This window comes from Papaver somniferum, chromosome 5, assembly GCF_003573695.1.
Source record: "Papaver somniferum cultivar HN1 chromosome 5, ASM357369v1, whole genome shotgun sequence".
NCBI lineage: Eukaryota > Viridiplantae > Streptophyta > Magnoliopsida > Ranunculales > Papaveraceae > Papaver > Papaver somniferum.
The window spans coordinates 66082442-66154530 of record NC_039362.1 but is presented as its reverse complement, the minus strand read 5'-3'; the positions used below and the strand labels follow the sequence as shown (position 1 = coordinate 66154530).

At 36.2% G+C, this 72089-nt stretch overlaps 3 protein-coding genes and 1 long non-coding RNA gene across 4 annotated transcripts; 3 read left to right on the top strand and 1 right to left on the bottom strand.

Moving 5' to 3' along the window:
• Positions 1 to 26404: 26404 nt before the first annotated feature.
• Positions 26405 to 30276, bottom strand: LOC113277480. Its single transcript, XR_003324950.1, has 3 exons — positions 30125 to 30276; positions 29681 to 29865; positions 26405 to 26793 (listed from the first exon to the last, which is right to left on the bottom strand). It is a non-coding gene; the product is annotated as an uncharacterized LOC113277480 (long non-coding RNA).
• Positions 30277 to 32512: 2236 nt separating this feature from the next.
• On the top strand, positions 32513 to 36989 carry LOC113281776 (SNAP25 homologous protein SNAP33-like). Its single transcript, XM_026530618.1, has 6 exons — positions 32513 to 32799; positions 33101 to 33607; positions 35153 to 35246; positions 35356 to 35483; positions 35975 to 36072; positions 36606 to 36989. Exons 2-6 carry the CDS (start codon positions 33125 to 33127, stop codon positions 36703 to 36705), a joined length of 903 nt encoding a protein of 300 aa, XP_026386403.1. The 5' UTR covers positions 32513 to 32799; positions 33101 to 33124; the 3' UTR covers positions 36706 to 36989.
• Positions 36990 to 37281: 292 nt separating this feature from the next.
• Positions 37282 to 39429, top strand: LOC113281775 (BAG family molecular chaperone regulator 8, chloroplastic-like). Its single transcript, XM_026530617.1, has 2 exons — positions 37282 to 38292; positions 38384 to 39429. The coding sequence occupies exons 1-2, from the start codon at positions 37519 to 37521 to the stop codon at positions 39155 to 39157; spliced, it is 1548 nt and encodes a 515-aa protein (XP_026386402.1). The 5' UTR covers positions 37282 to 37518; the 3' UTR covers positions 39158 to 39429.
• Positions 39430 to 41907: 2478 nt separating this feature from the next.
• LOC113279138 lies at positions 41908 to 42630 on the top strand. The gene has a single exon (XM_026527843.1). It carries the CDS (start codon positions 41908 to 41910, stop codon positions 42628 to 42630), a length of 723 nt encoding a protein of 240 aa, XP_026383628.1.
• Positions 42631 to 72089: the final 29459 nt, after the last annotated feature.

Below are 72089 nucleotides of genomic sequence, written 5' to 3'. Positions count from 1 at the left end.
TCCTTTAACCTTTGGTTTTATTCTCTAAAACCAGGTTAACGACTTAAAGACTTTATTGGGATTGTGAAGCCAGACCGATACTACTTTTATCGTAGTTGTGTGATCTGATCTTGCATCTTCTATCGTACGAATACAATCGATTGATTGGCTTGAGATCGTGAGAGTTCTCCGATAGGCAAGATAAAGAAGTCACAAACATCTTCGTCTCACTGTTTGTGATTCCTCGACAAACCGCATGTGTAGTCAGGAAGGATTGTAGAGAGGTGATTGATTAATCTAGGGTATTCTTCGGGAATATAAGACCAGATTATCAATTGGTTCATGTTCACCTTGATTTTATATCTTAAGACGTAACAGAACCTAGGGTTTATCTGTGGGAGACAGATTTATCCTTTGATAGACTTTTCTGTGTGAGACAGATCTGTTTATTATCAAGTATGTGATTTTGGGTTGCAGCAACTCTTGGTTGTGGGTGAGATCAGCTAAGGGAATCAAGTGCGTAGTATCCTGCTGGGATCAGAGGCGTAGGAGTACAATTGTACCTTGGATCGGTGGGAGACTGATTGGGGTTCAACTATAGTCCAGTCCGAAGTTAGCTTGGAGTAGGATAGTGTCTGTAGTGGCTTAATACAGTGTGTATTCAATCAGGACTAGGTCCCGGGGTTTTTTTTTGCATTTGTGGTTTCCTCGTTAACAAAATTTCTGGTGTCTGTGTTATTTCTTTTCCGCATTATATTTTATATAATTGAAATAATACAGGTTGTGCGTTCGTGATCATCAATTGGAAATCCAACCTTTGGTTGTTGATTGATATTGATTGATCCTTGGACATTGGTCTTTGGTACCGTCCAAGTTATTCCTTGTATTTGATAAAGACTCGTTATTGTTTTTAGCTTGAGTAAAAATCAAATCAAGAGAGAGATATTAACTCCTTGAGATAATTTTATTATCTAGAGTGAGTCTGACTGTCTTGTTGATTCTCTAATAAAGTATTTCAGAGTTAGTCCATACAGATTGCTAACCGAAATATTTGGTGGTGTTGTTAGACCCCGCTTTTTCAATTGGTATCAGAGAAGGCAAACACGTTTAAGACCTATCAAGTCTGTGTTTGTAACGATTTGACTTTATGGACAAGAGTACTATCTCTGGAAACGCAACATCAATACATGACTACTTAGATAAGTTTCAAAAATCTGAAACCACTGAGAAAAACTCCTTCTCGTCTCCTTCAACCGAATCTGAATCCAACTGGAGGAAATCTCATGATGAACAGTTGGATGATCTCTCGGATGATAGTGATTCTGAAGAAGGACAGAGTCTTGATGAGGAAGTTTCTCAATACATCAAGTTTTTTAATCGTGAATTGAAGGAAACAAGGACAACTGCTTGCTTAAGAAAGTATATGAGTCCTCTCTGTCAAGAAAACAGAAAATTGAGAAAACTCTTCAAAGGTTATGATGGTGGATACAGACTGTTACAATCTACCGTTTAAAGATCATGAAGAAGAGGTTCGCTCAAAAAATTCTGAATGTGACAATCTTCTTCGTAACCTCTATATATTAAAAGAGAGGCTTGCCGAAAGTGAAGCAAGATGTGAATCTCAACAGAAGTATTTCAATGACAAAGAACGCAGTCTTCTTCTCAAAGAAAAGTCCTTGGAAACCAAACTCAATGCTGCTCTTAATAAGGTAAAATCACTGGAAGAGAATCTAAATAGGTTCGGTTCTAGCTATACAAAACTGTCTTCTATGCTGGGAGCCTGTAAAGAACATCATGATAAACGTGGTCTGGGATATAAAGGAATAGACGCTCCTAACAGTGGTAAGACTAAGTTTGTTAAAGATGTTAATATTTATCCATGTGAAGAACCTGTGTCAGCTTACAAAAACAAGGATTCTACCTCTTCTATATTTGCTCAAAAGAGAACTACTGAACATAGGTCCTTCAACTGCTATTACTGCGGAAACAAAGGACACTCTGAGCGAAGGTGTCGCCTTCGGATTAGGAATGAAAAACTTCACAACATTCTTACTTGGATGTCTAAAGAAGTTGTTAAACCTATATCACAGATTGGAATCATTCCTGTCCGGCCTCAAGGGAAATACTGTGATAGGGATTTTCCTAATTATGTATTCAAACCGAAGGATACCTACAATGGTGGAAGGAAGAACAATAAAAGTGTGACAGATGCTGTAAATCAGTCTGGAAAGAGAAAAAAGAACATGGGAAAGAAAAACGAGTCAAGTTCCCCTAATGTTCTCAAAAAGAACTGTGAATCCAAGACTTCCAACTCAGACTTCTTACATGTCAAAAATCGAGTCCCTGATCTGAAGATTCACATAAACAGACTGAGACGGAATATCAAGAAAACATGGAATGCTGTTAAAACAGGTACTTATAAATCTTCTCTTGATAATGCTTGTTCAACTAAACCAGGTAGTTTGTTAAACACCGATGAAAAGGAAAAATAAGAAGTGAATAATGATGAGCAAGATGCTCATCTTATTACAACCTGGCATGTTCATGTTGCATCTCTTTTTAATTTATTTTGTCTTGTTAAAAAGGGATGCTCATGGTTCTCAGGATTTTCATCTTGAGAAAACTGTCAGGATTGTACTACATTCGATGTTACTTATTCCGTTTGCTCCTCAAACATCTATTTCTCTTTCTCTCTGGGCTTCTTTGGTCTATCATAGGCCCGTTTCTCTAGTACACGCACCAACCCTCACGAACGTCTTGTTTCCTAGGGTTTGATGGAATCCCTTATTTTTATAATGTGTTACAGAGGTGCAAAAAGATTTTCTAAAAGTCTTTGTGGTGCACAATGGAGGGAAGCAACAAGGTTGATGATGTTGAGCTATGTCCTATTGATATTTACTGCTTTCATGCTCTTGATCATGAAAACAAAGACAAACTGCCAGTTCAGATTTCTTCACAACTGGTAGGAAATCTTCTTGGAGACTTCATGGTCATTCGCGAACAACTTGGTATCGCAACATGAAATCTAGACTACCTAAAAGACGAACTAAGGAAGGCAACTGAGGAACTCGCTCTTGTTCAATCCCTGGTTGCAGACATGATTTAGTTTTTCGTATGATCTTGGATCTAGTTGTTTGCCTAGTATGTCTTCTTTTTGGATTAGTTGGAAGAATAACTAGTGCTTTGAACAGCGATGATTGTGACTACACATAGTTATTTTTGTTTTCATCTTCTTATGTTATTTTTTACGTTTATTGGTTATTAAATTCTAAAAAAAATTGGAGGATGATGTTATTGCAGTATTGATCTTTATGATTTTGTGATATTGCAATTTGTGTATGGGATATGTATTGTTTACGTCCGTGAACTTGAAGGTCCCATATTGCGGTCAAAAGTAAAGTCTTTCATGAATTAGTATTCGTATTGATGAAAGGACGAATGGAATTTTGACAATTACAAAATTTATGCCTATGCAATCATGTATTTGATGGAAAATAGGATGATATCTTTTGTTTGATAAGGATAAAGTCTATTATATAGTTATGATGGAAAATATAATAGATCCTTGTATGTTATCCACGGTATTGATCTTCATTGATCCATCTTGTTATGTTTTACCGTGAAGGCTCCATTGTGTGTCTTATGTTGAGTACTATATAACTAAGTCAATTATTCTTATTGGCTTGTTGGTTGTTCCATAAGATGTTATATGTCGAGCATTAGGAACTAAATTAATCAACCAGTTTGGTTATTTAGTTTGTACTCCATAAGTTTTCTTTATTATGTCGAGTACATGTACGGTTAAGGTTGTCATATTCTATGATGAACTTAGTCGGGGTTTCATAAGTTCTCTTATGTTGAGCCCAAAATAATTAAATTGATTACTTCGGTGATTAGTTTGGTTGTTTGTATTCCAATTAGATTAATTATAGGTTCTCTTGTAATTAATCTAGTTGAGTTTTCATATATTCCACAAATTCTTGTGTTGAGTATATGAACGGCTATACTAATCATGTTATATTGGTTAATATAGTCGTATATTCCGTAAGGTTTTCCTTATGTTGAGTATGTGAACGATTAAGTTAGTCATCTCCGTATGATTACCTTAGTCGTAGCTCCGTAAGTTTACTTATGTTGAGAACTTTCAATTAAATTGATCACTTTTGTGGTTTGATTTAGTTTCGTTTTCAATTGAATTAATCATGGGTTTACTTGTGATTAATCTGGTTGAGCTGTGGATATAGAAAATCATTCCTATGGTTTTTTGTGTCCAATTAAAAAATCCTTCTTTTCTTTCGAAATTAAGGTCGCTCTTGTTGTTCTTTCGGGAATGACATCAAATGGGGGAGAGTTCTTTTGAACTTGTGCTTAATGGTAATATCTTGCAGGGTGTGCGGCTGTGGAATCTTGTAGGGGTTATCTTGTATCTTAAAACTCATTGATGAATGCATTTAGCTTCGGCTTTATGATTGCATCTAAATTAAGTTGGTATGTATTTTTCTTTTAGTCTATGAAATGTCTCTTGTGGAAATTTCATTATGATCCCGTTCTTGTACCTTTGCCAATTTTATTGACAAAAAGGGGGAGAAATAATGTAGTTCACACTACAAATACATATGGTTTTCGGATCATTGTGTAAGGGGGAGTGGTTTCCATGATCGAGATGGAGTATTGACTAAGGGGGAGTGATACATATCACCGTAGTATTATTGTTAAAGTCGTGATACAATTGGACTTTGATATTACATAATAATACTATGACACTGTAAAATAATGATCGAGAATCTCGATTTCTCTCATTGTTATAGTTAGGGATCTTCAACAACGGTGATGCTAAACTTACAACCTTTGGGATCATTGGAATACTTCGAAGGACGAAGATTTCAGGGAACGTTGAAGATTAGACTATGGAATAGGAGCCACTAAAGTTTATCTTTTTTGTATTCCATATGTATTAATAGTTTTGTCACTAAAATTGACAAAGGGGGAGATTGTTAGAGCATAGCTCGGTCGACCTCTCATGTGTTTCTATCTCAAGCATGTTTGTCAATGTTAGTGATCAAAACTACGATTCTTGATTTCTAGCCTACACAGCTAAGTCTCAGACTAGGATAAAAAAGTGTAGTTGAGCTCAAGGACTTCATGGCGATTCATCATACAATGACGAAGATCTATACAAGGAACCGTGGAACTTCATCAACAAAAAGGTATGTGGAGACTTGAACTTATCTATCACTCAAAAGTCTATCTATTTTATCTTCTACTTCTTATGAGACAAAAGTCGTATGCTATATAGACTAGATCATACACATTTGACATTTCGAGCTGAGCATTCATTGCTTATCTTTTTATATCGAAATCGTGTGTTGGTAAAGCGTTTCGCTTTGATCAAGTTTATCTTCACCTAGTGACGAAAGTCATGAAAAGTTTCAATCACTTTGAGAATTTCTCTGACGTGAATCGGTCTGTGAATAATGGCTACATATCGTCCTCTGAGAATGTCTCAATGATTGAAATGAGAGTTTAGATTACATAACCATGTATTCCTTGAATCGAAGTTTTCGAACTTTGTTGATCAAGAGAAATCAGGAGGATTGTGGAATTGGCTTGCCAAGTCCGCGAACTATCGGAAGTTCTCGACCGAGAATTTCAGCTGGATTTTCCAAAACTCGTTTGTGTGCTAAATCCGCGAACTGGCGGAAGTTCTCTTTCCGATAATTTCTGCTGAGTTTGGAAAACTCAACCGATTAACTTAAGTCCGTGAACTTGTTTGTGAACTTAAGAGGTTATGATCTAAAGATGTGCTCTGAACATGAAACATTAAATTACTAAGGAATGCTTTATGCAAACCGTGGCTATAATGTTTATGAGCCGATTCAATCGAATCGAATCATCTTTGTTTAAATTGTGTCTTGCGTAGTTACATAAGATCTCATAGCAATTGAAAAACTCTTTAACTAGTTCATTTGAGTCAATTGAACTAGTTATGGTGAAGAAGAACAAGGTTGATATAAAATTCTCATATGGTTAACCTTTTGGGTTACTATGTTGAACCAACATACACGTACACGTTTGGGCATGGTTTTCACAAACCCAGTAAACGCCTACCCAAGTGTGTGTGACAAGCTATGTTTTCGATCTAACGGTTGAGAAATATTGGCTTGAATCTAAATCAGGTTTTCATCTAACGGTGAATAAGGATTGCTTGTACCTACGGCAAAACCCTGATTTGAAGGCTATATAAAGGAAACATCTAGCTTTGAGCAAAACTAATCCCCACACGTCTGTGTGATACTAGTGCGCTCGCTAGAGTCGATTCTCCTTTAACCTTTGGTTTTCTTCTCTAAAACCAAGTTATCGACTTAAAGACTTTATTGGGATTGTGAAGCCAGACCGCTACTACTTTTATCGTAGTTGTGTGATCTGATCTTGCATCTTCTATCGTACGAGTACAATCGATTGATTGGCTTGAGATCGTGAGAATTCTCCAATAGGCAAGATAAAGAAGTCACAAACATCATCGTCTCACTGTTTGTGATTCCTCGACAAACCGCATGTGTAGTCAGGAAGGATTGTAGAGAGGTGATTGATTAATCTAGGATGTTCTTCGGGAATATAAGACCGGATTATCAATTGGTTCCTGTTCACCTTGATTTTATATCTTAAGACGGAACAAAACCTAGGGTTTATCTGTGGGAGATAGATTTATCCTTTGATAGACTTTTCTGTGTGAGACATATCTGTTTATTATCAAGTCTGTGATTTTGGGTTGCAGCAACTCTTGGTTGTGGGTGAGATCAGCTAAGGGAATCAAGTGCGTAGTATCCTGCTGGGATCAGAGGCGTGGGAGTACAATTGTACCTTGGATCGGTGGGAGACTGATTGGGGTTCAACTATAGTCCAGTCCGAAGTTAGCTTGGATTAGGATAGTGTCTGTAGCGGCTTAATACAGTGTGTATTCAATCTGGACTAGGTCCCGGGGTTTTTATGCATTTGCGGTTTCCTCGTTAACAAAATTTCTGGTATCTGTGTTATTTCTTTTCCGCATTATATTTTATATAATTGAAATAATACAGGTTATGCGTTCGTGATCATCAATTGGAAATCCAACATTTGGTTGTTGATTGATATTGATTGATCCTTGGACATTGGTCTTTGGTACCGTCCAAGTTATTCCTTGTATTTGATAAAGACTCGCTATTGATTTTAGCTTGAGTAAAGATCAAATCAAGAGACAGATATTAACTCCTTGAGATACTTTTATCTAGATTGAGTCTGATTGTCTAGTTGATTCTCTAGTAAAGTATTTCGGAGTTAGTCCATACAGATTGCTAATCGTATTGGGTGGTGTTGTAAGACCTCCGCTTTTTCAAACTCTAGTTATTCTTCTAATCAAAACAAGAAAATAAAATTCTTATAAGAAGATTTACTAGATGTTGAGGCCTCTAAAAAATTATTTATCGTCCCCAAACTCCTTGTCGTCAACATCCATGGGAACATATGGTTCATGAAGAAAGGAGTCAATTCCAACAAGTCTTCTAGGCTGAAGATGTCGAACCAGGGCCTTCTGAATTTCAAGAGATCTCAAAACAAAAGCCTTTATTTGATGAATCTCCTTCCTTGTCTCCTTTAACTCTTCAAGAACATCAGGAAACTTCTGAGAATTTGAAGTAACAACTCTTGGCTTCCTCACATTCCTTTTTTTTCTTTTCAAGGTTGGAGGCAACGGAGATTTCTATTTTTCCTTCATGATTGATGGCTTGACAATCATATTAACATCTTTTCCATCAGAAGACATAATACTTGGAGTATCCATAAGCATATGGGTTTGTGAGAGGAAATCACAACAACAAGCAGTCTTAAGATAAAAGAAGTTTTAGGGAAGGAAAAAGGAACGTAGGGTTACACAACCTTTAACAGGTTCGTGCACGCACAACTATGAACCCTAAATAGAGTAGAATTATCGAGAATGACCCTCCTTTATTGATAGACAGGAAATTAAAAAAACAAAACTAAGAAAAGAAGAAACCAAAATTTTCTTAAAGCCTGAGAGGTACACAATCTTGTCTCTTTTGATCAGGCACATGAGACAAGATTTACAAATCAACACAATCAAGTTGTGTTGCCGGTGAACAACAATTTGTCCACCATGTTCCTCTTGAGAGGAATCCACAGACCTCTGTCTATCAAAACGATTTGACCATATTTTCTTCTCTAATGGTCTTGTTTTGTCTTTGGAAACTAACTTCTTAGATGAAGATAAAATCTTACATACCTCGGCAGTCTTCTGCGCGAGTTTAAGCTTATTTGTTAATCGATTTTCTCTTCGTTGAAGTTTGTTGACATGTCTCAATTTGTGTTTGTACTTGTAACACTTTGATAGTTCATGACCCTTTAGTGGACAATATGAGCACGTCAATTTTGAATATAATTCAGGCATCTGGGATGTGCAAGCAGCTAGACACATAGTGGAACATGAAACATCATACATAAAGTTTCCAAAGAAGGGGTCAATTTTATCTTCCAGATTAGTTGGGTTTTATTCTGAAAGAATATCAAGATTGATGTATGTATTGCTACAATTATCAAACTCAATATTTTCACAAAGAAGTGCAACGCTCGATTTTTCGTCTTCATTAAAATCATAGCTGTCAGATATTTCATCAAGAGTTGCAGCAAGACCTTTGTTCCCAGTGTATTTCTTTCGATTTGGACACTCATTTGCAAAATCACCAAAACCTTTACACTTAACGCACTGAGGCATATCCTCGTCATCAGTTCATCAATATCCCTATTTTTAGGAGGAACACGATTATGAGGTTTACCTGATGACTTGGATTTATCTCTGGAAAACCATTTACTTCTCTTCAAAAGAAGATCCCTAAACTGTCTTGTGATCAACGAGACTGACTTGTCAAGATCTCCATCTGATGAATCAGCCTCAGAAAGATCATCTTCAGAGATATAAACACTTTTACTTTTATCAAGTAATTTAGTGTTCTTTAGTGCTTTGAAAGCAACATCCTTACGAGCCTTGGACGTATGCTCATGATCAAAGATCTTTAGCTTCCCAAGCAGAGTATTTCTAGAAAGCGTTGCGAGATTATTTCCTTCAACGATGGCATGCTTTTTATCTTCATCTGCCATACGAAGGTTTTCTCAATCAGAACTAAGGTTTTGAAGCCTAGCTTCTTTCTCATTGGTATTCCCTTCAAATACAGTTTCTAAGATATCTCATGCTTCCTTAGGCTTTGTGCACATAGTCATATGGTGCTGAAGGTCTGGGGTAATGGCATGTATGATAGCATTTAAGCCGTCATAATTATGCTTTGCAGCAAGAATTTCTTCTGGGCTATATCTACCTATATCCTTCGGTATAGATACTTCGCCTTCTGTATTAACCGGAGGATCATATCCATTAACAACACGTACCCATGTTTGAAAATCACGAGCTTGAAGAAAAGCACGTATAACAATTTTCCACCATAAGTAGTTTGAGCCATCGAAGACTGGTGGTACGTTTATGAAGATATAATTACTGTCCATTGAGTCAGATCGCTACAAACACAGATTTATAAGGTCTTTAAACATGTTTGCCTGCTCTGATACCAATTGAAAAAGCGGGGGTACAACAACCACACCCAATATTTCGATTAGCAATCTGTATAGACTAACTCAAATATACTTTCAAGAGAATCAACTAGACTCAATTTTAATAAAGTATATCAAAGAGTTATATCTCTCTTTCTCGATTGAATACATACTCAAGCAAATAGAAATCTGCGAGTCTAATTGAATACAAGAGAAATCACTTGAACGGTACCAAATACCAATGTTCAATCAATCAATCAACAACCAAAGGTTGGATTTCCCAATTGATTGATTCAAACGCACAACCTGTGATATTTCAATTATAAAGATAAACAATATAATGCGGAAAATAAATAACACAGACACCATAAGTTTTGTTAACGAGGAAACCGCAAATGCAGAAAAACCCCGGGACCTAGTCCAAATTGAACACACACTGTATTAAGCCGCTACAGACACTAGCCTACTACAAACTAACTTCGGTATGGACTGTAGTTGAACCCTAATCAATCTCACACTGATCCAAGATACAGTTATGCTCCCACGTCTCTGATCCTAGAAGGATACTACGCACTTGAGTCCCTTAGCTGATCTCACCCACAACTAAGAGTTTCTACGACCCAAAGTCGAAACCTTTAATAAACAAATCTGTATCACACAAAAAAGTCTACGGTAATAGATAAATCTGTCTCCCACATAAATACTTACGAGTTTTGTTTCGTCTTTTAATAAATCAAGGTGAACAAGAACCAGTTGATAACCCGGACTTATATTCCCGAAGAACAACCTAGAATTATCAATCACCTCACAATAAACTTAATCGACTAGCGAAACAAGTTATTGCGGAATCACAAACGATGAGACGAAGATGTTTGTGATTACTTTTATATCTTTCCTATCGGAGATATCAATCTCAAGCCAATCTTACGATTGTACTCAATACGATAGAAACAGCAAGATCAGATCACACAACTACAAGAAAGTAGTATCGTTCTGGCTTCACAATCCCAATAAAGTCTTCAAGTCGTTAACCTACAGGGTCTCAGTAGAAACCTAAGGTTAAAGGAGAATCGACTCTAGATTATACAACTAGTATCACACAGGAGGTGTGGGGATTAGGTTTCCCAGCTACTGTAGTTCTCCTTTATATAGTCTTTTAAATCAGGGTTTGTAATCAATGTTAGCTTAGTAACAAAGCATTCAATATTCACCGTTAGATGAAAACCTGATTAGATTCAAGCTAATATCTTTCAACCGTTAGTTCGAAAACTTAGCTTGTCACACACAAATGAAATGCACGTTTTAGGTTTGTGTAACCGTACCCAAACATGTAAATTTGTTGGTTCAACAGTAGTTAACCAAATGGTTAGCCATATGAGCACTTTCATATCAACCATAACTAGTTCAAATGACTCAAATGAACTAGTTAGAGAGTTGTTCAATTGCTTAGATCTTATAGAAGTATAATAGACACAATCGAAGAAAAAATGATTTGATTCACTCGAATCGATTCATGAATTTTATAGCCACGGTTTGCAAACTTGCATTCCTTAGTTAATATAAGTATAAGTTCACAAATAATCATTTTTAGAATATAACCAACCTAAGTACGCGAACCAGGTACGCAAACTTAAGTACCCGGAATAAGTTTGTAAAAAGTTCACAAACTCCAACAGATTTTCTCGGGAAGAGAACCTCCGACAGTACGCGGACTGGGTTCGCGCACTCTGTTCCGGTTTCCTGAGCAGCAAAGTACACAGACTCTGGTTCAAGGAATAAGGACGTATACATGTATGTGTTACCACACAATGCTTATATCCAACATTGGTTATATAATCTAAACTCTCATTTCAATCATTGAAACATTCTTAGAGGACGTTATATAGTTGTTATTCACAAACCATTTTTCGTCAAAGCCATTTTCAAGTGATTGAAACATAACATGACTTTCGTCACTAGGTAAAGATGAACTTGGCCAAAGCGAAAGCTTAGCAACACATATTTCTAGAAATAGATAAGCGAGATAAACTCGGCTCGAAATAGCAAATGTGTATAATCAAAGTCTATATAGCAAAACGACTTTTGTCTCAAGATAGGAGATAGAGTAGATAGACTTTTGAGTAATAGATAAGTTCAAGTCTCAACATACCTTTTAGTCGATGAAGTTCCACCAGTTCCTTGAGTAATTCTTCGTCTTGTATGATGATCGCCACGGAGTTCTTGAGCTCAACTACACTTTTTATCCTAGTCCGAGACTTAGCTATAGTAGACTAGAAATCAAGACTTATAGTTTTGATCACTAACATTGACAAACATGCTTGAGATAGCAACGCATGCGAGTTCGACCGAGCAATGCTCTAACACTTGATTTCTAGTCTACTTATAAAAAATCTCGGATTAGGATAGAAAAAATAGTTGAGCATTAGACTTCACGACGTTCATCAATTGAAGACGAAGAACTACTAAGGGGAGCTTGTGGAACTTCATCAACAAAAGGTATGTAGAGACTTGAACTCATCTAACACTCAAAATTTTATTTACTCTATCTACTATTTGAGACAAAAGGCGTATAGCTATATAGACTTCGATTATACACATTTGATATTCCAAGCTGAGGTTAACTCGCTTACATATTTCTCGAAATATGTGATGGTAAGCTTTTGCTTCAACCAAGTTCATCTTATATTCTTGATGAAAGTAAAAATATGATCATGTGAAAATCTCCTGGTAACATCTTACATGATTTGTGTGAGACGGTCATTTGATATAGACTCAGAATGTTTCGTATTGATCATTCGATCACTTGAAAATTGCTTCGAAGCTAATACTTTGTGTGAGACAGCTATTGTCGTCTTCTAAGAATGTTTCAATGATTGAAATGGGAGTTTAGAACAAATAACCATGATTGGATATAACATAGTATGCGTACTTGTATGCTAACTATTGCAAGTTATTCCAAGTCCGGGAACCATAGTATGCATACCCGTTTGCGTACTGGTTGTTTAATGAAAATATGAGAACTTAGTATGCATACCCGTATGCGTACTGGCGTAAAGTTCATGTCCGGGAATTCAACTGAGTTTGGAAGGTATGCGTATCCGTACGCATACTGGCGAACCCAAACTTAATCCGGCCACTTAGGTATGCGTACCTGTCTGCATACTTGGATAAGTTCTTTTCTAAAATCGGTTTGTTCATGAACTAATACATTTATATATTAAAGAATGCAATCTTTTGATAACCGTGGCTCTAATGTTCATGAATTGATTTGAACAACTATAGAACTAGTTTCATTTGAGTCATTTGAACTAGTTATGGTAAAGATGAATATGGTTGATATGAAAGTGTTCATACGGGTAACTTCAGTTAACTATTGTTGAGCCAACAAAGGTGTACACGTTTAGGTACGGTTACTCATATCTAAATGAAGTGACTTTTCATTTGTGTGTAACAAGCTAAGTTTGATCTAACGGTTGAAAGATATTAGCTTGAGTCTAATCAGGTTTTCATCTAACGGTGAATATTGAATGCTTTGTTACCAAGGTAACATTGATTACAAACCCTGATTTGAAGACTATATAAGGGAGAACTCTAGCAACAGGGAAACCTAATCCCCACGCCTCCTGTGTGATATTAGTTGCGACTAGAGTCGATTCTCCTTTAACCTTAGGTTTTCTCCAAAACCATGTAGGTTAACAACTTGAAGAGTTCATTGGGATTGTGAAGCCAAACCCAACTATTTCTTTGTAGTTGCGTGTTCTGATCTTGTTGTTTTCTATCTTATTCATTACTATCTTCTCTAAGATTTTCTCAAGATTTATTCTCCGATAGGCAAGATAAAAAGTAGTCACAAACATCTTCGTCTCATCGTTTGTGATTCCACAATATCTTGTTTCGCTACCATACAATTAAGATTATTGTGAGGTGATTGATATTACTAGGTTGTTCTTCGAGAATATAAGTCTGGTGTATCAATTGGTTCCTGTTCACCTTGATTTATCAAAAGACAGAACAAAACTCTTAGGTATTTCTGTGGGAGACAGATTTATCTATTCAATAGACTTTTATGTGTGAGACGGATTGGTTTATCAAGTTTTCGACTTTGGGTGTAGCAACTCTTAGTTGTGGGTGAGATCAGCAAAGGGAATCAAGTGCGCCGAGTCCTGCTGAGATTCAGAGGCGTAAGGAACGCGATTGTATCTTAATCAGTGTGAGATTGGTTAGGGCTCAACTACATTCCAGTCCGAAGTTAACTTGGAGCAGGCTAGTGTCATAGCGGCCTAATACAATGTGGTATTCAAATATTGACTAGGTACCTGGGTTTTTCTGCATTTTCGGTTTCCTCGTTAACAAAATTTCCGGTGTCTGTGTTATTTCTTTTCCGCATTATATTTGTTTATATAATTGAAATATCACAGGTTGTGCGTAAGTTCAATCAATTTTGAAACCCACCTTTGGTTGCTGACTGAATTGATTGACAGTTGGATATTGATTTTTGATACCGTCCAAGTTGTTTCTTATATTAATCAGGCTCACAGATTTCTATCTGTTTGATTTGTTGATTACGTTAAGAAACAAAGATATAACTCTAGGATATATTTCTTGATTGAGGTCGCTTTATTAGTTGGTGCGCTCAGAATTATATTGGAGTTAGTTCATATATATTGCTAAGCGAAATATTGGGTGTGGTTGTTAGACCCCCGCTTTTTCAATTGGTATCAGAGCAGGCAAACATTAGAAACCTAATAAGTTTGTGTTTGACTGATCCCTAAAGTCTGTCCCTATGGAAAATTTCTGTGGGAGACTTGCTCTAGGCATCTGTAATGCACGCCAGAATTCCTTAAAGATTGTTCAGAGCTTATTATCCATTAGACCTCTGGTCTCTCATGATAATCTCGTTCCATCTAAGACTTTGGAAAACTTAGATGATGACAAACAGTCTAAAAGAAAAATTAAAAGTTCTTCTAAGAAAAACCATTCGAGAAAACGTGGTCAACGCTCAAAGATATGAAATCTCACTAGATTAACTCTTAATCTTTTTGAGGAATACTATCATGATGGATCAATTGACAAAGATCTATTTAGAGCTTTTGAGAGCGTTTTTAAATTCTTAGAAAAACTTAATTCGATTGAGGAAAAAAATCTTTCTGATAAAATTTTTGAACCTGTCAGATTATGTATTCATGAAGTACGAACTATGCTTACTACCAACTAATGTGAAATTGATAAAAAGATTACTAATGAGTTCGGTGTAGGTTCGAACTGTCGGAAAACGTCATTCCTTGGTCATAAGAAAAAGGATTTAAATTTTTTTATTAACCTCGAGTATCATCATTATTATGATTATACTTCTGGTACATTTCACAAATATCAACCGGAAAAGTTGCATGAGGATCTCTCTGCACATCTAGCCTCTTGGTAGCAAGCTTGGCTCTACCCCATTTTTATATAACTTGAGATGGGGCAAGTAACACTTTGATTATTTTTGTGTTTGGGTTAATTTATTTTTAATCTTTTTCTCTGAGAAAAATTCCTTGACAAGTTTTTTTCTCTACCCAAAGATTAATTAAAGTGATGTAGTTTTTTTCTACCATCCTTTTACTGCACTGTACCGTCCTTTCAGTGTTCGAACCTTGGTTGTTGAATGCTTTAAGAAATCCTGCTTTCCTTTTGCTGGTCGCGGTTCATGAATGGGTCCAAGCCCATTATTGGGTTTGTAAGAAGTATGGTACGCATACCCTTCTTCTTCCTTCTCTAGTCCGCGTACGTGAACTTTTTTAGGGTTCAGTATCATCTCCATTAAAATTCATCTTTGGAGATTCAAAAGAGGCTAAGGGTTTTCTTTATCTTCAAGAGAAGCGTATCAAGTAAGTTTTTTATTCTCCTTGTACTCTCAATTTCTAGGTCTAATGAGAAATTTCAAGATTCCAAAGAAGGTTTCGAAAAACTTGGGTTCATCTTCTCCTTCTAGCATGGACATACTATTAGAGCACTGCTCGGTCGAACTCACAAGCGTTACTATATCAAGCTTGTGTTGTCAATGTTAGTGATAAAAACTATAAGTCTTGATTTCTAATCTACTTATAGATGTCTTGGACTAGGATAGATTGTGTAGTTGAGCATTAGACTTCACGACGTTCATCATTAAAGACGAAGAATTATTAAGGCGAGCTTGTGGAACTTCAGCAACAAAAAGGTATATGGAGACTCAAACTCATCTATCACTTGGAAAGTCTATTTCTACTTTATCTCCTATATTGAGACATAAGTCGTGTTACGATATAGTTTTCTGTTATACACATTTGAGATTTCGGGCTGAGTTTAACTCGTTTACATATTTCTCGGAATATGTGTTGGAAAGCTTTCGCTTCGACCAAGTTCATCTTGATCATGTGAAAATCGCCGAGTAACATCTTACATGGTTTGTGTGATACAATCATTTGATGTAGACTTGGAATGTTACGTTATGATTATTTCAATAACTTGAAAATTGCTTTGATGCTAATAGTGTGTGAAAACGGCTATTGTCATCCTCTAAGAAAGTTTCAATGATTGAAATAAAGATTTTATTGGATTGTAACATGTAGTGTACTCTTGCACGTATGTGATCCATGTCTGGGAACCATAGTATGCGTACCCGTATGCGTACCTGTTGGTTTGAGAAGTCCGGGAACCTAGTATGCGTACCCGTACGCGTACTGGCGTAAGGTTCATGTCCGAAATTTTCTGCTAGGATTGGTGGTATGCGTACCTGTTCGCGTACTGGAGAAACCCAATTTCAGTCAGGGTATTTCAAGTATGCGTACCTGTTCGCGTACTTGAAGGTTAAAGTTCTAAAATCGGTTTAGTACATGAACTAATACATTTATACATTAAGGAATGCATTCTTTGCAAACCGTGGCTATAATGTTCATGAATTGATTCGAGTGAATCAAATCGATTTTGCTTCAATTGTGTTCTTGTATACTTCTATGAGAATATAACAATTGAACAACTCTTTAGCTAGTTTCATTTGAGTCATTTGAACTAGTTATGGTTAAGATTAATAAGGTTGATATGAGAGTGTTCATATGGCTAACCTTGGTTAACTATTGTTGAGACAACATGGTGTACACGTTTAGGTACGGCTACATAAACCTAAATGAAGGTATATATCATTTGTGTGTAACAAGCTAAGTTCGATCTAACGGTTGAAAGATATTAGCTTGAAACTAATCAGGTTTTCATCTAACGTTGAATATTGAATGCTTTGTTGCCGAGGTAACTTGAAAACTATATAAAGGAGAACTCTAAAAACTGGGAAACCTAATCCCTACACCTCATATGTGATACTAGTTGCATATATATAGGCTAGAGTCAATTCTCCTTTAACCTTAGGTTTTTCACGAAACCTTGTAGGTTAACGACTTGAAGACTTCATTGGGATTCTGAAGACAGACCCAATTATTTTCTATGTAGTTGCGTGATCTGATCTTGCATCTTCTATCGTGTTTGGGAACAATCTTCTTTAAGATTGGATTGATTATTCTCCGATAGGCAAGATAAAAATTAATCATAAACATCTTCGTCTCATCGTTTGTGATTCCACAATATCTTGTTTCGCTACCATACAATTAAGATATTATTGTGAGGTGATTGGTAATACTAGGCAGTTCTTCGGGAATATACGTCTGGGTTATCAATTGGTTCTTGTTCAGCTTGATTTACCAAAAGACGGAACAAAACTCATAGGTATTTCTATGGGAGACAAATTTATCTATTCCTATAGATTTCTCTGTGTGAGACAGATTTGTTTATCAAGTCTTCGACTTTGGGTCGTAGCAACTCTTGGTTGTGGGTGAGATCAGCTAAGGGAATCAAGTGCGTAGTATCCTGCTGGGATCAGAGACGTAAGGAGCGCAACTGTACCTTGAATCAATGTGAGATTGATTAGGGTTCAACTACAGTCCAGTCCGAGTTCATTGTTCGTAGGCTAGTGTCTGTAGCGGCTTAATACAGTGTGGTGTTCAAATCTGGACTAGGTCTTGGGGTTTTTCTGCATTTACGATTTCCTCGTTAACAAAACTTCTGGTGTCTGTTTTATATCTTTTCCGTATTATATTTTGTTATATAATTGAAATATCACAGGTTGTGCGTTGAATCGATCAATTGGGAAATCCAACCTTTGGTTGTTGATTGAAATTGATTGATCCTTAAACATTGGTCTTTGGTACCGTTCAAGTTATTTCTTTTATATTCAATCGGGCTCTCAAATTCCTATTTGCTGATTGCAGATTGAATTGAGAGATAGAGATATAAAACTCTTTGATATACTTTTCGTTAGATTGAGTCTAACTGTCTAGTTGATTCTCTTAAAAGTATATTGGAGTTTGTCTATTCAGATTTCCAAACAAATTGTTGGGATGTGGTTGTTGTACCCCTGCTTTTTTCACATACCTATAGACCAAGCATCCATTAGAATCAGATTTGTCAATGATTCTTGTGGTAAGACAATTGAAAGGATTTATTCAACTGGGTTCATCCTAGAAAATATTTTGGAAATGTCTAGTGGTTATAAAGAAGATTCGGTTTGCTTTGAAATGTATAATCTTGGAAACATATTTGATGGTCTTGGTGAAGGTTTTGACACTCTCACAAGAATCTTTTATGCTAACATCCATGATGTTGATCTTGATAACATGGAATTCAAAACCATGATAAATAGGGAAATGATTCTTGTTAGTAGAGATTTGATTTCAAGGATTAACAAAATTCCTTTGGGTGATTTCGCCTTCCTAGGCCAAGTATTGAAAGACCATCATATGAAACCATCTCGAATGGTCTTTGTGGCAAGAGTGTTGATTGGATTGAAGGAAAATTTCCTACTAATTATCTTAGTCTTGCTTTGGTGTCCTTTGGAAAACTTGGTATCTCTAATCTTTGTCCCTCCACAATTACGAATTCTCGGTGGAGTCGTGAATTTGCGGAGTTGGTTTATTTCCTTGAATTGGGTACTCCAAGTCTCGATATTTGTGGATTATCATTCTTCAAATGGTCTCGATGATGTCATCCAATAAGAAGTTAGGCTTTCCTTGCTTAACTGAGCAAATCTTTCGTGCACATTCCTTTGCTCCTATTGGCAACTCCCTTGTAACTCCCAAACTTGTTCGTCCTTGTACTTTCAAACGTATGAAGGAGAATGCTTGCAAAAGACAAAGATGTGATTCCCTTGACGGTTCTTGTGATCCTACCACCTTGGGTATTATTCATCGAGTTCTCAAGGGTGTGTATAAGATCAATTCCAAGGCAAAATGCGTGCACGAACAATTACGTGTGATTGCTACTAAGTTTCCCGAAATCAAGGAAGACATGGATATTGTTCAAGCCTCTTGGATGGTTTCCGATGATGAAGATGATGAGTAAATTATTTATCTCTTGTTATTTTTTTATCTAGGAAACTTCTTATGAGAATTTATTCTTGTGTTTTAAGAAGGATAACTAGGGTTTTGAATAACAATTATTGTGAGTACACATAGCTATTGCCAACAATTTTCATCTTGCAGTGTTTTTAGATTTATTAAATTCTAAAGTTTATTTGGAAGATGATTTTGCAATACTAATCTTTATTGGTTTTATATATATATTGCAAAAACTGTTATGGGATATGTGTGTTTGCGTCCATGAACTATGATTGTCCCATATATGTCAAAAGTAAAGCCTATTATGTCATTATGCAAATATTGATGTAAGATATGATGAACTTTTGATTGCAAAGAATAAGTCTATTATATGTCTTTATAGGATATGTGTGTTTGCGTCCGTGAACTATGATTGTCCCATACATGTCAAAAGTAAAGCCTATTATGTCATTATGCAAATATTGATGGAAAATAGGATGAACTTTTGATTGCAAAGAATAAGTCTATTATATGTCTTTATGAAAATATTCATGAAAAATAGAATGAATCTTTCAATATTCCGCAATATTGATCCTTCCCTGATCCACTTCTATGTAAACGTATTGTGCAGCTCCGTAAGTTTTCTTATGTTGAGCATTTTCGATTAAATTAATCATAGGTTCTCTTGTGGTTAGTTTAATTGATTTTTTTGAATACAAATTCATGTCTCATGTAATTTTTTAATGTCCAAAGAAATCCTTCTTTTTTTTTTGTAAAAGTTAGGTCTTGTTGTTCTTTGGGAATATCATTTTATGGGAGAGAGTTCTTAATTGAACTTGTGCTTAATTGCCAAATCTTTGTGGGGGAGTGCGGCTGTGGAATATTGTAGGAGTTATCTTGTATCTTTATAAACTCCTTGATGAATACACTAAGTTTCGACTATGTGAAATCATCGAAACAAAGTTGATATGTTTTCTTTTAGTCATGAAGTATCTCTATGAGAATTTCATTATGATCTCACTAGTTTTCTTACCTTTTCCAATTTACATAGACAAAAAGGGGGAGAATTAATGTGTAATTCACACTACAAATACATATGGTTTACGGATCATTATGTAAGGGGGAGTGGTTTTCATGTGAGATGAAGTACTGACTAAGGGGGAGTGATACATATCACCATAGTATTGTTGTCAAAGTTGTGATATAATTGAACTTTGATGCTGTCTAATGATACTATGACACTGTATAACAATGATTGAGAGCTATTGTTTTCTCATTGTTATAATTACGATCTTCAACAACTATGATGCTGAGTTGAACACGTTCAAAATCACTGGAGTACTTGGAAGTGACGAAGATTTCGAGTAATGTTGAAGAACCAAATAAATCAAGCATTTGGATGAGAAGCTATAAAGTTTATTTATTTTGTAATCCATATGTATTGATAGTTTTGTCACTAAAATTGACAAAGGGGGAGATTGTTAGAGCACTGATCGGTCGAACTCTCAAGCGTTGCTATCTCAGGCTTGTTTTCAAGTTTAGTTGTCAAAACTATAAGTCTTGATTTCTAGTCCACTTATAGCTAAGTCTCGGATTAGGATAGAAAGTGTAGTCGAGCATTAGACTTCACGACGTTCATCAATTGAAGATGAAGAACTACTAAGGGATCTTGTGGAACTTCATCAACAAAAGGTATGTGGAGACTTGAACTCATCTATCACTCAAAGTCTATCTACTCTATCTCCTATTTGAGACAAAAGTCGTATAGTTATATAGACTTCAATTATACACATTTGATATTTCGAGCTGAATTTAACTCGCTTACATATTTCTCGAAATATGTGTTGGTAAGCTTTTGCTTTAACCAAGTTCATCTTATATTCTTGACGAAAATCAAAAGATGATCATGTGAAAATCGCCTGGTAACATCTTATATGATTTGTATGAGACAGTCATTTGATATAGACTCAGAATGTTTCGTATTGATCATTTGATCACTTGAAAATTGCTTCGAAGCTAATAGTTTATGTGAGACATCTATCGTCGTCTTCTAAGAATGTTTCAATGATCGAAATTAGAGTTTAGAACAAATAACCATGATTGGATATAACACAGTATGCGTACTTGTATGCTAACTGTTGCAAGTTATTCCAAGTCCAGGAACCATAGTATGCATATCCGTATGCATACTGGTTGGTTAATGAAAGTCCGGGAACTTAGTATGCATACACGTATGCGTACTGGCGTAAAGTTCATGTCCGGAAATTCAACTGAGTTTTGGAAGGTATGTGTACCAGTTCGCATACTGGCGGACCCAAACTTAGTCCGACCACTTAGGTATGTGTACCCGTTTGCATACTTGAGTTGGTTATGTTCTAAAATCGGTTTGTTCATGAACTAATACATTTATATATTAAGGAATGCAATCTTTTGCTAACCGTGGCTCTAATGTTCATGAATTTATTCGAGTAAATCAAAATCGATTTTGCTTCAATTGTGTCTTTTATACTTCTATGAGAATATAAACAATTGAACCACTCTAGAATTAGTTTCATTTGAATTAGTTATGGTTAAGATGAATATGGTTGATATGAAATTGTTCATACGGATAACTTCGGTTAACTATTGTTGAGACAACAAAGGTGTACACGTTTAGGTACGGTTACTCATATCTAAATGAAGTGACTTTTCATTTGTGTGTAACAAGCTAAGTTCGATCTAACGGTTGAAAAATATTAGCTTGAGTCTAATCAGGTTTTCATCTAACGGTGAATATTGAATGCATTGTTACCAAGGTAACATTGATTACAAACCCTGATTTGAAGACTATATAAGGGAGAACTCTGGCAACATGTAAACCTAATCCCCACACCTCTTGTGTGATATTAGTTGTGACTAGAGTCGATTCTCCTTTAACCTTAGGTTTTCTCGAAAACCATGTAGGTTAACGACTTGAAGACTTCATTGGGATTGTGAAGCCAAACCCAACTATTTCTCTGTAGTTGCGTGTTCTGATCTTGCTGTTTTCTATCTTATTGATTACTATCTTCTCTAAGATTTTCTCAAGATTTATTCTCCGATAGGCAAGATAAAAAGTAGTCACAAACATCTTCGTCTCATCGTTTGTGAATCCACAATATCTTGTTTCGCTACCATACGATTAAGATTATTATGAGGTGATTGATATTACTAGGCTGTTCTTCGGGAATATAAGTCTGGTGTATCAATTGGTTCCTGTTCACCTTGATTTATCAAAAGACGGAACAAAATTCTTAGGTATTTCTGTAGGAGACAGATTTATCTATTCAATAGAGTTTTTTTTGTGAGATAGATTGGTTTATCAAGTCTTCGACTTTGGGTCGTAGCAACTCTTAGTTATGGGTGAGATCAGCTAAGGGAATCAAGTGCGCAGAGTCCTGCTGGGATTCAGAGGCGTAAGGAACGCGACTGTACCTTGATCAGTGTGAGATTGGTTAGGGCTCAACTACATTCCAGTCTGAAGTTAATTTTGAGCATGCTAGTGTCTATAGCGGCTTAATACAATGTGGTGTTCAAATCTGGAATAGGTCCCTGGTTTTTTCTGCATTTGCGGTATCCTCGTTAACAAAATTTCTGGTGTTTGTGTTATTTCTTTTCCGCATTATATTTGTTTATATAATTGAAATATCACAGGTTGTGCATAAGTTCAATCAATTGTGAATCCAACCTTTGGTTGTTGATTGAATTGATTGACAGTTGGATATTGATTTTTGATACCGTCCAAGTTGTTTCTTATATTAATCAGGCTCTCGGATTTCTATCTGTTTGATTTGCTGATTACGTTAAGAAACAGAGATATAACTCTTGGATATATTTCTTGATTGAGCTCGCTTTATTAGTTGGTACTCTCAGAATTATATTGGAGTTAGTCCATACAGATTGCTAAGCGAAATATTGGGTAAAAGCTTTAAAAGCTTTCCAACGATATAAATTTGTAAAATTCCAAGGCATGAATTTTTATATATGTTATATTCTAGTTTGCTTTCCAATTATACCCCTGAAAAGATAGGATACACAAGGATTTATAGTAATTGGACTAAAAGGGAGGGGCATTTTTTGTTTTTCGTCCCAGACCATTTCGAATCTTTTTGTGTCAATTGATCACTTACATTTTACAAAAAAGTGACCATATAGAAGGTCCTCCCTCCTTCGCTTTGCTCGGTCGGTCGGCCCAATTATAATTGTTGTCCGTTCCAAAGGTAAGTTTCTTTTGCTATACGATTATTCAATACTTATTGATAGGGGAATAAGATTGATCGAAATTACAAAGTGTTTTTCGTCTCAGAATTTGTAATTCTGCAAGTACCATATGTGTTTGATTGATCTTACGAGGTAGTGTCAATTAGAAATTATAACCTTTTTAAGAGAGTAAAATATCCTAATTGTCGAGGTTTGCTTGATGTATTATTCACCTTGAAGATCCCTCATATGCAAACAGATTACCATTATATTGATTGTACATCTTTTTGAAGGAAATCAATATATATATGTTAGAGGCGTATTAGTTAAAAGTCTTCACTTAGGCTGAGGCAACTCCCGTGGATGTAAAGGACTTCAGTTAAGGGAATTATGTGCGTATGATCTTGCGAGATTCAAGAGATGTAAGGAGCACGACAGAAGATGAATTGCTCGGAGGGTCAGTTCGGTCTCAACTACATTTCAGTCCAAAGTCTGATAGTAGGATAGTTAATACAAGGCAGTATTCAAAACTGAACTAGGTACATAGGTTTTTTTTTTTACATTGTATTTTTCCTCGCAAACAAATTTTTTGATGTCTTGCGTTATTTCTTTTTCGTATTATATAGTTTATCATTATAATAGAAATATCACAAGTAGTACGTTAAACAACTTAGACAGTTTTTAAGCTCAAAATCTGTAAAACTTACAAGATTCACTCCTATGAATTCGTGTCTTGAAATATAGATTACAAGACTTGTTCTCGTTGGAATCCGGTCAGTGTACAGTTTGGGGTACATACTAGGTTGATTCTTAGATTTCTATTTTTGAGATCATCCAATACTTACCGATTGTAACAAGTTTATCCATACATGTTCCCAAACGAAAGAGTTGTTGGTGTACTTGGTACCCTATAATTTTCAAGGATTTATACTACTAAAAACTTTTACATATACCTAATGAATCTATCTCACAAGAATATCAATCTTAAAACTAGTTTTAAATGAATTCTTTAAAATCTTCAAATCTTGGATTCTAGTAGATAAGTATTGTATGCCATCGAGATTTAAGTTCTACCAAATCTTGTATTTGATCAATAATTTTTAATGTCCATCTAGCAAAAGAGAGGATCTTGGAATAGACAAAAATTATATATAATAGACCAAATCAAGATACAAGTACCGGAACTATCAAGATGATAGTTGTATATAGGGCTATTTAACCGTTGACAACCAACAAATGTCCAACACATTGCTTTGGTACCCAACATTTTAAAATATTAAGCTTCAGGTACCTGGACCAGTTAAAGTTTTCTAAGTGAATGCATTGATCAAAATTTATGTGACCCCTTTTGTATTTTTGCAGCTCCAAATTGTCCCCACTGCAACCCCAACCCAAATAATAGGATTCTTCTTAATTTTCATATTTGCATTTTGTTTCCCTAAATCAGGCTTTAGTTTTTTAAAAATATTTTGGTATATTTATTTCTTTTTCGCGATCTATTTCAACATAATTTTAGTTTTAAATGATTAATCTTCAAAACAAAAACCATCTATAATCAACTTCGTTACTTTTCAATATTCTAAAAAATGACAACCATATTAAATTCTTTTAGGTTTTTAGTTCTGATATAAATAATGAATTGAATTACGATCTTCAACATTTATATGCAGGATAATATTACATGGCTAGAAAATAACACTGGGATGTTACCATAAAAGATGCTTGGAAGCATCTCCAAGTAGGCAATATCGACTCTCGAACTCTTAATACGATTGAAGATTCGTATGGGCGCTGAAATGTCCTTTTAAATATAAATTCTTTATTTGGAAGTTATAACATAAAAATCTTTGATGAATGAGTCTCTTTATCGTAAAAGTGTTGGTAACCATCCGGGTTGCATGTTGTGTAATAAGGACCTAGAAACTTGTGTTTGTTTGTTTTTGGATATGCTTGTACTTGACCCATTTATAGAAAGCTCAAGGATAAAATTGGTTTACAGTTCGATCTTGAACCTCTCTCTCCTAATTTTATCAGAAAACTTCGCTTTGTTGATGTTAAAATAAGAGGGATGAAATGGAAGGATGTTTATCCTTTTGTCGTATGGAGTATTTAGATATACAAGAAGAAATTCTTGTTTGAAAATGCGAAATTTCATGCTCCTCTTGTCCTTGATAAAGCAATGCGAAGGTCTAGAGAGTATCAACATGCTAACAAGGAAACGAAACAACAAAATGATAAAAAGCAGGAGATACATATTGCTTGGAAGGTCCCCAGTGCTGGTTTTCACAAACTAATTACTGATGGACTTGCTAATGGTGATAATTTTGCAGGCATTTGAGGCATTATCAGGAGTGAAAGAGGAAATTTTGTTGCTTGCTACATTAAACATACTTTCAAGAACACAAACAATGTTGCAGAAGTTTGGGCCATCAGAAATGGGTTTCGTTTGGGTATGAAACTGGGTATACTTAACTTGAAGGTAGAAAATGATTCAGAATATGCAATTCAGCTATGCAAAGGGATTCCCAGACAAAATGGGATATTATAAGACTCATCAATAAAATCAACACTCTCAAATGCTATTTCAATCGTCCGAAGTTCTCTCAAAGATATAGATAAGTTAATAATATTACTAAGTGGAAATTTATGAGGAACCCAATTTCGATTCCTCTCTCTTCCAGAAACCCGTAATTAAGATTACATATGTGTGTAGCCAAAAATACAAAATCTACGGTCAGTATTATTAGTTTTAGATTGAATTTAGATTTTTATATTTTATGTTGGACTAAACTAACCCTTTTATTGAATTTGACTAAACTAACTTACTTTTAAAATATAATCCACATTTTACGGTCAATTAGTTGATGTCCACAAATATCTCTGGACATATCTTCCCATTATCTCCCGTCAATTACTTTTAACCTATAATTGCGCTTCGGTAAATCTATTTTAATCTATCTTCCGGGTGTGGTACGTAATTGACTGCCATATCTGTTTGGAGTCTTTGAGAAAAGAACGGATCACCCTAATTTTGGTAAGCTTGAATTGGATTGGGTATTATAAAAGTATTGATTTGGAAACTCTTTTGTACCCATGTGAGACCATTGGTAGTAATGTGATACATCTATTTCTTCCTTGGAAAGGTACGGTAGAATCCTATTTTGTCAAGTATTGTGGCTAGTAAGTACAAAATACTCGAGAAGAGGCGATGAAAATCTATTCATGGTATACTAAATGCAAATGTATATACCATCAATTCAGTGTAATTATTACTTCATAAAACATGAAACATACTCATGTTGTATGAAAGTTGGATCTTCCACAACGAAATAGGTGATAAATAGATTTTTCACATGAAAATGTAGTGAAAGTTGGGTATTTCACTAGAAATAGGTGTTCAGATGTGAATACTATGAATGTTGGATCTTTCAACTTAGAAAGTGGTGAGGAAAACATTATTTTTCACTTGAGTAGTTCATAGGCATAGCAAAAACTCCAGTTATACAATTGGCGCTAGCTCGAGTGAAATTTTAGTTTTCAGAAATTAGTGATAATCACCATTTCCCCTTCGAAATCATCTGCGTTTTTGGAGAACCAAAATCATCGTCGGCGAACTTCCAAGACAACCCTAACATAAAAAATGATAATAAGTTCAAAGAATCAACAACAATATGAACAAAAATTAAACAGAACACACAGGAAATCTAATAAAGAACAGTGTTTGTACCGTGTATAAAATACACGGGAGGCCCGAAAATCAATACAAGGAGCCATGAAAGGAAGCTTAATGCTAGGAGTTATGCATGGCAGATTAATTCCAGGAATTAATTCCAGGAGGTTGCATGCAGTATTAATTCCAAGAGGTTTCATGCAAAATTAATTCCAAGAGGTTTTATGCAAGGGAAATAAATAGAATTTATGTTTACCTCATAATGAGGGGAAGAGCCTAGTTCAGAATTGTATAAATAGAGGGAATATAATCCTGAGAAGGGGGTAGCTGGTAGAGAAAAAATTCCATGTAATTATATTATCAATAAAAAATCACTCCCCAAGGGGATTCGTCCGTGGATGTAGGCAAACCATGCCAAACCACGTAAAATCCGTGTCTCTTTTCTTTATGCTTGTTTCATGTTTTAAACCCTTTTTTCCTCAACAACACAAAAATCATCGTGTTTAGTGCCCGAAAATATTTCTGGGTGCAAACATTGGCGCCGACTAAGGGGATTCATGAAAACAATCGTGTTTTACCATTGAGAAAGCGCGGAAGAAATCATGCACGAGTTCCATGCGAAAATCAGCAGCAATATGATTGAGTTCGAGGTTCGTGGATGGCGACATGATCAAGTTGGAGATGAGTATTGCTTAGACCCTTCAATATTTAGCCTTGTATCACTTCGCAAGCATCTAAAGCCTCACCTTGCACGTGAGCACTTAAGCCTTGCATTTATCGCAAGCATAAAATCTCGTCTTGCACGTGAGTATGAAAGACTTGCACCTTGGCAAGCATAAAGTCTCGTCTCAACCACGAGCCCAATGCCCGATATTGGTCCAAAGACTCAACACAAGCAACAACCAGCCTGCCCGAGCAGCAAGTGCAAGCCTTGTTACGTTGCGAGAAAAAAGCCTTGCCCCAGCCGCAAGCACACACTACATTCTACTCAAGACTCGACTAGCTATCGAGCATCACAAGTCCACCACGTGGCAAAAAGTCTCGCCTAGCACGTGAGCAAATTTTGTTGCAGGTTATCACAGTTGGGGGCGTCTTTGTAATGTCTCTACTCACGCTTGGGGGCGACTGGCGAGTTACGTCATCGACGATCGACGCGAAGGATAAAAAAAATTCTTAACCCCCAACAAGTTGGAGGTTAAGAGGGGGCGATGTTTGTAATGTGTATAAAATACACGGAGGCCCGCAAATCAATAGAAGGAGCCATGCAAGGAAGCTTAATGCCAGGAGTTATGCATGGCAGATTAATTCCAGGAATTAATTCCAGGAGGTTGCATGCAGTATTAATTCCAGGAGGTTTCATGCAAAATTAATTCCAGGAGGTTTTATGCAAGGGAAATAAATAGAATTTATGTTTACCTCATAATGAGGGGAAGAGCCTAGTTCAGAATTGTATAAATAGAGGGAACATAATCCTGAGAAGGGGGTAGCTGGTAGAGAAAAAATCTCATGTAATTATATTATCAATAAAAAATCACTCTCCAAGGGGATTCGTCCGTGGATGTAGGCAAACCATGCCGAACCACGTAAAATCTGTGTCTCTTTTCTTTATGCTTGTTTCATGTTTTAAACCCCTTTTCCTCAACAACACCAAAATCATCGTATTTAGTGCCCGGAAATATTTATGGGTGCAAACAAACAATATTTGTGGATGCTGATTGCATTTTCCACCATTGACATCACAATTTACTATACAACTATGCTATATCAATAAGAATTTTTGTATCAGCTTACTCAAACAACCAAACTGTTCTGAATGTAACTTGCTAAAAAACTTTAAAAGAAACCCAAGATTGCTAAAGAATGTTTCTTACGGTTTTAAGGCTTTAGCAATGAAATAAAGAAATGACGGCATGTGAAAATCGAATCTGCTATCACCTAGTACCCAATGGAAAAATTAAATCATCACGAAAACTTTCAACTAAAATCTAAGGAGCCATCAATTCATTACTATTTTAAGTTTTGACAATGTTTTTAGATAATGTGATGATTTATACCATGGGGTTTTCATACGTCCGTAGTATGTACTAAAACAAAAATTCATTGAGCTTATGTCACAAAAAAACTGGGATTCTGTATACGGTACGAAAAAAAACTCATCAATTAGCAATTATCACTAAACCATGGGATGATAACGTCAACTATCCCAACTTTAGTAAATGAAAACACCATTTAGCACATCATAATCCAATGATAAGTACATCTATTACAAAATCATGGGATGATAACGACAACTATCACAATTTTTACTATATGAAAGCATCAATTATCACATCAAAATTTAGGGATAACAATATCTCTAAATATGTAATATTTGTTGATATCGTCAACTATTCCAAATATGCATTGGTTATGGAAAACACCATTTTACACATCATGCTCCAGGGGATAAGTACATCTATCACAATTCCATGGTAGATAATGACTACTATCACATTTTTACTACATTAAAGACATCAATTATCACCACCAAATCAAATCCTTGTGACGATAATGACTACTATTACATTCTTACTACATTAAAAACATCAATTATCACCACCAAAAACAATTCCATAGGACGATAATGACTACTATCACATTTTTTCTACATTAAAAACATCAATTATCACCACCAAAATCAATTTCATGGGACGATAATGACTACTATCACAATTTAACTACATTAAAATGATCAATTATCACCACTAAAATCAGGAATATGTGAATTTATCACAAATTATTTGTTAATGGAAGACTATCAACCTAATTATAAATTCACAATCGCATAAAAATCTTTGATATTTACCTGATTTAGCGTCCTTTAGCACCATCTTTACTTGAGTCTTCGGTTTTCTTTTTCTTCTTCGACTTCACGAAATCATCGTAGGCACTGGTTTTCTTTTTCTTCTTCGGCTTCATGAAATCATCGTCGCCACTGCATTCGTTATAATCAGTATCTTTATCACCATGTTTCTTCATCTCTAACTTATCCTTTTCAAGAAGAAAAACTCATGGTCATGACCCAATTAATGTTAAATGACATCAACTATTAGTTGACAGCTAAGGAACTGATTTTGGACAGAAAAAATATAAAACCCAATTAATTTGATTATCACGGACTAACTAAAGCATAAAAAAGAAAAACTCCATTCTTGAATGCAAATCAAAAAAGATTCACACATTCAAAACATGCATGTGTCAATTAGCAATCGTAATGGTGATAAATCAGAATAAAAAATATTTCACATACCGTGAAAGTTAAAATTGTTTAAGTTTACGCATGGGTTAGCGTGAAAACTAGCATCTCTGGTTTTTTTTCGTTTACCTTGAACAAAGAAGGAAGAAGCAACTGGAAGAAGAAAATAATTGGGAAATTATGACGCGCGTCATGCGGAACAATAAAAACTAGGTGACCTTGATTTTTGAGATTTTCCTAAATTTTTGGTTTTTGACTTTTTCACAGTAGACTAAATTTGGATAATCACTAATATTAAGAATAAGATAATTACTCTATTTAAAAGCTGGGGTGGAGGAGCTTTTAAAAGAACCCATAATTGGGGGATACCACCAGAAATTGGGGATACTCAAAAAAGAAAAAAAGAACATTATGAAATAATTAAAAAAAAACCTTATCAAAAATAAAAGATAATGAATAAATCACCCTTGAGTATCCCCCAAATATATTAAGATTGAACTTTAGATATTAATTTTATGTTTCAGAACTTTAGATATAAATTCCAAATCACGTAACAAGGATAAGTGCTCCAGCTTCGGAGGAACATTTCCGGCTCAAATTTCAGAAGGCAAAAGACGTGTATGATCAGATAGGACAGTTGACATGACAACAATCCAGTCAAAAGAAAAATGGATTGGAGTAACATACGTTGTAGCTGCATCTATGATTCACGAAGGCCTTGATGAAATGGCATTTAAGACTGCAAGTGGAGTTTATGAAGCTTTCGGTATTGTCTTCAACAACTTTCGGTATTGTCTACACCTGAAGTTGGTTCTGAAAACAAATACTAGTTAGGTGAAAGAACTTTCGGTATTGTCTTCAACAACCGGCCAATACCGATAGTCCCAGTCGGTATTGCGTTTAAACTCAAATCAATACCGATAGTCACAGTCGGTATTGCGCTCATACCCTAAGCAATACCGACAACTCTTCTGTTAACCTAATTTTTGATTAAAACCCATCAAAATTCAATCAAATCAATACGAAATTAAATGGGTATTAATCACCTTCTAACCGGAGCCATTGTATTGAGTGGTTTTGATCGTCGATTAATTGATGATAAATTGAAGAAGTTATGGAGGAAGCGAAGAAGAAGAAGAGCAGTAGAAAACAAGAGATCGTGAAAAATAATGAGGGGATACTTTTAAAATTTTCTTTTTAGTTTATATTAAAGTGAAGGACATTGTTGACTTTTTATCACTAAAAAAAGAACCTCTTAACCAAAATCTAATCCTATATAACTGTGAGTATCCCCCAATTTTTGATGGTATCCCCCAATTGTGGTTTCTTTTAAAAGCTACAAAAACATAAGCTTTGGTCCCACCTAAATTTAATGTTTGATTTATCTTTTCTATCCCTACTTTATTTTATAAATGACAAGTGTTACCCTTAAATTTCAATTTTTCATTTCTCAAATTTTATTCTTTAAATATTATTATATTTTATTTTCAAACTATTTTGTATACCATTTCATTCAATTTTGTCGATAATAAAAAATATTAAATAATCACTTTATTTTAGTTTGATTTTTTGTTTGAAAATTATACATATATATGTATATTTAAAAGTGGTTAAGTAAAATAATTTTTTTTAACAATCATAATAATAGTGAAAATTAGTAAATTTGATATTATATATATTTATATTTAATAGTAAAAAATTAATTTATTTCTTAAACCAATAAAATTTAATTTAATTATTTTCAATGTATGTTTTTGTCATTTGCTACAACAACAATGGTTGAATATGATATTTTACCAAACACACTTTGATTTCTTTTTTAATCAGCTTTAACTTTAATTAATTTTTTACCAAACGTCTAACTGTTTTTTTCTCACAGCACAGCACAACAACGCACAACAGAAAAATGCTTTTACAAAAGCTGCAGTAATACTAAACTAAGCCTTAAAGGTCAGTATAGTAAAACTAGTGGTGATAAAACTAATTTTGGGTTTCTAATATAGGTTTTCTTAATGACGGGTTTCTAATATAAGAAAAATAATATTTGGGCTAAAAAAAAAAAATTCTCCGTATCACTAATCATCTGAAATTCTCTTAAAGATGATATAGATAAGCTAATAATGTTGCTAATAGACTTGCTGTTTATATATATTTTCCATTAAAACCACGAAAAATGTGTAATATATCAAAATTTAATGTATATATTTTTTCATTAAAGCCACACATACCATGAATACCTTGGTGAATCGCAAAAATACAACTCATGCCAGATAAGGATTATTTTAACTCAATAAAATGATCCTAAATACGGCATTTAGGGTAAAAATTTCTTAGCCGGACAGTTTGTTTGGAAAATAATAAAATTAGAATCATCCCAGATTTAGTAAACAAAAGACTAAACAAAGACTTTTAGTTTGATACGTCAAATTTGAGAGGTTCCTTCTTTTCTCTCTCTAAACGCGTTTCTTTAAACAAAAAAATTTGTTTGAATCTTTCAAAAAAGGACCATAAACGAGAAAGAAAGAAGAAAGCAGGAAGAAAGAAAGGGTGATCAGGGAGAGATATATCTAGAGACGAAAAATCAAAATCCAAACCCACATTTTTCTATCTCTCCATCTCTTTCTCTCTGTAACTAATTTCAACCCTAGTTGGTTTGACAATATCGTTTGTTGCTTGGATAAAACTGCTGCATTATTCTTGGTTCTTCCAAGATTTTGTTGAAATCTCAGGTAAATTTTCTTAATTTTTGAGTTTTGTTGGTTTGATTCTGATTATGGGTTCAGATACTGAAAACCCTTTCATGGTTTTGTTCTTCTCATTCGGTTTCGTACTTAAATTTTTTGTTGTACACAGTTTGTTTGATAAATCGCCCCAGAGACCCAATATTTTAAGAGAACAGTACAAATTTGAAATTTTCTATGGCTGGCCTAAAAAGGGACCATTATTAGCTTTTGATTAGTATTTGCCCTAACTTTGGTTTGTATTCTCAAGGGTTTTTTGATTGATCTTCTTTATTTTATTTTTTTTCAGGTTTTTAAATTTAGATTTCTAAACATGTTTGGGTTTATGAAATCTCCTAATAAAATAACAAAGCAGAACTCAGTTGATCCACCTGGTTCGTCTACATCGAACCCATTTGATTCTGATTCTGAATCTGACAACAGTAAGCAAAGGATGAGGCCTGCAAGAAGGACATCTTCTGAGCCTGTTCTATCTGATCTTAACTCGAATCCCTTTGATGACGATGATGGTAGAAAACCCTCTTCATCTTCTCACACAGCTAATAGGGGAGGAAGGAACAGCTATCAAAACGACTTCAGCGATTCTGGTGGTTTTGAAAATCAGAGTGTACAGGAACTAGAGAATTACGCCGTGTACAAAGCCGAGGAAACTACCAAATCGGTGAATAGTTGTTTAAAGATTGCAGAGGATATTAGAGAAGATGCTAGTAAGACTTTGGTTACATTGCATCAACAAGGAGAACAGATCACCAGGACTCATGCAATGTGTCAAGATATTGACCAAGATCTCAGCCGAGTATGCCCTTTCTTACTTTTATACCTTACAATACTTTGAATTGGGTCTCAGAAAAAGAACATGAAGACAACGATTTATATAGTAGAGATTTGTATAGCATGGAGTTGCAGCTAATTCTCTGATTTCATATTTGTCTATGACTTTGTTAGAATCATGTTATTTTGATGGAGCATCAACAGGTCTTCACCCACTAGAAAGTTTTTGAATGACTGACCTAGGGTATAGTCATGGATTTCATATATGTTTTGGCTACTCATAAGTTTACTTCCTAGGGTATAGTCATGGTTTGCACTGAAAGTTAGATCGTCTAGATCAAGAGTTCAAATGTGTCAATACTCTTGTCAAATAGACTGACCTAGTTTTAGGCAGATTAGAGTATTAAAGTTGGCCATCTGAGTTAGATACCTATGGTATTCCTAGAAAAGAGTATATTTGAGTGATGTTCTTTAATGCGAAGAAGGTTGAGTTTTTCGAGTTATCTTATCTTTATTCCAGTGTTCTGGTGCTGCAGAATTTCGGTAATGAAAGTTCATCTGAACATAGCTAGTACAGGATCTTCGTAAGAAAGTTCATCTGGACATAGTTAGACCTTTTCTTTTGCTTATTAGCCTCTTTGAATGTCATGTTTACGTCTTTTATGCTCTACTCCAGGATTTTCTATTCCCATGTTGATAACCATCAAGAGTTCAAACATGTGAAGTAGTCATGTCAATTATTCTTTGACCTGGTTATGGCAGACTGGATTATTATAACAGTTATGTGAGTGATGATTTATAATATGGCGATGGCTATGAAGACTATGACTTATATAACAGGATATCACAACTAATTCTCAGATTTCATTTTTGTCTATGACTTTGGTGTGCTATTGGTGGTTTGTTTTTTCGGTCAAATTCTAGACTGTAAACCAACGCGTCTTTAAACCGATGTTATTTAAATAGACATTCAGCAGGTCTTTTAAGAATTTTGTGAGACACGTCCTCTATGTTTTTCCCTGTTAGTTTACTATGTAGGGTAAATCGTGGTTTGGCGCTGAAAATTAGATATTCTAGATCAAGAGTTTAAATTTAAACATGTAATTAGTCTTATTGATTATTGTTTGACCTAGATGTTGGCAGATTAGATATTAAAGTCATCCATCTGAGTTTGATATCTGTGGTAGGTATTTGTGAGTGATGTTTTGCAATGTAAAGACGATTGCATTTTTACATCTGTCTTATCTATATTCCAGTATTCTGGTGTCCCCAACACCATGGGTTGGTTTTGAATTTCATTTGAACATAGTTAGCGTAGGATCTTTGTTAGAAACACAGTTGAACCTTTTCTTTTTTTCTCATTGGCCTTTTTGAATGCCGTGTTTTCGTTAATTATGCTGTATTCCAGGATTTACTCTATCACCATTTTGATAACCATCAGTAGATGTGTTACACTTGTCAGATTAGATGTGAAGAAGACTTTGTGACCATATTTTAGTATTCCAGTGCCGTGTAATTGCTCAAATATGGGCTTTCTGTTGTAACTGTAATTTTGTGGAATTGATATCAGGGGGAGAAGCTTTTGGGAAGTCTTGGAGGTATGTTCTCTAAAACATGGAAGCCAAAGAAGACTCGAGCAATAACTGGGCCTCTCATCACTGCTGGTATGGATCAACATTTTTTTTTTTGTGATTTCCGGATCTGGTGTAGCCAAAATTTCGCAATTCCTCTTTTATTTGTTAAATTCGTCTTTGATTGGTTTGTACTTTGTAGATGATTCTTCTAAAGCTAAGGCAAGCAAGGAGCAGAGAGAGAAGTTAGGTGTAGCACCTATTCCCAAGGGGCCAAAGAACTCTCGAGGGTCTGCTGCTGAATCTTCGAGTGCAATGCAGAAGGTCGAGGTATGCTATCTATTTACCCTGCAGTGACATCACAAATATTTACCCTACAGTGACATCACTAAGAGTATACAACCCTGCCGAAAGGAGAAAACCTGAAAAGATCCATTGTCTACCAAGCTTAACCTGGCTCAACAATTCCAAATTAAGAAAACAAAAAGTGGGAAATTCAAATCCCTGCCTTCATTTGTACTAATATAGTTGCTTCACCAATATGTATTTCTGTTTCCTTGAACTCCATTTGATCATTTACTCCGGTATCTCAAGTCACATCGCCAACATTCTACAGTCCAGACTCAAACCCTGCAAATGCTTCATTGTGCACTTAAGTCTAGCCTAACTAACAAAGTGTAAACATAAACTGATTCCTTAAAGATAGATGTGGGAAGTTTGCATCCCTATCATTTATAGTATTGAAGGTGATGTGTTTCTTGTATTTGTTCTGTTTCTATTTACTCCTAGTGTTTAATTACTTGGCTTGCTGACTATAACAGGAGGAAAAGGACAAGCAAGATGATGCACTCAACGACTTGAGCAATATTTTGGGCGACCTTAAGTCAATGGCTGTTGACATGGGATCAGAGCTCGAAAGGTCAGTAGTTCCCCTTAGCTAGTACATCTTGATTTTTATGTTTTCTTTTTGCTTTATAAATTTATAGAAATTACTTTGCTGAAGAACAATTGTTAGGTTCCTAATAGAAGTATCAGCTTTGCATTCGTTCTCTTTACTTAGCAATGGCATGGAAATGCATCTTGTGGGTGTAATACTTGTAGATATGAATCAGCAAGCCTTTGAATGATCCTTTAAGCGATGCTTATAACAGAGCATTTTACTAGTTAGAAGACCTTAAACATATGAAAGAACATAAATTCTCAGTGGAAAATACTGTTGCATATAAATTGAATCCTTCCTTTAGGAAAGTCTTGGTTTGAGCCTTGAAGGTAGGTCCAATTATTGTAGCTGTATAATGTGGGAAACTTCCTTATTATTGACAAACTCTAGGTTTCTTATGATATGACCTTTTGGACTGGGTTTTCTCTGTAGTTGTGAATTCCTATTTGCTTCCTTGGTTTTATGATGCAAATACTGTTCAAGTATTTACTCTCTCATGAATATGAATGCAGGCAAAACAAAGCTCTGGACCATCTTGACACTGATGTCGAAGAGCTTAATTCAAGAGTTAAACAGGCCAATGCACGTGGGCGCCGCTTGCTTGGAAAATAGAAGAGAAGAAGACCCCATGATGTGGCGTGGTCTTTGTCTATCAAGTATCAACAGCCCCTATTCTTGGATCATCTTGACATGGCTCTTTTGCCACTCGGTCGTATAGTCACCTTTTCCATCCCAGTCATGTATTTCTTTGCTATAAGAATGTATTCAGGTCATTCCTTTTCATTCCAGTATAGTTACCTACACAATATGATGATAAATATAGTGTTTTGACTTTGTACCCAAAACATGATCACTGATTAATCAAAACATGGCTATTTAGTTGTATGTAGTTAGAATCTGAAATTGTTTACTTCTCTCGGGTTTTTTTTCTTTCCCTAGAAACTTCTTCTTTTCCAGTAAAGATGCACTTGCAAGTTGCAATGTCACAACCTTAGTATTTTTAATTTTCAAGTTTCACATCTCCAGTCTTGGGTCTTGACTGACCTGTTTTGAATAAAGAGGTCATATGCATCTCTTGTAAGACACAAAATTCACCAACCATCCTGAAACTGCACTACCCAATATTTGGGGTAGAGACAAATTCTTCTCACGGGGTTTATATTACGGGAGAAGTATTGTATTTTTTAATGTCTAGATTTGGACTTTGATTTGAAAAATGGGATAAGAGTGAGATTAGGGAGAAGATTCCATTTACATGGTCTCTCTCATTTTGGAGAAAAGCTTGACCTAAATCCATCTCAAGATGCCTCCCATTACATCAAGATCAGATCAGATGTAAAGCAAAAGCCTTTTTGTTGTTTACCTCATTATACACTTACCAATAGGTACCCTTCTCCACTCACTCTAGACCTACTCTGGTCTCCAATGGCATTTCATCACCAGAACACCCATTACTACCACCACCACCAGCAACCTTTACCCCATCAGCAGCAAAGCAACAACCCTGCTTGTCACTGTGGTGGTTCTAGTCAACCACCACCACCATCACAACCTTCAGATCATCCTTCTCCATCTCCATTTTCTCACTGTAATCCACCTAACTCAGACCCACTTCTAATTCAATCAATTGTTACCCAAATCCTTCAATCTTCTCCTCCGCCACCACCACCACCTTCACATCATCCTTCTCCATCTCCTCAATGTAACACACCTTATTCAATAGACCCGCTTCTAATCCAATCTATAGTTACTCAAATCCTTCAATCTTCTCAACCACCACCACCACCACCAGAAAACCATCTCTATCCAAAATTCCTGAAACCTCGGAAACAACATGAAAAACAAACACAGAATCAGGAAGAGAAACGAACTAGATCTCTCCTTAAAAATCTACATTGTAGGATTGATGCCCTTGAATCATCTCTTCGTCATCTGTCTACTTCCTCCTCCTCTTCTCACTCTCATCATAATCAACCTTCTCTCAGAGATTTGGCAGCTCGTATAATCCAAATCCATTTCCGTGCTTTCTTAGTTCGAAGATCACGTACTCTTAGATACCTCAAAAACCTAGCTTTTATCAAATCTTCTTTTAATTCCCTGAAATCATCTCTTTCAAGTAATAACAACAATTCTCAGCTGAATCATTCTGTTTTGTCACAGAAAGCCATGGATTTGCTTCTCAAGCTCGATTCTGTTCAGGTAAATAACAATTCAATTTCTTTATTGTTGGCATGGGTTTTTAGTTTTAAGGCATTTCTTGATTCAAAAAGGAGTTGGATTGACTTTGTAGGGTGGTGATCCAATGATTCGAGATGGAAAGAGGTTGATTAGTAGAGATTTGGTGAGGTTTTTGGAGTTTATTGATAGCATTTCAGCGAAAAGGCAACAAATTTCGTCTAAATCAATGAAGAATGTGAGAATTCAAACTGGAAACAATCAGGAATTCAGGGTTTGTCATGATCAGGGTGGTAGTCGAAAGGTGCTGGACAAATTGAGTCAAAGAATTCAAAATTGTTACAGGGTTATTTATGATGAGAATGACACTGATGAAGAAGAAGAAGAAGAACAAGGGGAGATTGAAGATTTACACCCTGTAGATGATGAGCAAGAAAACTCTAGAAATCCTAATTATGGGATTTTGGTGAAGAGACCTAATGTTTCAGTTAAGTCAAAGAAAAATGTGAAATTTGCAGTCAATGAGCGAAATGTTTTCGTAAGTAGTAGTGGTTCTCATGATTCAGATTCGGATGTAGTCAGCATTGGTGGTGGTGGTGGTGGAAATAATCAGAAACAATTTGTGGAAAGTTTGTCTAGAAATGCTGAAGAAATTGTTGGGGGTTACTCATCTAAAGTTTCCGAGGATGACGATGATGATGAAGGAGCTTCCCAATCCAGTAATGGCAGTGAAGGTAGTAGTCCTAGAGAGTATGTGAAAACTGAGGTCATGAACAATAATGGATCACACAAACAGTTTTCTAATGGAAACGGGAACTTTTTGTTCTCTCCTCCAATGCCAGTGACAATGGAGCCTAAGATTGATGATTTGATGAGTAGAAGAAAGTAATAATCAGAGATTTTGTGTTTGACTTGATTCTAGCTAGGCATGCTTCTTTCCAACTTCATTTTGGTATGATTTGTAGTCTGTTATTTTATTTTTATTTTCATTTTCTATGATTGTTAGGAAGATATTGTAATGCTAACTTTGGTTTTGGTAGTGCTGCTGCTATTAGTCTAATGAATGAACTTGTATTGTGATCCAGTGGGAACTTTTTGCTGAATTTGTACCAAAGCATATTGTAATCATCTGAAATATTTGTTATCTGATGTCTTTAAGTAGTGAGGCTCTTAAGCTCCAGTAGGGAACAGTGGACGAAGTCTTGTGGTCTAAAGGAAGATCACCAAGATGAGAATTACCTTTTGGTTCATTCAAGAGAATGTGTCTACATTTTGTTCATAGGTGCAACAACTTGGGAATTCTGGCTCCGTGAATTTGTCCTGAGAAACCGAGAAACTGGATATTCGTGTAGGCAGGATGGAGGAGAGGCAGGCGAATTGGTTGTTTTCTAGCTTTTCTGAGGGCTGAAGATGAATCAGCTAAGCAGACTGCAAGTAGGATTACTGTGTATATGTTATCTAGGTTAGAAGTAGAATCACTCAGTCTTTAGGCCTTTATGTAGCAATTAGAGATTAACTATCCATGAATTGTAATATGGATCACTTCCACTTGATTTTCTGTTGAACACAAATTTTACCACTTCTAGTCTTCTATTAGGTACGTATTCTATGGGCTCACAGTTTAGAACTTTACTTATTGTCACTTGCAATGAATCAGTGGTACACATTCTCCTTGACTAACATGTTTAAGGTCATCAAATCTTTAACTCAAGACCATCAAAAGAGTTCTTGAAGACCGTTGGCTCCTATAGGTTACATGCATTCAACAACCAAGTAATTTAAGCCTAAGCTCATATCATGGAAGCTGGATATTTTTTATGAATGTAAACTAAGTGTTGCAAGTGCAGGAGGTATGCGGAAGGATGGCTTCTATTTTCAAATTCAAGACAATAATTCTTATTTAAGAATGATTTTTTAGGGACCATGATTTTTTTTTGAGGGGACCATGGTTTTATTAGGCCATCTTCCCTTCCCTATAATGATAAGGGGTGTCCTAAAATGTTGAAATGACCAACCTATCCTCAACCTAATTTAATTTAAAACCAACCTAATAACTACCTATATATATAACCACCACCTCCTCCCACCATCACCGCCGATTACCACCACCACCACCTCCGATTATCACCACCACCAACCACCACCGCCGATTACCACCACCACCACCACCTCCGATTATCACCACCACCAACCACCGATTACCACCACCACCTCCTCCCACCGCCACCGCCTATTTAAGAAATGTAACAACATCAATGCAATCACAATTAAGTTCAGTTACATAATAATTTTATCGAGTATAAAAGACGCCAACCGCAACCTGATTCTGCCATGGGACCACTCCAGAGGTATTTTCCAACAAACCCTTCACTTTAATTTGATTTTGATTGCTTCAATCGAATAGAAATCATCAAAATAGGGTTTTAATAGGAGTTACAAAGCCATGTTCGGTTAGGCCGATTTTCCAAAAAACCCTAGTTTACTAACCGAACTTCTTGAAAATGAAGAACACGAAGAACAGTTCGGTTCTATTGGATTTAAAACTAAGTCACCGAACTCTCTGTTCGGTTGTTTCGCAAAAAATTTTAAAACTACAAAGTAACCGAACTCCACCCTTAGAACCGAAAAAAACAAATCCAGTCTAACCGAACTGTGTTGTTGTGGCCACTATGTTGAGTTCCAAAATAACCGAACTTAGCCAACAGAGTTCGGTTTGTTCGCAAAAACTTTTAAAACTACAAAGTAACCGAACGTATCCAATAGACGCTGGAACTTCACATTTTTGTTTGTTTGTTAAGTTCGGCAACTTCACAATTTTATCGCGGAAACCGAACTCAGAGTTCGGTTGGTTAGCTGTTAGGTTCAAGTTTGCGAAAGAACCGAACTTTGTAAACTTATATACTCTTATATTACGTAAAGTTCGGTTAGATCAAAAGTGCATGCAGTTTGCGAACCAACCGAACTTTGTACACCAATGTTCGGTTAGTTGAGAACCAACCGAACATAACGCTGTAACTCTTAGAAATTCTATTATTTGAGAGTTCGGTAACCTGCGTGTTTGGAACAAGTAACCGAACTACACTTTCAGATGAGTTCGGTTACTTGTTCATCTCACGGGGCAACCGAACTGTTCAAAATCCAGTTCAAATCCGGATCATTTTGAAGATTAACAAATATTCTAGGAAAGGATGGAGATGAAGAATCAGATGAGTTTTCATCATTTGAATACTCAAACTTAGTGAATTAGAAAAAAAAATTATTTTCCATGTTTTTCTCCTCCATCTTCTCTAACTCTACTCTCTCAATAATTCTACTCAACTAATAATAAACCCATCTTTTAGTTTAATCTAACTAATCGTTTTTAACTAAATCATTCACTAATCATAACCTAAAATTAATTAAGAGGGTAGATTAGGTATTAAATAAATAACTAGATATGGTGGGTGACCTAAAATTACTTCTTATGCCTTTACCCAAAATAAAACCATGGTCCCCCAAAAAAACCATGGTCCCCAAAAAATCGTTCTTATTTAATAAATATCATACTCAAGTCCAATTCAGAACCAATAAGTGGATGTTAACTTGCACGGATCGCCATATACACATCTTAGACAGGCCCAATGGGAATACATCACCCAAATGAGCCGCCACATTACCCAACCATGGGTCATTGTTGGAGATCTGAATGTTACATTACATTCCACGGAGAAGCAGACATTTTCAACTCACACGACGCCTTCACGTTCTTCTATCTCAAGAGCTATAGATCAGATTGGATTGATAGATATTCCATTTTCTGGTTATCCATTCACATGGTGTAATAACAGAACTGCCAATATCCAAGTTCGAGTATGCCTAAATCGAGCATTAGCAAATTCTTCTTGGTTCTACAAGTATAAAGAAGCATTGGTATATCATCTGCTCCCTATGGGATCAGACCACTCTCCCATCTTACTGCATATAGATCCAAGCTCGCCTCTTCTACGGAGACCATTTCGTTGTTATAAATTCTGGTTTAAATACCCTCAATGGAGAGACATTATTGCATCAAGTTGGAAAACAGATGTCAAGGATTCTCCAGCTTATCAATTTGTGGCTCAACTCAAAACAGCCAAACAAGCTCGCCAACAGTGGAAAACTGCAACATTTGGTAACATACAAGCCTTCATTGATCAATTACAAGCTCAACTTCAAGAAACAATAGATTCAAACGGTGACCTGCATCTTATCCAAGCACTCAAAGATAAGTTAGATGACCTGTATGATTCTTATAACAACATGATGTTTCAGCAATCACGTGAAAACATTTTGAAATATGAAGACAAGAAGACCAAATTTTTTCACTCGAAAGCCAATTATTGACGGAGACGTAACCATATTGACTCCATTCAAGATAATCAAGGTGTTTGGTATACAAGTCGAGCAAATATCACAGATAACTTGATGCAGCACTTTCAAGGAGTAACCACTACTTCGAATCCACCAACCGATAACGAATTTCTAACATTGTTTCCAGCTTGTGTGTCAGACGAAGACAATATCAGGTTAATCCAAGTCCCCTCAGAAGAAGAAATTAAAGCCACGATGTTTCAACTCAAACCTTGGGCATCTCCAGGCCTCGATGGTTTTCAAGCAGGATTTTATCAAAAATTCTGGCATACTGTCGGCACTGCAATCACTCAATTGGCACAATTTTTTTTTAATACTAGTTATTTACTCAAGCAGTTAAATCATACTTTTCAAATTCTCATACCAAAAATAGAAACTGTTTACAAAGCTTCAGACTACCGGCCAATTAGTCTATGCAATGTTTCATATAAGATCATCTCTAAGCTTCTCACTAACCGATTAAAACCAATCATTGCTAAATTAGTCTCTCCATGGCAAGCTGCATTTGTACTAGGAAGAAACATTGCCAACAACACTGTAATAACACATGAAGTGATTGCATATATGAAATAACTCAGATTTCCTCTGGCATTATCGGTGTAAAGTTGGACATGTCCAAAGCGTTTGACCGTATGGAATGGTCTTTTTTAATTCAAATCATGAAGCACATGGGATTTTGTTCACATTGGTGTCAGTTGATATATCAATGCATTAGCACAGTTTATGTATCACTTTTGGTTAATGGGTCTCCAACAAAAGCTTTCTATCCAACTCGGGGACTGCGACAAGGTGATTCCTTATCACCGTATTTATTTATCCCCTGTATGGAAGGATTCAGCAGATTAATTCAACATGCACAATCATAGAGGCTCATCAAAGGAGTAAAACCAGCAATGCATAGCCCATCCATTACTTATTTGTTCTTTGCAGACGATTATCTGTTGTTTACTGAAGCAAAAGGTACCTATATCCATAACTTACAAGAAATTATTCAAAAGTTCAGTGTTCTATCAGGTCAGATGATTAATTACTCTAAGTCAAGTGTTTGCTTCAGTAAAAATCTATCTCCAGAAGCTTGCGAAGATCTTCTACAAATGCTTAAAATGAAGCAAATGCCGCTCACTGAGAAGTACTTGGGCATCAACTTGTTCACATCAAGAAATAAATCACAGTGCTTCACCCCAACAATTGATCGAATGAAGATTAGATTGCAAGGATGGCATGGAAAAATCATCAACCAAGCAGGCAGGTCTACCCAAATCCAAGCGGTAATCAGCACCATGGCCAACTTTCACATGAAGTACTTCAAAATGTCGAACACCACTATATAGAAAAACAATCAAATTCAGAGGGGCTATTGGTGGAACAAACCAACATCTGGAGGTACTTCTTGGGTCTCATTATGTATTCCTAAAAGATTAGGAGGTTTGGGATTTATAAAATCCCCATCTATTTAATTTGGGCTTGCTAGCAAAGATGGCATGGCGGCTACTCACTGAACCTGATGCACCCTGGGCTCAAGTACTTAGAACGCGCTATTTTAAAACAAGGACTTACTTACATATGTGATACCAAATCATGGGACATGAATATGGAGAAGTATTTTACACGGTCTTCAGATAGTTAGGCAGCACTATATATGGGAAGTGGGAAATGGTCAGCAAATAAAACCAGGGAAACACAATTGGCTTACCACATATCCAATCTCTCCTTCACCCCAACTGAACCAACATCCACAACTGAAGCTATCTCATTTCATCACCAATTCTCAGCAGTGGGACTTGTCTCAACTTCAACTATACTTCAACCCCGCCACTCTCTGTGAGATACAAAAGATACCTTTATTTCCTCAAGCTGTGGATAAGTTGCAGTGGTCTCTCACCAGAACAAGCAAGTTTACAGTGCGCTCTAATTATAATCAACTAGTTATCCAACATCAGCAAGGTATGAATAACACAACTCTCTCTACACCTTACTGGTTAAAACTAGGGCATATGAAACTCCCATATAAGCTTTAATTCTTCATGTGGAAAATATCGCAAAATATTTTACCTGTTGCAACTGTGATATACAAATACTTCCCTCAAAAATCTCAGATATGTCCAATGTGTGGGAATGAGATTGAAACTTCAATACATCTTCTATTAAAATGTCCATTCACAAGAGCAGTTTGGTTTGGTACTTCATCACATTTATGCCATCACATTATACCATTCAACAACTTATAAGAGTGGTTTTCATCATGGAACCAAAAACGGAATCCAGTCTCATTTCATGCAGCTCATTTCTCCAATTTGGCGGTGGTGACAATGTGGTTTATACGGAAAGCACGTTGCTCATTTGTGTTCCAGGCCATTAAACCTAACCCTAACAACACTATACAAGGCATATATCATTATTGTCATACAATGTCTATAGATGTTCAAATAGATCATCAAGCATCAGTGAATAATCATAGGTCATCACAAATGCATATGCACTGGTTTCCTCCTACTAAAGGATGGATCTCTATTACTGTTGATGCTTCTAAGAATTCTAATAATAATGCTGCTGGTATGGGTATTATTATACGTAATGATGCAGAAGTTTTCTTAGCTGCAAAAGCCATCTCAATAACTGCGCGTGATAGTGAACAAACAGAGGCTCTAGCAGTCTTGGAAAGTTTAAATTGGGCTCAACAACTGCGTTGTAAAAAACTTCTTGTACAAACAGACAATAAAGTTGTGGCGGATGCTGTTTCTAGAATTGACTTGTGTTGCAGACGAGAAGACTATCAGCTAATCAAGTACATAAGAGATCAGCTTTCCTTGTTTTATAGGTGTGCTGTAAAATATATAAATAGAAAATGTATTCATCCTGCAGATGTATTTGCTAAGTTTGCTCGAAACTCTATATGTAATGTTGTGTGGAGTGATCATCCTCCAAATGTAATCAGGAGGCAGCTTCTGCAAGTCTTGCAGAAGCTGAACTTGTAATATTAGCCAATGAATATGATTTATCTTTAAAAAAAAAATAATTTGCAGGAGGTATTGGGCCGTTCACTCCTTATGGCCAAAAGTCAAGGTGACCCTTACCGAATTAGGGGATCTAAATAAACAAGATTGCTAATGGGTGTACCAGAATATTTGGGGGCGTACCAAATTATGAATAAGACAAAACATTTCTTACCTTTGTGATGGTACATCTCCAAGTAGATTGGTACCCTATATTAACATCCATGTAAATAAAGGAGGTTGAGTTTAGAAAAAGAAAATTTGGTTTAAACTCTTGTTCGTGAAAACAAGAAGGATGCGACGATCAAAACAGAGATGTGAGATTTGCAGCTGTGAAAAACAGGGAGAAAAGGAAAGAGAAAAGAAGACAACCACCATAGGGAATCGATTGGTGATGTTTGTGAGCTCGAAGAAGAAGGGTGTTCTGGCGAAGGACCGGTTTTTGATTGGTGAAGATTTATCTACCACATCCTACATCTCTTCAAAGGGTTTCTAAGGTTTGTTCAAATCCTAGTAGCAGTAAGTTTCTCATCTTCCTTGTTTTGTTATTGGTTGAATCTACCTAATTATTTGTAAAGAATTAGTTATCCAACATTAGCGGTGAGTAGAGAAAGAGGGCATTGTTATCCAAGTGCTATATGCACCTTGAAGTTATATGAAACCCCAGTTTGGTAGAAGTCGTTCTTAGCCCATTATTTATCGTAGTGGAAGTTTATCCGTGGTTGTTTACTCTTCGCATTGAATAGGTTTTTTCCACGTTAATCTTGGTGTTGTGGTATTTGTCATTATTTTCGTCATATTGGGTATTGCGTATTATTGCTTGAATAAGTTCCATATTATGCATAGCATCGCATATTGGTAATTCCCCAACATGAGGTTAGATAAGTGATGAAACATGCAACAAGATGGAGGTTCTGTCTGGCTTAGTCAACCTTTGTCTTAATAGCTTTGTCATGTCATTTTTGTTTTCTTTCCTTTTGGATGCAAGTTCACTACATCAATTACATTGTTCAAAATGGCTATTAACTTAAAGAAACATACTTCATTTCTGATATTAGTATTCAAATATTTACGTGCCAAAAAGATCAGTTGGAGGACCCTTGTCCACAAATCCGGGTTATTGAAATCATTTTTTTCTTTATTTCTTTCTACCTCATTGATGTTAAACTCTTACTGGTCGACCTTACACAAGTATCCTCGAGGGGCAAAAAATAATATTTGTTTGGGGTCAACTTAAAAAAGTTGTTTCAAATTTTGGAACCAACTTGAGAAAGTTTCTTTGACTTTTGGACTTGGGCTAGTTGCTTTCAGCTTTTGGAAGCAACTTGTGATAATTGCTGCTAGTAACGGGTATTTTTTTAAGTTGAATAAGGGTGTATTTTAAAGGGTGGATTTTGTGGTTGGATTCGAGCGGGTAACAACCAGATTATAAGAGGAAACCTGTTTTGAGGCATACTTTTTTATTGAGGCATACCTAATGGTACAAAATAGGGTCATTGGATAAAAAAACATCATCACCCCTTATCCACCATTTTTTGATAATGGCATAACTACCCTTACTTAATTAGAGTTGATGATTATGATTAGATTTAATGATTATGATTAATTAATAATGTTAATGATTATTAAAGTTAAGTTGTTACTGTTTTATTAGTAGAGAAATCAGATCTTTGTAAGAGAGTTGGGTTTTTTGAGAGGAAAAAGAAGTGAATTTTTTTTAGATTTTTGAGATTATTGAAATTCAATATGGGTGATTTACATGATGAAGGAGAATCTTCATCTCGTAAACATAATATAATACATAGGTATATTTAATGTCCTTTCTATAGAACGCGCGATTGGGGGATACTTAAACTAATCGGGGGATAGAGGAAAAAGACAAAAACTGGATCCAAATATCAAATCAGGGTCACCCCTTATCTAAATATTGTACCTAATACCTAATCTACCCCTCACTAATCAGGATTAATGCTTAATTATAATTAGTGAATTCATTAGATTATTTGATAAATGATTAGTGTGTATTTTTATTTGTATTTGGGTGAGTGAGGTGAGAGTAGAAGAAGGGAAAAAAATTGAGAGGGAACTTTTTTTGGTGAAAATGGAGGATGATTGTGAAGACAGAATTGCTGCTGAATCTTTAGCTCAACTACAACAAGAAGCATATCTTCAATCTTCTGTTAATATCAACAACTCACAATTGCAAGTATTTGTGGAACCAACACCCTTAGATGATGATTTTTATGAGCATGGAGAGTTTCTTGAAGAACCAACCCAAGAGAGTAAACTAGTTCAACATACAAGCACTCCCAATACTCAAGTAAAGGTGCCAATGTGTTGAAAATTTGATTTTTTCTTTGAATCCACCATTGTTGTAGCTGAAATAGCATGGACGTAGTATGAATTCAATGCCGGCAGCACCATTACCGGCATGGTATTTATATTATATCCATGCCGGCCTAAAATATCCCCCATTTTGAATGGCAAACCGACATTGTATTCATCCGAAAAAACCATGCCGGTACAGAAGTTACTTTTTACCTACCACATAATATTCTATGTAATATGCTACCGGCATGGTTCAATTCTAACGTTACCATTCCGGTACCGCATAAAAAACATACAGGAAGCAGTGTCTTCCACAGCTAAATACCGGCATGTTATCAACCACGCCGGAACATTGTACCGGCATGGAACCGTAGATAATGGGCATGCCGACACCTTTGTTTTCGGCGTTGATTTCAAATGAAATTTGTATGCCGGAAAGCGTTTCAAATTTGGTCTTCAGTTTCGGTTCAGTTCGAGCATGCCGGAACTTTGGTCGAGCATGCCGAAACCGTGGTCCGACATAGTATTTTAATTTTTTGGGGAACTAATTTATTTTATTTTCATTCGATCCTTATGTTGTGACATATATTGATCCAACAAATGCATGACCGCTAGGTTGGGATACGTCGGAATACTATAAAATGCCTCCGGTAAGTTACCAAAGAATACTTTTCACCTAGTATCTTGAACTTTACTAATGGATTGCTTGTAATGAACCTTATAATCTCTCATTGTTGTCCTTATGTAGGGAATAAAATCTAAAATGGAAGCAATTTTTTGGGCTAAAGAGACGGATCTTAAGAACATGTGTGTGTTGGTGAGGAATACTCAAGGTTCAAAGATTCGTTTTGAGATGGCTTGCGAGAGAAGTGGGGTATACAAGGAGAAGAATAGCCACAAGAGAAAGGGTTATGTATATCCAAAGAAGACTAATAGGGTATACAAGACTCGCACGAGGAAGGATAATTGCCCCTTTAAGCTTGTATTCCATTTAAGAGACAAGGTCAAGGAATGAGATTGTACGGTGTGGTTCAGCCGTCATAACCACCCGGATACGGAAGATTTTGTTGGTCACTCCCTAGTTGCGAAGCTAAAACCTCATGAATTGGAGGATGTAAAGAGATTGACCAAAGCATGTATCAAACAAAGACAAATTCTCAAAGGCTTCAAGGAAAAGGATGAGATGAACGTGTCTTCTCTAAGTACTATTTATAGCGAACTCACAACTATCAGAAGAGTTGAATTGGAGAGGATGAGCGTTATGCAAGAATTTGAGAAGATTGTTTGGTATTACAACTACACGCGTATAATTAAAAGAGGGATGGACAACAAGCCCCTTCAAATATTCATTTCGCATCCTTTGCTTGCATTATTGTCTCATACATGTTTTCGTGCTCTTATGATGGATTGCACCTACAAGACAAACAAATACAACATGTCGTTGGTCAACATCCTGGGGAAAACATCAGACAAGGTATTATTCTCATTGGCCTGGTGTTTAGTGAAAAACGAGAGGTATTATAATTATAATTGGGTATTACGACAATTGAAATTATTTTTCCGGGAAAATCATCTTCCGAGGGTCATCATAGCCGATCAAGATGACGCATTAATGAATGTAATATCCGACGTCTTCCCTAATGCACAAAATTTCCTATGTACATATCATATACGTCAAAATGTGATAAAAGATTTCCATGCCTTGTTTGAACCCTCTAAGGAGGATATTAAGAAGAGAATGATTCTTCAACTAGAGGAAGATGTTCGCAAGAACAAACTATCACCTGAAGAAGAAAAAGATGAAAGAGGCAAGATCAAAGAGCAAGTGTACAAAGAACATGAGGAAAATCATTAAAAGTGGTTGGAATTTCAAAGAGATTGGGAGAAAGTTTATTGGTCTCTTACCGAGGATATGTACGAAAATAATTTGGAAAAGTTTATTGCCAATTGGAACGAAGCTTATCCGACTGCCGTCTCGTATTGTCGGAATCAATGGTTGGATAAGTTCAAGGAAAAATTTGTGCGTGCATGGACAAACCGGTATAGACACTACGGGAATGAAACAACTAGTATAGCGGAGTCCGCTCATGGAATATTTAAAGGTCTCATCGAGTCTAACCAAGGAAACGTGGTTACGGTCCCCGAGGAAATGAAGCAATACTTTAAGAGTGATATCGATAGGATCAAGAAGGCTTTTGATAAAATCTCAATGGAAAGGATGACTTCATATCTTCAATATGGTAAGTTGCTCCGAGGAATAGAATTCAACGTTTCTCATTGGGCAATAAAACATATGATGAGAAAAATGCAAAAGGAGATAAACTACGACAAACCGGGTGATGTGTGTATTTGTCCCGACATGTCTTCGTTGGGGATTCCGTGTCGTCATATGCTTGTTAAGTATGAAGAAGTGATACCTATTGAGGTTATTGATCCGTTTTGGAAGCAATTATCTTTCACCCCTTCCCCTACGGAAGCTCCCGGACAATCACCATGAGATACTAACGAAGCAAAGGAATTCTTCGAAGCTTACTCACGTGGCAAATCGGCTAGCCGGTAAGTCTTTTCAAGCCAACTAAGGATAATTACTCTCCCATGGACAACACAAAGTGAAGAACCAACGAAGGGAGATCCTCCCGGTAGACCACAAACCGAAACAACAAGGAGAAAACAAAGGAAAGAATTAAAAGAAATGGATTAACGTGAATGTGAAATCGAGGCAAGTAATAAACGAGTTCAAACCGCTTGTGAGATTTCATTATCAAGGCTCGCAGAAGCGCCGGTTCCAAACAAAAGGGGTAGGACGAGGAAGAAACCACTATCAAGTCAACAACAAATGGCGGATTTCGTATCCACACCAAAAGCCGATGAATCAGAGGTTCCAAAGAAAAGGGGTGGGCCGAGGAAGGTACCCACATCGATTGAACAAGAACAACAAGTCGAGGAAGCAGATGCCACACCTAGAGTCGATATGGTGGAGGTTACAAAGAAAAGGGGTAGGCCGAGGAAGGTACCTACATCGATTGAACAAGAACAACAAGCCGAGGATGCGGATGCCACAACTAGAGTCGATGTAGCGGAGGTTCCAAAGTAAAGGGGTGGGACGCCGAAGGTACCAACATCAAGTGACAAAGAACAACAAGGTGATGAGGCAGCGGTGCCAAACAAAAAGGGAAGGCCGAATAAGGAACCTGCATCAAGGTGAAAATTCCGAAGCCACACCAAAAATAAGTGATAGCAAAGGTAAGCGACCCATATCTAGTCAACAACAACACGATGGTGACAACACAATTGAGACATATTAGACACATAAATGTGTCTATCAACACCCCCAAACTTATTATTTGCTAGTCCTCGAGCAAAACTAATATGGAAAATAAAATCCTAACTCATTAGGTGTCCCTAGTGACCGAGTTAATCTCGGGAGGGTTTACCAGAGGTGTGCCCACAAAACCATTACTCCAGACTCTAGATTATCTATGCAGAACCTTGGAAGGCACTAAAGAATCTCCTTGGTTGGCATACTTATTAATTACAGGAGGAAGTACCCTGATGCGAAATTCCAATTGTTGTATACGAGTTTGCACCCAAGTATACTAAAATTCATATAAGTGACAGAGCTCTACTAAGATAGTTTCACGATGGACATCATACTCGGAGTCAGACTAATCATATGGATAGATTAAGAGATGGATATAGAAAAAATATAGATGGTTTTGATGTTAACTAGGTGAACGATGTTTCTCATATCTGTCTGAAGGCCACTGCCAAAATAAACCTATCCTAAATGACTGAGATAGTCTGACTAATATCAAATCACTGGCATATACAAGGGAACCAATGTTAGATAATCCTAACTCTAGGTCAACACAACTGGCATATACAAGGGTTCCAGTGGCCGACTTTATTGAATTTTATTCTGTTTGGTCAAATGGTCTGGTCTAAAACTTTTTCTTTTTCTTCTAATTTTTTGTTTTTCATAACTTTTTTTTTTTTTTTTTTTTTTTTTTTTTTTTCATTTTTTTTTCCAATACTCAGTCACTCTATTTTACCCTAGCAGTGGTAACAACTTGAATCGTGAGCCCCACCTAATCACCTAGAGAAACTTAGTTTAAAAATAAAAATAGAAACAGAAATGAAAAGGACTCAACGAGATATGGTGAAACTATCATGTTATTTCTAACACTTGAGCTCTGTGTTTTTATGAATAGACTCTTTAGATGTCCATCTAGTCAGATTGGTCCCTCAACTCCTAAAACCAAAATGCTTCCATCCACTTAGATTGGTTAGTGCCATCCTAAATAAGCATAAATTTCTAGGCTCTGGAGTTTATTTATTATGCAACTAAAAAGTTTCTCCCATACCCCCAAACTTAAACCTAACATTGTCCTCAATGTTCTAAAGATAAAATTAAAAACATGAACAAGGAGAAACTGTTACCAATGAAGCAAAAGAGATAAGGAAAGATATTACCGTGTCGCATGAATATTGGGTTACCTCCCAAGAAGTGCTAAGTTTAAAGTCTTCAGCCAGACTAAGCAGGGATTAGTCACCACGTAGAATCATATAGTAACAGTCGAAATAACTGTGGGTCTTCAAAACTAAATAAAGCTGACCAAAGGAAAGTGCAATGAACCAAGAAAGTGAACAAGACTAGCATGCCCTTACTTAGTTTCCTGATTAAGAAATTTATATCTAATTGTGGTTCAGGTTCAGGTTCTATGAAAGGGTCTAAATAGAAAATTTTCATTGGTTGCGTTTCTTCATAGGTGGGATACGAATCATTAGGTCCTAGAGTCTGGAAAAACTCAAATATGATCTTAGAAGCACACAATAATAACCTAAATAACTGAGGATCCTCTAAGTCAATAAGATTTGACTTACATAATTGACCACAATGAGAGTAGTGGTCATTCTTAAGCAAATGTGTCGATTCTAATTTCCTAAAGCATTTAGGTTTAGTCTCACAACTTAATATTCGACACATTTGGAATATAAGCGTTCCCACAGTTGGAAGCAAACTATTTGGTGGGAAAACAAATTCAATCTTGGTATTATTGCCTGGGCAAACCACATCAACCAGAGGATGGGTTTCTAATGACTGAACTTCTTCCTGGACATCATTAGGTTCGGGAAAACGAGTATGAAGGTAATCTTGTAAAATGGTCGAGGCAGAGATATCAAGTCCAAAATGAGGGATCTTTGTAAGAGCTAAAGGTATGGCACAAGGAGAATGATAATCACCCCCAAACTCAGATTTTTGGGTATCTCTAGATAGACTAGCTACAATTTCCTTAATTTCTAGATCATTGGAATCCTGAAAATAGTCAATTGCTCCTTCGAGGTTATACTCAAGCGACGCATCCTTACTCATATTTAATAGCTCTACGAGTTCATTTTCTTCGTCTAAGACTATTGTTTCTAAGTCGCCAGACTCTAAAACAGCATTTTCGGAATAAACCCGTTCCTCTAAAGCATTATCGGCTTCGTAATCAAAAGGAAAAACTACATCGTCTAAAACGGTGGTATCCCTAATCAAATCCTCGTCCTTTTGAATAGGTGAATAATCATAAAAATTATTTGGATTTGAACTAGAATAATTATAAAGCTCAATTGGATTAATAGATTCCTGATCACTATGCCTACACATTTCAGATTCTTCATTACTACTATCCTCATCATAATAGTACGAAGATGATTGAACCTTATCTAAATAAGTAGTGTCTTTTATTCTAACCTCGTCCTCTAAATTAGGCAAATATTCACTATTTGCATCAAGGGTAAAATTGGAAACACTATTTTGGAAATTTAGATCTTTTAGAGAAGTTTTATTCTGGGTCTCTAACAAAAGCTTTTGGGCCGACTCACATGAATTCCTGACGTAATCTAGGAAATCAGGTAAAGAAAGTTCACTCATTGCATTATTTTCGTCCATAACTAAGTTATTCATTTCAGCGAACTTACGTGCTGTCTCAGCTAACTTACGTGTCGACTCAAGTAAAGAGGAATTAGCAGAATTTTTCTCGTATGACTGATGGTTGTGAGGATAGTGATTGGGCTCATCATGGTATGAACCATAACCTTGAAAAGTTTGGCGTTCCCAACCACTATTCCCACCATGGTAATAAAAATGATGATGTCCATATTCAAATTCAGGTCGATATTCATTGTATTGGCTTCTATCATACTAGCTCGACATTCTTAATTGCAAGGGAATTCTACACAATCACAAACAAGGCTGACTCGACCAAATCAAACCTATAAAATCTAGCAAACAACAAGCATGATGGCTCCACTTAGATTGTTTCTAGACCAGCTTCTAATCCATCGAAAGGGAATTCGTAACAATTTAAGCAAACCCCTCTGGAATCAATCCGAGTCAAAGTAAGTTGAATTGAGGCGAGGGAAGCTCAGTGGAGCTTTGATACCCAAGGCCTCACCGCTATCACTAGGCGGCGCAATCACGCATTCAACTCACAGAAACCATCATCAACTTCGAAGTATGCTAAAAGAGTAACCAATATTTTTCGAACGACTTTCCTACTAAGCTCATTACCCTATAGGTCTCGTTTTAGTCAAAATTTTAAGCTTAGGTTCGCGTTTGGTTTCGTTTTCCTAAAGCAGGCAAGAAGGGAGCGGTGATGAAATCCGAACCCTTATCTTGTATTGGCCATGCCTTGCCCTTTACTAGGAATTTAAAAACAGTCCAAATTCGTCCTCAATCAATGAATCACCTTAAGGAATACAATAACTCGCTTACAGGAGATTCGCGAGTGTTTCGATGGACTTACCTCCCGTACCAGACGGGGGATGAACCGTTGAAGTCGACTCGGGCCACGACTCCTATGTCATGTACGAACCCGAGGGGCCGAGACGATATTGTAATCGTCCTTCCCTGCAAACAGTTTATATTTAATTTTTTTTTATATAACCCTTCCGTAGGGTTTAAAATTAAAATAAATTGTCCAAAGTCCAGTCCAATGAAAAGAAATACAAAAAATAATAATAATAATTAAAAAAAAAATGGAAAGTCTCTTAAAAAAAATAATTCTCTCTCTTTTTTTTTCTCTCTTTTTTCTTTATTTTTTTGCTTTGTCTTTTTTTTCTTCTCTTTTAGCTTTAAGCTTTGATTCCAAGGTCTTTAGTATCCAACTTCAAACCTGTAATACAAAGACACAACCAAAGAGACGTAAAAAGAACAAATGGAATAATAAAAAATAATAAAAACCTAAAAATTCTACCTAAGCACAAATCCGCGTCGGCGGCGCCAAAATGATTTTTATTTTTGAGAGTCGTTGTAGTAAATAGAATTCGTTTTAGACTTGTGAAGGAAATGGAATTTTTAGGTTTAATAAAAAAAAAATATATATACAAAAATATTAACAATGGGCGAGAGGTACTGGGACTAAGGATTTGGCCGAATTCACTACACAGGGTTCATTCATATATTCTTTGACAATTTAAAACTCAATAAAATTAACACGGACTCTGATTTTGCCAAGATAGATTCTCAAAACATTGATTGTAAGTCCTAAGCATGATGTATCAAAACACTTAAGATAAGCACACATCATCAAATTAAATAACAACCAATTAATTCAAATCATATTTCAATTTTAGATTAATGCAAAAGTCATAAAAAAGAATAAAATAAATTACCCCAAGGATGAAATTCAGCCTCCTCCGTCGTCCCAGTGTTGGGTTTTGGCTCCTCATGATGAAAACACGCTCAAAATATATTTTTATAGCTCAAATGGTGTTTACAATGGAGAGAAAAGGAGAAAATGGTGTAAAACTGTAATCTGCGACGCACAAATAACGTCACAGAATGAACGATAAAACAGAAGTGTTGCTGATGTTTAGACTGCACTGCGACCCACGGCTGTGCGTCTTAGACACTATTGATAAACCACTGTCCTTGCGAGTCTGTTCTTCGTGTTCTTGGTGTTCTTCATCATCATCATCAGCAGAAACAGAGTTTCATCAACTCTTGATTTCTGCTTCTCTGGACCTTCTCTCGACCCCAAACTCTCGACACCCCCTCTAGGACTCCCAGGGAACCTATTTAAACCAAAAACACGCGTTGAATCTCCTCCATTAATCCCAAATAATCTTCTTTCACTCGGGATATTTTCTTTCCTTTTTCAAAGAAATACTGGATTTTCTTTCCTTCAATTCCTTTTCCGCGCTTCTGTTGATGTGGAACACACTCCAAACAAGTTTCTACAGCATCCCAACTCCATCCAAACACGTACAAACACGCTGAATCCCGTGAACAACTCTTCCCTGCACGTATTCCCCTTTTTCCAGCTCGTGGATTTCCTAGCCAATTCAAGCCAATTATGGTCGAACCAAACACCCATACCATCTTTATTATGATATATCACATCTTTACACAAAGTTTCAGCGATTGAATCGCACAAAATCACGTCCAAATGTCCGATCAAACTTCTGCCAGTTGCATGCATCATTTTTCCCGCCTTTTTCTGATTTCAAATTTTGGAAGAAAGGGACCTCCCTTTATCCATTCCTGGGTCCCTTTAGCAATTGGGGCGGAAATAGTAATTTTTGGGGCTGAAACAATAATTTTTCTGGGTGTTTTTAACAACTCCTCCGGGTGCTTTTAGCGCATTTCTGGGGTGCCTTTAACACTTTATCCTGGGGTGTAAAACACCACTTTTTAAGCCCATTTCGCCGCAAGGGCTTATTTCTCTAAAATTTCCTACAAAGACATAAAATAACACAATAAATACAAAATCGATCACTAACAATACATACAATTGAGACATATTAGACACATAAATATGTCTATCAACAAGAAAGGAAAGAAAACAATCCGAGAATATTTTCTCTTTACTGTCGAGTCATGGGAAATATTTTGAAGTTATGGAGAGATTCGAGGGCCCTGTTGAGTATAAATAAGTTTCTCCAGGTACAAAGAAGGGTGGTCGAGAGTTTTGGGAGCTAGGGAGAGCTAGAGAAGACGAAATCAGAGTTTAACAAAACTCTGTTTCCGCTGCTGCATGAAGATGAACACGAAGAACAATAGACTGTAAGAGACAGTCGTTCTTCAACAAGGACAGCGACAGTGGAGTGTGGGTCGTAGTTTCCCAAAGACTACAGCATTTGATATGTATCGTTCTTTGTATGCAACGATTATAAACGTTGCAAACACCCGATTTACACCATTTTGTCTTCTTCTTTTCATTGTAAACACCATTTGAGCAATAAATAAATATTTTGAGCGTGTTTTTATCATGATGAGCTAAACCCAACACTGGGACGACGGAGGAGAGTGAATTTCATACACGGGTAAATTTATTTTATTCTTTTTTATGACTTTTGCATTAATTTAAAATTGAAATATGATTTGAATTAATTGGTTGTTATTTAATTTGATGATGTATGCTTAGCTTAGGTGTTTTGATACATCATGCTTAGGATTTACAATCAATGTTTTAAGAATCTATCTTGGCAAAATCAGAGTCCATGTTAATTTTATTGAGTTTTAATTGTCAAAGAATATATGAATGAACCTTGTGTAGTGAATTCAGCCAAATCCTTAGTCCTAGTACCTCTCACCCATTGTTAATATTTTTGTATATATAATTTTATTAAATCTAAAAATTCCATTTCCTTCACAAGTCTGAAACGAATCCTATTTACTAAACCCCATAAAAAATCCTCAATCATTTTGGCGTCGCCGGCTCGGATTTGTGCTTAGGTAGAATTTTTAGGTTTTTATTATTTTTTATTATTCCATTTGTTCTTTTTACGTCTCTTTGGTTGTGTCTTTGTATTACAGGTTTGAAGTTGGATACTAAAGACCTTGGAATCAAAGCTTAAAGCTAAAAGAGAAGGAAAAAAGACAAAGCAAAAAAATAAAGAAAAAAGAGAAAAAAAAAGAGAGAGAGAATTATTATTTTTTTATTTTTTTTAAGAGACTTTCCATTTTTTTTTGTAATTATTATTATTATTATTTGTATTTTTTTTATTGGACTGGACTTTGGACAATTTATTTTAATTTTAAACCCTACGGAAGGGTTATATAAAAAAATAAAATAAATATAAACTGTTTGCAGGGAAGGACGACGATTACAATATCGTCTCGGCCCCTCGGGTTCGCACACTGACACCGGAGTCAGTGGCCCGAGTCGACTACAACGGTTCTTCGCCCGTCTGGTACGGGAGGTAAACTTCTAAACACCTGCGAATCTCCTGTCAGCGGGTTTACTATCTGCCTTAAGGTGATTATATGTTGAGGACTGAACCGGCTGCTTTAATTTCCTAGTAAAGGGCAAGAACTGGCCGTATAAGATAAGGGTTCGGATTTCATCACCGTTCCCTTCTTGCCCGCCTTAGGTAAACGAAACCTAACGCGAACCCAAGTTTAAAATCTGATTAGAACGAGACCGATAGGGTAACGAGCTTGGTAGGAAAATCTTTCGAAAAATATTGGTTACTCTATTAAGCACACTTCAAAGTTCTTGATGGTTTCTGTAAGTTGAATGCGTGACTGCGCCTCCTTGTGATAGCGGTGAGGCCTTGGGTATCAAAGCTCCACTGAGCTTCCCTCGCCTCGATTCAACTTACATTAGATCGAATTGATTCCAGAGGGGTGTGCTCAAATTGTAACGAATTCCTTTTCGAAGGAATAGAAGCTGGTCTAGAAAACAATCTAAGTGGAGCCATCATGCTTTTTGTTTGCTAGATTCTATAGGTTTGATTTCGTCGAGTCAGCCTTGTTTGTGATTGTGTAGAATTCCCTTGCAATTAAGAATGTCGAACTGGTATGATAGAAGCCAATACAATGATTATCGACCTGAATTTGAATATGGACATCATCCTTTTTATGACCATGTTGGGAATAGTGGTTGGGAACGCCATCCTTTGGAAGGATATGGGTCATACCCTGGTGAGCCCAATTACTATCCACACATGCATCATTCTTACGAGCAAGAAGATTATAGTACTAGTTCTTCGTCTCTAGAGGATACAATCAAACTATTGAAAAGTAGTCCTTTTTATGATCCCTATGTTCCTATTCCTCCTTTATAAGAGTCCCTCAGGAAGTTAGCTGAGTCGACGCGTAAGTTAGCTGAGATGAATAGTATAATTATAGACGAAAGAACTACAATAATGAGTGAACCTTCTTTAGAAGACCACCTCAAGCGGATAGCTGAGACGAACGAAAGAATTGCTCGAAATTACTTGAATTGCCAATATAGTGTATCCAATAATACCCTTGAGAATGAAGATAGTTATTTACATAATCAAGATAACAAGGTTAGAATTGGTAGCACTACTTGTTTTGATGAGGTTCGATCTTTTTCATGTTATTATGATGAGGATAGTGTTGATGGAGAATCATACTTATGTAGGAATAATGATCAGGAAATGGATACTCCAATTGAGCTTTACAATGATAATATTATTTCTATTTCAAATCCAAATAATTTTAATAATTATTCACCTGTTCAAAAGGACGAGGATTTGACTAGAGATACCCTCGTTTTAGACGATGTAGTATTTCCTGTTTACAAAGCCGATAATGATTTAGAGGAACGAGTTTATTATGAGAATAATGTTTTAGAGTCTAGCGATTTAGAAACAATAGTCTTAGACGAAGAAGATGAACTCGTAGAGCTTTTAAATATGAGTGAGGATGCATCACCTGAGTATAACCTAACAGAAGCAATTGACCATTTTCAGGATTCCGATGATCTAGAAATTAGGGAAATTGTAGTTAGTCTACCTAGAGACACCCAAAACTCTAAGTTTGGGGGTGATTATCATTTTCCCTGTGCTTTACCTTTAACTCTTAAAAAGTTCCCTCGTGTAGGGATTGACATTTGTGCCTCAACCATCGTACAAGATTATCTCCATACACGTTTTCCCGAACCTAATAATCTCCAGAAAGAAGTTCAGTCATTAGAAACCCATCCTCTGGTTGATGTGGTTTGCCCAGGCTATGATACCCTTTTTGACTTTATTTTCCCACCAAATAGTTTTCTTCCAAATGTGGGAACGTTTATATTTCAAATGTGTCGAATATTTAGTTGTGAGACTAAACCTAAATGCTTTAGGAAATTAGAATCAACACATTTTCTTAAGAATGACTACGACCCTCACTGTGGTCAATTTTTTAAGTCAAATCTTATTGACTTAGAGGATCCTCAGTTATTTAGGTTATTATTGTGCGCTTCTAAGATCATATTTGAGTTCTTCAAGACTCTAGGACCTAATGATTCGGATCCCACTTATGAAGAAACGCAGCCTATGAAAATTTTCTATTTAGATCCTTTCATAGAACCTGAACCACAATTAGATATAAATTTCTTAATCAGGAAACTAAGTAAGGGCTTGCTAGTCTTGTTCATTTTCTTGGTTCATTGCAGTTTCCTTGGGTCAGCTCTATTTAGTTTTGAAGACCCACAGTTATTTCGACTGTTACTTTATGGTTCGAGTTGACTAATCCTTTCCTAAGTCTGGCTGAAGACTTTAAACTTAGCACTTCTTGGGAGGTAACCCAATCTCATGCAACACGGTAATATCTTTCCTTAACTCTTTTGCTTCAAATAGTAACAATTTCTCTCCTTGTTCATGCTTTTAATTTTATCTTTAGAACATTGAGGACAATGTTAGATTTAAGTTTGGGGGTATGGGAGAAACTTTTCAGTTGCAGAATAAATAAATAAACTCCAATGCCTAGAAATTTATGCTTATTAAGGTTGGCACTAACCAATCTAAGTGGATGGGAACATCTTGGTTATAGGAGTTGAGGAACCAATCTGATTAGATGGAAACATCGAAAGAGTCTATTCATAAAAGCACAGAGCTCAGGTGTTAGTAATAACATGATAGTTTCACCATATCTCGTTGAGTCCTTTTCACTTCTATTCTTATTTTGTTTTGTTTTTAAACTATGTTTCTCTAAGAGAGTAGGTGGGGCCCACGATTCAAGTTGTTACCACTGCTAGGGTGGAATAGAGTTATTGAGATATCAAAAAAAAAATAATTTGTTCTATGTAGTCAATCACTGGTTCCCTTGTATATGCCAGTGTGTTGATATTAGTCAGACCAGTATCTCAGTCCATTAGGATAGGTTCATCCTAGTAGTGGCCTTCAGAAAGATATGGGAAACACCGTTCACCTAGTAAACATCAAAACCATTTATGTTTTTCTATATCCATCTCATTATCTATCTATGTGATTAGTTTTGACTCCGGTTATGATGTCCATAGTGAAACTATCTGAGTAGAGCTCTGTCACTTATATATGAATTTTGGAATTTCGCATCAGGGTACTTCCTCCTATAGTCAATGTTTGTATGCCAACCAAGGAGATTCTTTAGTGCCTTCCAAGGTTCTGCGTAGATAGATAGGTTTTGGAGTAAATGGTTTTTTGTGGGTACACCTCTGATAAACCCACCCGAGATTAACTCGGTCACTTTTCAAAAATAAATTTTGCTCGAGGACTAGCAAATAATAAGTTTGGGGGTATTTGATAGACGCATTTATGTGTCTATTTTGTTCTCAATGTTCTGTATTGTTAGACTCGATTAAATACTTATTGTGTTATTTTATATTTTTGTAGATGTTTTTGGAAAAATAAGCTCTTGCGACGAAATTGGCTCGAAAAGTGGTGTTTTACACCCTAGGATAGAGTACTAAATACACCCCAGAAATGCACCGGAGGAACCCAGAAAAAGTGTTGGAAACACCCCAGAAAAATTACTAAAGGCACCCCAAGGGACATGTGTTATTCGGACTCCAGCAACGGATAAGGGGGCGACCACTGGATAAGGGGTGTCCTTCTTCTCAAATTCAAATTTCAATTTTGGCGGAATTTTTTTTTCTTCCCTGGCAGATTTCAATCGGATATTTGGAGGGGTTAGAGGTAGACTAAACCTCTGATTCTTGTTGGGTAGACGTGATATGGATATGGGAAGCTATTTTGGTTGTTGGAATCGATCCAGTTGGGCTTGATTCTCGGTTTAAAAAAATCAGGGAATACGTGGTTGAGAAAAGATACTCGGGATTGTGTCGATGTTTTATGGAAGATGGCATGCGTTTGCAACGTCTTGACACATTCCTTGATGATCTGGGAGCATGTTTGGAGCGTGTAAACACTGGTTGACAGCGTGAGTAGGCAAGAAAGGAAAGAAAACAATCCGAGAATATTTTCTCTTTACTGCCAAGTCATGGGAAATATTTTGAAGTTATGGAGAGATTCGAGGGCCCTGTTGAGTATAAATAAGTTTCTCCAGGTACAAGGAAGGGTGGTCGAGATTTTTGGGAGCTAGGGAGAGCTAGAGAAGACGAAATCAGAGTTTAACAAAACTCTGTTTCTGCTGCTGCATGAAGATGAACACGAAGAACAATAGACTGTAAGAGACTGTCGTTCTTCAACAAGGAAAACGACAGTGGAGTGTGGGTCGTAGTTTCCCAAAGACTACAACATTTCATATGTATCGTTCTTTGTAACGGATTATGCGACGATTATAAACGTTGCAAACACCCGATTTACACCATTTTCTCTTCTTCTTTTCATTGTAAACACCATTTGAGCAATAAATAAATATTTTGAGCGTGTTTTTATCATGATGAGCTAAACCCAACACTAGGACGACGGAGGAGGGTGAATTTCATACACGGGTAAATTTATTTTATTATTTTTTATGACTTTTGCATTAATTTAAAATTGAAATATGATTTGAATTAATTGGTTGTTATTTAATTTGATGATGTATGCTTAGCTTAGGTGTTTTGATACATCATGCTTAGGATTTACAATCAATGTTTTAAGAATCTATCTTGGCAAAATCAGAGTCCATGTTAATTTTATTGAGTTTTAATTGTCAAATAATATATGAATGAACCTTGTGTAGTGAATTCATCCAAATCCTTAGTCCTAGTACCTCTCACCCATTGTTAATATTTTTGTATATATAATTTTATTAAATATAAAAATTCCATTTCCTTCACAAGTCTGAAACGAATCCTATTTACTACAACCCATCAAAAAATCCCAACCATATATTTCCTTGGTTTCTTTGCGATATTTTGCTTCTATTGTTGCCTCTTCTTCTTCTCTTTTTCTTTTAAGTATCACTTCTTCCTTTGCGAAAATTGACTTGGTGGTTTCTTCCTTCCTTCTAAGCTTTTCTTGTATAACGACACTTGAGTTGGTGGTGGATGATAATTGATTTCCTATCGGAGTGGATAGTTTGTTCTTCTTAAGTTTTTCTTTATCCATGGCAATGATGAAATCGGTAGTTGGTGATGGATTTTCCATTGGAGATATGTTTTGGAGCTTTTTTTTTTTGAGGTATCAAGTGCAATGGGTGTATCCATTCCTTTAAATATATGAGGACACAATGGATCTTTTTCCATTTTATCATTCCGGCATTGTCAGTAACCTAAAATCCACGCCGGAAGTTCCCTTTACTGGTTTATGGTTTAAAAAAATAACCGTTGGGCATTGAATGTTAAATCTCAACACTGAACTATGGTTAAAGAGATTGCTGGCAATAAATGTCGGCATGGAGTCATATTAAAAATCAAAGCAGGAATAAGGTTTATTGTACACAGAAACCATGGTAACAACATTGAATTATGTTAACATAGTATTCCAGAACTATAATTTATTTCAAATGTAATCCTTGTCGCAGGAAGCACGGATGCACTTAAGACGTGCATCAAGCCTTTAAACCACTTGTTGACCCAAGTGGACGAGTTATAGTCTCATGAGGAAGCACGGATGCACTTAGGACGTGCATCAAGCATGTGAGGGTTATAGTCTCGTGAGGGTTTACATCGAGATCTACCCACAAAACCTTACCAAAAACTACCCTAAAAACCTAACCATAAACCATTAAACGTATCATAATTCTTACGAAGAATCCGTCTCCGATTCACCCAGTGGGTGGTACTCCGTGACTTTGGTTTCCATGTGGTTCATTTTTTCATCAAACATGAATACTTCCCCCTTTTCCTGTAAGTAAAGCACTTTCACGGCTTCATGCTACAAAAACAACACACAAACTTAGTTTGTTACATAAAAATTGAAAAGAGTGGATTGTGTCGAATTATTCATAAAGATATTTATGAGTTGTTGAGGGGACAATCTATTATGGGTAGCATGCGCGATCCGATGTTTGATTTTTAAAAAGTAAACCACCGCATCTAGGATGATGTCGTGTCGTTGCTCGATTAGTTGAGCAGTTCTTCTTTTCGGGTTCCCATAATCGTGAGTAAATTTGTTAAAAATCTTCAACCACATGGAATCCCCCGAACTGTTATCTATAGTTGAAGGGCGAGTTGCGGCGTACCATGCTTGGGTGATTACTAAATCTTCCTCAAAGTCAAAAGATGTCATTTGTTATATGTGGAAGTAGGTTCTATACTAAGATATTTATAGATGACTCTTGTAGGGTTTAGGGTTTCATATGAGTCTCAAGAACACACGAGTTTTGGTTCAAGTATTAGCTCTCTTTATATACAGAAAAACCTCAACGACTACTTTTTTTGAGATTAGCGGATGCCGACATTGTAGTAAATATTGAACAGAATGTCGGTACAATGTTCCGGTATTGATTACTATTCCATATCGATGCTGGTACTTGATATTTTTTTATAGAGATTCAGCCTAATCTGCGGTGAATGCCGACATAGTTTCAACACCAACATACAATGCTGGCATCCCGTACCGGCATTGAGTATATTTATGCGACCATGGCGGCATCTCGGAATTTCAAAAAAAAATGGCTAGTTTTTTGAAAAATAAGACCGTTGGAGCTTCATTCTATGTACACCCCATTCCTTTGGAAAAATTTACAGAAAACACCCACCAAATAGCAAAAATCCTTCTCTCAAGAAATCAAGCCTCAAAAAATAGATCAAGCAACCAATGGTTCTATCTTCACAAGCGATGTGAGATTCATCAACAAGCTCCTTGCAAACTACCATGAAGCTCTACCTGCAAAGTAAGTAAATTCAACATTACTAACAATATATGGATAGTTAAAATCTTTTCTAATAGGACGTATCACTAATATAATCTTCTCTTACAGAGTCATCATTGCAGTTGTCAAATTTGCAAGTCACCTTGTCATCTAGCCATGGACTGTCCTTTTATTTATTTGAAGTGTAGAAACTGTGATGGAACACGCCGATTTTGGATTGCAAAAACTGATGATGCTGAAAATGGAAGAATCTTTTTAAGGTGTTTGAATCACCCAAAGGCGAAGAGTTTCAATGGTTAGACAAAGCTGTTGAACTATCGAAATCAAGAGAAAAACACAAAGGTCAAAGAAAGGCTATTGATGGGTGTGATGGGTTTTATATGAAGGGAAAGGAATATGTTGAAAGAGAAGATGAACCAATGAGGATGGTCCTTGACACCGAAATCCCAGACGATGTCTTCGAAGTATTCGCGAAAGGCTCAAAGGAAACGTAATTGTTGAAAAGGGATGGAAATAGATTATGAGATCATCTTAAACCAAAAGTACTCCATTCGCATGTTTTTTAGTATATTTTAATTTAAAGTTTCATGAAAAATACTATGTTTTAATTTAAAGTTTCAAATATAATGTAATAAACTATCTAGGAACGAAATAAAAAGAGCATTCGTAAAAGATCTATAATCAATCCCGACATTGTAGTTTTAATTTCTGAAGGGTTTACAGAGTGTCGGCATGGATAGATATCTTATTTACCATGCCGATTTTCTGCAAAAATCCAAGTTTAAAAAAATCAGATTTCCGGCATGGATTTTATAAATATTTCTATGCCGGCACAGTTCAAATTCTATACAGGAACTTGGTCTCTTTCATCCCCACTTTCCGGTATGGTTTTAAAAAAAACATTTCAATGCTGGTATTAGTTGCGACATGGAATTTTAATTACGTATCTACGCCGGAAACAGTGTCGGCGATGTTCAACCTAAACATTTCAATGTCGGCGCCTTGGTGTAAAGAAAACTTACAAAAAAAATATTTTACTAGAAATCTAAACATGTTCAACATAAAACAAACAACTAAATTATGCTTAAATGTTCTTAATCCAGGTATCATAAACCAAAAGTAAACCAAACAACTAAAGAGTACATCAAAAACAAGTTCGAAATTTTTCAAAGCATAACAACCACCATTCAAATGAAGAAACACAATTAAAGATTTCATCACTTGGTCTTTTGCTTCTTGGCCACAACCACCTTCCTCGTTTCCCCGAACAAGGATTTTGCATTAGGATCTTCCATTTTATCGAAGTTTTTCCCCAACTTCCTTCATTTCTTCAGGGGATAGCACCTCTCCTTTCTCGTTCTTGCAACCAAAAAACTTCTTCAACTTGCGAAGCCGACGTCGCTAGTTTCATACATCCAACACTTAATTAGCATATAGATATATGCTAATATAATATTATGTGTAGATTAATTGACTAAGCAATTAACAATACTTACTAGAAACCCAACAGTCTTATGAAATTCGCTCATCGTAGGTGGTTCCTCTGTAGGAGTTTGAGCGGGAGGGTTTTTCTGGGGTGGAACTTCGACGTCGTCCGGGCGCACGACAAAAGGATGTGACTCTTCTAGGTAATAAAACATGTAATCGGGGTGGGTTTCATCACCATTCTCTGCAAGATCCCAGTTACTAATATCTACCAAATGACGTGGTTCCATATCCCTCCGATGTGTTGGTTCTTTAATTGGATCATACTCTACCCTCAACTTCAGTTTAGTAGAAAAGCTCAGAGAACGGTCAACTTCGTACCTTTCAAGAGAGGTTGTCTCCGGATAAGGTAATTGCTTATATCCAAGTTGTCACATGACACATCGGGGATCAGCCATAACGTATCCCTTTGGGTGGAACAACGGTCCATTGTAAAATGCAACATTATTATACCTCAAAATTTGGTGGTTCTCTCTAGCCTCCTTGTAAGGGTCGAACACAACCTCTTTGGTAGTCATCGCGTCCAGAGCCAATTTCATTTTTTTAAATCGACGATTGTTACCGGGCTTCGGAATATTGTTGAACTCGTATCTCTTAGCTCTAGGCTCCTCGGGTTCGAAAAGGTTTTTGATCTTCAAGAAGGAGTAGTCCGTGAACAATGTTGGGAAGTGTTCATGAGCCCACACCTATACCAATGTGGATTGATACATATAAGAAGCAGTAAATTTTGTTTATAAGTTCATAATAAGGGTACATGTAAACAATATACATAAGAATATAAGTTCAAAAACAAAATTACCTGGAGTAAAGTGAAATTCCCGACAAATTGGTTTGTAACAGCCTTAGAGGCCCTTCTCATCTTCGCCATCAAATGTGCCATTACCACAGTGCCCCAAGAATATTTATAGACCTTTTCCAATGGATCCAAGTATTGAAGGTGGTTTGCACTAACCCTGTTGCCACTAGCATCAGGGAATACCTTAGTGCCCAAGATGAATAACAGGTACGTAGTGGCTGTATAACGAATTTGTGCATGGTCCCATCCATCCTTCAAACTTCTTGCCTTTGTGTTTTCAAATTTCTCCTTAAGCAGCTTCAACTTGATGGTCTTTGTCCTACTATTCTTAGATACATAAAAGATTTCCACAGAAGTTTTGTAGTCCCAACCCAACAACTTGTTAATCAGAGCGTGAAACTTTGACCATTCTAGGTCCGGACACTTATCTCCTTTTACAATTGATTTTACGATAACATTCAAGCCTAGAATGTTCTGAGCATCATCAGGGATCAAGGTAATCTCCCCAAATGGGAAGTGCATGGTATCAGTTTCACCATGATACCTTTCGACGAAGCAATTGACTGTGATAGAATCACACTTCACATAATTTTCAACCAAACCATATAGACCAGACTCCCTTACTAATGTTTGGACCTCTTTACATTCCGTAGAAAAATCCCAATGAGACGCGACTTGGTTTCGGCAAACACGCACAACCTTCTTATGATTCTACAATTAGGAGATAATACGATTAAGATATTTTACATAAATACACAACAATACATATGCACAAGATAAAAATTCTTACATAGGTTTGATAGATAGTACGATCCCACGTGTCCTTGTAGCCAAATAGCATTTTCGGTTCCAGAGCTTCACCCCAAATTCTACCACGATCAAGGTCAGGTATCATGTCATCAATATGAGGAAGATGCGAACCTTTAACTATTACTTTTCCTTTTCCTTGTGTCGGATTTTGACTTGGCCCACCATCTTCCTCTAAAACTTATCTTTGGGTTACTAATTGACTTGGATCAACCTCATTATCTTCCTCCTCACTTTCCTCCTCATCTTGCTCATTGTGCTCAACTGTTCCAGTAGGTTCACGGATTACGAGTCGACTACGGTCACCACTCTCCCATTTTTCCCTCTTGTAGAGCCTTCCCCCAAACGCTTGTTGTGACCTCGTTCTCTCCCTCGAGGAGGTAGAGACTGAGGAGTAACAAGATCGTTCTTATTTATCTTCTTAAGGACAACAACTTTAGCTTTTGCTTTCTTAGCTCCTTGGCTTTAACCCTATATCGAAAGAAACATGAAATAAATATAAGACAACTCACTTTCATATTTTATGTCGGCATAGATATAATGAATAACTGCATAAAATTGTCAATACCGGCATTGATTCACGATATACCTGCCATGCCGAGACCAAAACACGACATAATAACTTAACAAAAACACTATGACGGGACACTATGCCGACATTGTCGAATAGTTGTCGACAATGCCGGTAGTCTTAGGTAATTCCTAGGCAGTTCCTATGTACCAATACAACACCGCCGGCACATACGTAAGAACTCATAACAATACTGTAACCAAATACTGGTGTAGTATGCATCATAATTTCAATGCCGATACTGTTAACAAATTGCTAGGGTTTTCCTGTATATTAAAAGTACACTGCCAGCATGATCGAATAAATTAAAAACAATGTCGTGAGTCACTAACGGCACAATATTCATCATATTCTTCAATGCCGGTACTAAACATTCAGTTTCAGGTGATTCAGTAACTCCATACCGGCATAGTATTCATACTAAAAACAATATCGTAATTCAGTACCGGCATTGTATTCATACTAATTTCAATGCCATAATTCAGTACCGACAATGTATTCATACTAATTTCAATACCGGCATCGACTGTAACTCAACTGTTTGAGTTAGGGTTCGCCACTCTAACCTAAACCCATACCTTAAATCGATTTAAACACTCATAAATAGTTCAGAATCACTTACCTTCTCATAGAAGTCATTTTTTCGAGAGTTTGATTGTCCGAGTTCTCTTCTTCTTCTTCTTGAAAAGAAATCCGATTGATTCTTTCTTCTTGTTTTTGTTGAGCAATTGATTTTGATTTTGATTGCGGTTTTTTTTTCTTCGTGGAGGCATGATTATAGATAGATTGGGGTAATCAACGAAGATATTTTTGAATCGACGATGAAGAAGAAGAAGATGAAATTTTTTTTTTTCAAAACCTAACCCTAACCGTGTGTGCCAGCACAAATGGAAATGGGGGATAACTGATTTTGTTTTTGATTTTAAGTTTTTTATTTTGTGGGAAGGGTAGTATAGTCTTTTGATAATGTTTTTAATTAACCAAAGGGTATTTTAGTATTTTTGCCCCCAAAAAGCACCCCTTAGCAAACACTATTGGTTGGGGGAAGTAATTTATATCCCCCAATTAGTTCAAGTATCCCCCAATCGCGCGTTCTTTTTATAGGTTGAATTCCTCAAAAAATTGATTTGTCACATGCAAGTTCGGCGAACCAGAGAGAGGTTCGTCTGATAACTTGTATGATACATAGATGAACAGTTCGGCTCATTTGAAAAATAATAATTGTTGGCCGAACTTCTATCTTGAGGAAAAACACAAGTTAAAGTTTCGAAGTATAAACTAAATAACGAATCATCCGAACCATTTTTAAATAACAAGTTCGACATATAAACTAAATAATCATCCGAACATTACATACATAGACACCTAGGAAATTAGTCATAAGGTTCGGCTAATAAATCAAATTTTCGAATCAGCCGAACCTGGCAAAAATACATCTTGTACCTTATTGTATGGTTCAGTTATATTTTCATATTATCTAATCAACCGTACTTGCAGTTCTCTAAATATATTAAACTAGGTTCGGCTGATAATTAAGATAAACATATAATCCGAAATTTTCGTAAGCACCTTCAGGGTGACGAACAAAGAGAAGTTCGACTGCTAATTCGTCTCAATTATATGTTGAACTTCGCTTTGTAACCGCAAAAAAACTAGGTTTTTTCTTAATGATTAAACCTAATCTATCAATCAAAAACAACAAAATAAGAAAAAAGTTTATAAAAATATCTTCTAATACTCATTTCAAGAGTCGGTTCTTCACTCGATTGAATTTGTGATTGTATTTCAGTTTCAACACCTTAACTTCTTCTTGTTCTTCAATTGGCATATTAGGGTAACTCCTAGTATGGAGTTAAAATCATCCATAACTCAAGGAGTATCAATATATTTATGGACCCTCTGAAATGAGTAGAGCTAAAAAGATAATCCATCCGACCAAAAAGTGGTCGGATTCAAAATTTTGGAATTAGCAACACTTATAAATGTTGCTTACTCACAAAATCTTAGCTTACTTCAACAACACTTATTTGCGTCCCTAAATGAAACTGTTTAGAAAATAAAAAGCTCCATCCGGTCAGTTTGTGACCGGAAGAGAATAAATTAAATTAAATATATTCATCCGGATATTAAGTGTCTGGATGAGGTACCCGATCATCCACCAAACGGATGGACTCTCCACAACCACCCCCTCAAATTTGAGGGGTACCTAATGGAGTTGATAGTTTTGTGGACTCTTTAAAACGCCACAATAGCTTTTTGTGGTCCATATCTTGTGGATCATTCTAGGCTTATGGATGAATTTACTTCCCATAGGAGTTGCCCTTAGAAGAAGAATTTAAACGCCTAATTAGTGCTTGTTTTCTTTGTGCGAGTCATTTTATATCTATGTTCAATAGACGATCAAATTTTCATGAATCGATGATTAATTGTGACCATTAAAAAAATGTCGATTTTGATTTTTTATTTTAAAGCTAGAGAAGAAGAGAATATGTTTATGTTTAAAGGTGATTTTGATTTTTAATTTTAAGTTTTTAAGGATAAAGGCACTTTAGTAATTTAAATCATTTAAGGATATATAGGTAACTGCACTACCCTTTAGACACCCCTTGTAATCCAACCCTAGATGGGATAGTGAATCAAAACAGGTTTTTATAAGAGTGCCAATTGAGCTTCCATTACGACATTACTGGGCTATAATTGGATAATGTTCTCGACTGGCCCAGGGAAAATGAAGGTACGCATTGGCGTATGTGAAAACTACAGAGAAACCCATTCTTCAAATTTTTTCCACTATGAAACCCACGGCCAGAAAAGTTCACGGGCGCACCCATTCTGTCGGTGAAAATTTCTCCCAAACCCATAATTATTGAAATTTCCGTTTATCTGTGATTTTCTTAGTCTGAGTTTTCTTTTTCTTTTTCTCTCTAGATCGATCCCTGTATATATTTACCAATAAGTTTATAGATTTCGATTATAATCATGACTCCGTTTGTTCAATACTGAAAATGGGTTGGAACAGGATTTGGTGAAGATTGATGGAAATTCAGGTTGTTAGTTGTTAGATCGAAGATGGTTTGATGTGAAGATGGGTTCGTATTGAATTTGAACCAGAAATTGAAAGCATTGATGATGTCCCCATTAACATCTGGTATTGAAACATAGAAATTAGGGTTTGATGAGGAGCAGATACTGAGTTGGTAATGGTTCTTGTGGATGTAAATGTGAGTCTGGGTTCGGGATTCAGAAAATGCTTCAGAAACATACCTCGTGAAATTTCTCCTCAGAACAATCTATTTCAGAGTCAATAATACTGATGAGGAGAGTGTCATCCGCATTGGATCTCTTCTCAGTTAGAGAAGACAAGTGATGATAAGCTGGAATTGACGTCGTTCGAATTCAAATCACTTTTTCAAATAGATTAGTAGTACTGTTATTAGTACTGGTCTTTATTGGGGTAGTGAAAATGGCAGAGGTGTAGTTTCCATG

Bases quoted from the DNA above. Each gene is read 5' to 3' on its own strand.
- LOC113281776 (XM_026530618.1), top strand. From the start codon at position 33,125: ATGTTTGGGTTTATGAAATCTCCTAATAAAATAACAAAGCAGAACTCA. The intron at 33,608-35,152 runs GTATGCCCTTTC...AATTGATATCAG, and splicing joins TTGACCAAGATCTCAGCCGA to GGGGAGAAGCTTTTGGGAAG. The intron at 36,073-36,605 runs GTCAGTAGTTCC...ATATGAATGCAG, and splicing joins ATGGGATCAGAGCTCGAAAG to GCAAAACAAAGCTCTGGACC.
- LOC113281775 (XM_026530617.1), top strand. From the start codon at position 37,519: ATGGCATTTCATCACCAGAACACCCATTACTACCACCACCACCAGCAA. The intron at 38,293-38,383 runs GTAAATAACAAT...TTGACTTTGTAG, and splicing joins TCAAGCTCGATTCTGTTCAG to GGTGGTGATCCAATGATTCG.
- LOC113279138 (XM_026527843.1), top strand. From the start codon at position 41,908: ATGAGCCGCCACATTACCCAACCATGGGTCATTGTTGGAGATCTGAAT.